This window comes from Oncorhynchus masou, chromosome 30 (assembly GCF_036934945.1).
Source record: "Oncorhynchus masou masou isolate Uvic2021 chromosome 30, UVic_Omas_1.1, whole genome shotgun sequence".
Classification (NCBI taxonomy): Eukaryota; Metazoa; Chordata; class Actinopteri; order Salmoniformes; family Salmonidae; genus Oncorhynchus; species Oncorhynchus masou.
The window spans coordinates 2,539,728-2,602,170 of NC_088241.1; the positions used below are offsets into that span (position 1 = coordinate 2,539,728).

A 62,443-nucleotide genomic window follows, 5' to 3' on the forward strand; every position below is an offset into this window, starting at 1 on the left:
ACCCAAAATCCAATGACATTGTGGTGCAGGCATCATTGTGGGCCTATTTTTCTCATGGTCGCTGCGCTCAGACCGAGCGAGCTACGGTCAAGAGGGGCACCTCGTTGGACTCGGCACGGCCTTGGGATTATGTTTATGCCATTGCCTGCTCTCTGTGTCTTTAAACACCACGCTTTGTCACTCCATCCTTGCTGTGTGTGTGTGTGAGAGCTTTTCTTTGACATCTGTTGGGAAAAATGACTGATTTACAGTTCATGGGGATTGTCTAATCACACATATGAAGTTTTGGACAGATCTGATTTTTTAACCCTTCCAAACAGCACCTGAGTCACCAATTATGGCACTTCCGGTTGGCACAGGAAGCTATAAATACACACATGTCTTGACTGACATAGAAACCTAGGGAATCCTGAGTTTTAAGTCTTTAAGTTGAGAATTGACTGATCTACACAGGGTTGAATAATGCAGAGGCCTCGGCACCTTTCGAGGTGATGTACATCCAAATACCTTTTGGGTCAATCTAACCACTTCCGGTTGCTCCAGGAAGCTTAGAATCGACACAGGTAGACCTCATAGTGGTCTGATGGAATGTCATAGAAGACAGGTTCATACAGCATTCATAACCCATATAGACTCCAGGTTGTATTTAGGGGAGCAGGCAATGTATTCCTATGGGGAGAGAAGTCAATGCACACTGTTTTTTTGTAAACACCTTCTTTTAACTGTGAAAGGTTAATGCCACACAGTCAAGGTTAGGCTTGCACAGATCGGGAGGACCTTAGGAACAGTCCTGTGTTTGAATTGTCCTTCTAAACCTAACGGTTCCGCCGCTGTCACCCAAAATCCAATGACATTGTGGTGCAGGCATCATTGTGGGCCTATTTTTCTCATGGTCGCTGCGCTCAGACCGAGCGAGCTACGGTCAAGAGGGGCACCTCGTTGGACTCGGCACGGCCTTGGGATTATGTTTATGCCATTGCCTGCTCTCTGTGTCTTTAAACACCACGCTTTGTCACTCCATCCTTGCTGTGTGTGTGTGTGAGAGCTTTTCTTTGACATCTGTTGGGAAAAATGACTGATTTACAGTTCATGGGGATTGTCTAATCACACATATGAAGTTTTGGACAGATCTGATTTTTTAACCCTTCCAAACAGCACCTGAGTCACCAATTATGGCACTTCCGGTTGGCACAGGAAGCTATAAATACACACATGTCTTGACTGACATAGAAACCTAGGGAATCCTGAGTTTTAAGTCTTTAAGTTGAGAATTGACTGATCTACACAGGGTTGAATAATGCAGAGGCCTCGGCACCTTTCGAGGTGATGTACATCCAAATACCTTTTGGGTCAATCTAACCACTTCCGGTTGCTCCAGGAAGCTTAGAATCGACACAGGTAGACCTCATAGTGGTCTGATGGAATGTCATAGAAGACAGGTTCATACAGCATTCATAACCCATATAGACTCCAGGTTGTATTTAGGGGAGCAGGCAATGTATTCCTATGGGGAGAGAAGTCAATGCACACTGTTTTTTGAAAAAACCTTCTTTTAACTGTGAAAGGTTAATGCCACACAGTCAAGGTTAGGCTTGCACAGATCGGGAGGACCTTAGGAACAGTCCTGTGTTTGAATTGTCCTTCTAAACCTAACGGTTCCGCCGCTGTCACCCAAAATCCAATGACATTGTGGTGCAGGCATCATTGTGGGCCTATTTTTCTCATGGTCGCTGCGCTCAGACCGAGCGAGCTACGGTCAAGAGGGGCACCTCGTTGGACTCGGCACGGCCTTGGGATTATGTTTATGCCATTGCCTGCTCTCTGTGTCTTTAAACACCACGCTTTGTCACTCCATCCTTGCTGTGTGTGTGTGTGAGAGCTTTTCTTTGACATCTGTTGGGAAAAATGACTGATTTACAGTTCATGGGGATTGTCTAATCACACATATGAAGTTTTGGACAGATCTGATTTTTTTAACCCTTCCAAACAGCACCTGAGTCACCAATTATGGCACTTCCGGTTGGCACAGGAAGCTATAAATACACACATGTCTTGACTGACATAGAAACCTAGGGAATCCTGAGTTTTAAGTCTTTAAGTTGAGAATTGACTGATCTACACAGGGTTGAATAATGCAGAGGCCTCGGCACCTTTCGAGGTGATGTACATCCAAATACCTTTTGGGTCAATCTAACCACTTCCGGTTGCTCCAGGAAGCTTAGAATCGACACAGGTAGACCTCATAGTGGTCTGATGGAATGTCATAGAAGACAGGTTCATACAGCATTCATAACCCATATAGACTCCAGGTTGTATTTAGGGGAGCAGGCAATGTATTCCTATGGGGAGAGAAGTCAATGCACACTGTTTTTGTAAACACCTTCTTTTAACTGTGAAAGGTTAATGCCACACAGTCAAGGTTAGGCTTGCACAGATCGGGAGGACCTTAGGAACAGTCCTGTGTTTGAATTGTCCTTCTAAACCTAACGGTTCCGCCGCTGTCACCCAAAATCCAATGACATTGTGGTGCAGGCATCATTGTGGGCCTATTTTTCTCATGGTCGCTGCGCTCAGACCGAGCGAGCTACGGTCAAGAGGGGCACCTCGTTGGACTCGGCACGGCCTTGGGATTATGTTTATGCCATTGCCTGCTCTCTGTGTCTTTAAACACCACGCTTTGTCACTCCATCCTTGCTGTGTGTGTGTGTGAGAGCTTTTCTTTGACATCTGTTGGGAAAAATGACTGATTTACAGTTCATGGGGATTGTCTAATCACACATATGAAGTTTTGGACAGATCTGATTTTTTTAACCCTTCCAAACAGCACCTGAGTCACCAATTATGGCACTTCCGGTTGGCACAGGAAGCTATAAATACACACATGTCTTGACTGACATAGAAACCTAGGGAATCCTGAGTTTTAAGTCTTTAAGTTGAGAATTGACTGATCTACACAGGGTTGAATAATGCAGAGGCCTCGGCACCTTTCGAGGTGATGTACATCCAAATACCTTTTGGGTCAATCTAACCACTTCCGGTTGCTCCAGGAAGCTTAGAATCGACACAGGTAGACCTCATAGTGGTCTGATGGAATGTCATAGAAGACAGGTTCATACAGCATTCATAACCCATATAGACTCCAGGTTGTATTTAGGGGAGCAGGCAATGTATTCCTATGGGGAGAGAAGTCAATGCACACTGTTTTTTTGTAAACACCTTCTTTTAACTGTGAAAGGTTAATGCCACACAGTCAAGGTTAGGCTTGCACAGATCGGGAGGACCTTAGGAACAGTCCTGTGTTTGAATTGTCCTTCTAAACCTAACGGTTCCGCCGCTGTCACCCAAAATCCAATGACATTGTGGTGCAGGCATCATTGTGGGCCTATTTTTCTCATGGTCGCTGCGCTCAGACCGAGCGAGCTACGGTCAAGAGGGGCACCTCGTTGGACTCGGCACGGCCTTGGGATTATGTTTATGCCATTGCCTGCTCTCTGTGTCTTTAAACACCACGCTTTGTCACTCCATCCTTGCTGTGTGTGTGTGAGAGAGCTTTTCTTTGACATCTGTTGGGAAAAATGACTGATTTACAGTTCATGGGGATTGTCTAATCACACATATGAAGTTTTGGACAGATCTGATTTTTTTAACCCTTCCAAACAGCACCTGAGTCACCAATTATGGCACTTCCGGTTGGCACAGGAAGCTATAAATACACACATGTCTTGACTGACATAGAAACCTAGGGAATCCTGAGTTTTAAGTCTTTAAGTTGAGAATTGACTGATCTACACAGGGTTGAATAATGCAGAGGCCTCGGCACCTTTCGAGGTGATGTACATCCAAATACCTTTTGGGTCAATCTAACCACTTCCGGTTGCTCCAGGAAGCTTAGAATCGACACAGGTAGACCTCATAGTGGTCTGATGGAATGTCATAGAAGACAGGTTCATACAGCATTCATAACCCATATAGACTCCAGGTTGTATTTAGGGGAGCAGGCAATGTATTCCTATGGGGAGAGAAGTCAATGCACACTGTTTTTTTGTAAACACCTTCTTTTAACTGTGAAAGGTTAATGCCACACAGTCAAGGTTAGGCTTGCACAGATCGGGAGGACCTTAGGAACAGTCCTGTGTTTGAATTGTCCTTCTAAACCTAACGGTTCCGCCGCTGTCACCCAAAATCCAATGACATTGTGGTGCAGGCATCATTGTGGGCCTATTTTTCTCATGGTCGCTGCGCTCAGACCGAGCGAGCTACGGTCAAGCGGGGCACCTCGTTGGACTCGGCACGGCCTTGGGATTATGTTTATGCCATTGCCTGCTCTCTGTGTCTTTAAACACCACGCTTTGTCACTCCATCCTTGCTGTGTGTGTGTGTGAGAGCTTTTCTTTGACATCTGTTGGGAAAAATGACTGATTTACAGTTCATGGGGGTTGTCTAATCACACATATGAAGTTTTGGACAGATCTGATATTTTTAACCCCTCCAAACAGCCCATGAGACACCAATTATGGCACTTCCGGTTGGCACAGGAAGCTGTAACTCAACATACATCCTCATTGGGCTATTCCATTAGAGAATCCTGAGTTTTAAGTCTTTACCATGAAAACTGACTGATTTACACAGGGTTCAATGCACTATGTCCATCAAATTGCAGGCAGTGTATGGGTATACACTTTTAGGGCGATTTGAACCACTTCCGGTTGGTCCAGGAAGCTTAGAATCGACACAGGTAGACCTTATAGTGGTCTGATGGACTGGTACCAAAGACAGGTTCATACAACATTCATAACCCATATAGACTCCAGGTTGTATTTAGTGGAGCAGCCAATATATTCCTATGGGGAGAGAAGTCAATGAACACTGTTTTTATGTAAACACCTTCTTTTGACTGTGAAGGGTTAATGTCACACGGTCAAGGATAGGCTTGGACAGATCAGGAGGACCTTAGGAACAGTCCTGTGGTTGAATTGTCTTTCTAAACCTAACGGTTCCGCCTCTGTCACCCAAAATCAAATGACGTACTGGTGAAGGCTTCATATTGGGCCTATTTTTCTCATGGTCGCCGCGCTCAGACCGAGCGAGCTACGGTCAAGCGGGGCGCCTCGTTGGACTCAGCACAGTCTGGACACTATGGTCATGCCATTGTTTGTGTTGATTTCAGAATGTCCATTTGGTCATGTTTTCTCACTTTTGCAAAGTCACTGTGCATTTGCCATATGGTTAACTGGGCAGTCACCATCACCAATTTGTCATGCCATAAAAATCATGCAGGAATGCCAAATTGACTGGCCCGATGACATAGGGATGTCTGGGCAGTGATACTGGTACCTCTCCATGGCTCGTTTGGGTTGATTTCAGAATGTCGCTTTTGGTGATGGTACCTCACTGTTAAAACATATTGCAAATGTTCCTTACTTTTTCAAAGTCACTGAAAATTTTTGCAGGAATGCCAAATTGACTGGCCCGATGACCTCGGGATGGCTGGGCAGTGATACTGGTACCTCTCCATGGCTCGTTTGGGTTGATTTCAGAATGTCGCTTTTGGTGATGGTACCTCACTGTTAAAACATATTGCAAATGTTCCTTACTTTTGCAAAGTCACTGAAAATTTGTGCAGGAATGCCAAATTGACTGGCCCGATGACCTCGGGATGGCTGGGCAGTGATACTGGTACCTCTCCATGGCTCGTTTGGGTTGATTTCAGAATGTCGCTTTTGGTGATGGTACCTCACTGTTAAAACATATTGCAAATGTTCCTTACTTTTGCAAAGTCACTGAAAATTTGTGCAGGAATGCCAAATTGACTGGCCCGATGAACTCGGGATGGCTTGGCAGTGATTCTGGTACCTCTCCATCACTCGTTAGGGTTGATTTCAGAATGTCCATTTGGTGATTTTTCTCACTTTTGCAAAGTCACTGTGCATTTGCCATATGGTTAACTGGGCAGTCACCATTACCAATTTGTCATGCCATAAAAATCATGCAGGAATGCCAAATTGACTGGCCCGATGACATAGGGATGTCTGGGCAGTGATACTGGTACCTCTCCATCGCTCGTTTGGGTTGATTTCAGAATGTCGCTTTTGGTGATGGTACCTCACCACTTAAACATATTGCTAATGGACAAGAGTCACCTGCAAGTCACCGTCCATCAGTCAATTTGATATCATTCTGACACCAAACTGATACAAACTGACACCAAACCCACTTTTCCCAACTCATTTAGGAGCCAAGTATAACATACTTCAGAGCTGGCCCAAAATTCACAAGGCCTTCGGTACAAAACATTAAAAAACCATAAAACACACAGTTACTTTCTAGCTGCGGGGCCAGTTCGGACATTATGTGTAGTCCTATGTGAGGCGACCCCGAATCCCGAGTTTCGGCCCGATAGGTCATTTGGTGTCCGAGTAAAAGCCTAATTGGTGCTGAAAATCCACTTTTTCCATGCCTTGCTACGGGGTCCTTGAATGAGCTATCGGACCGAGATGTTGGGTTCTGTCTCTATGGGCCGAGACGGTCACAATGCACCTAGTCTTGTGTCTCTGGGACATTTCTAAATGTCGCCATTTTCGTAATGGACAAAATGAATTGAAGTCATTGCAAATGTTCGACGCTGTTTCTCGGTCCGAGAACATTCTAGAGCGCCGTAACTCACCACGCACTATCTACCTGAGGTCTAGAACAGGATTCTAAAGTTTCGGAACTCTAGGTCTGACGGTTCTTTTTAGCTCGAACAAAGCTAACTATTGGAGGCACTGTCAGTCTCTACACACCCCAATACGTCCCTCCATCCAAGTTGTGTATCTGTGTGATTTATTTTTCCTTTGAATTTTTATGGGAAAAATGACTGATTTACAGTTCATGGGGGTTGTCTAATCACACATATGAAGTTTTGGACAGATCTGATTTTTTTAACCCTTCCAAACAGCCCCTGAGTCACCAATTATGGCACTTCCGGTTGGCACAGGAAGCTATAAATACACACATGTCTTGACTGACATAGAAACCTAGGGAATCCTGAGTTTTAAGTCTTTAAGTTGAGAATTGACTGATCTACACAGGGTTGAATAATGCAGAGGCCTCGGCACCTTTCGAGGTGATGTACATCCAAATACCTTTTGGGTCAATCTAACCACTTCCGGTTGCTCCAGGAAGCTTAGAATCGACACAGGTAGACCTCATAGTGGTCTGATGGAATGTCATAGAAGACAGGTTCATACAGCATTCATAACCCATATAGACTCCAGGTTGTATTTAGGGGAGCAGGCAATGTATTCCTATGGGGAGAGAAGTCAATGCACACTGTTTTTTTGTAAACACCTTCTTTTAACTGTGAAAGGTTAATGCCACACAGTCAAGGTTAGGCTTGCACAGATCGGGAGGACCTTAGGAACAGTCCTGTGTTTGAATTGTCCTTCTAAACCTAACGGTTCCACCGCTGTCACCCAAAATCCAATGACATTGTGGTGCAGGCATCATTGTGGGCCTATTTTTCTCATGGTCGCTGCGCTCAGACCGAGTGAGCTACGGTCAGCGGGGCACCTCGTTGGACTCGGCCCTGCCTTGGGATTATGTTTATGCCATTGCCTGCTCTCTGTGTCTTTAAACACCACGCTTTGTCACTCCATCCTTGCTGTGTGTGTGTGTGAGAGCTTTTCTTTGACATCTGTTGGGAAAAATGACTGATTTACAGTTCATGGGGGTTGTCTAATCACACATATGAAGTTTTGGACAGATCTGATTTTTTTAACCCTTCCAAACAGCCCCTGAGTCACCAATTATGGCACTTCCGGTTGGCACAGGATGCTATAAATACACACATGTCTTGACTGACATAGAAACCTAGGGAATCCTGAGTTTTAAGTCTTTAAGTTGAGAATTGACTGATCTACACAGGGTTGAATAATGCAGAGGCCTCGGCACCTTTCGAGGTGATGTACATCCAAATACCTTTTGGGTCAATTTAACCACTTCCGGTTGCTCCAGGAAGCTTAGAATCGACACAGGTAGACCTCATAGTGGTCTGATGGAATGTCATAGAAGACAGGTTCATACAGCATTCATAACCCATAAAGACCCCAGGTTGTATTTAGGGGAGCAGGCAATGTATTCCTATGGGGAGAGAAGTCAATGCACACTGTTTTTTTGTAAACACCTTCTTTTAACTGTGAAAGGTTAATGCCACACAGTCAAGGTTAGGCTTGCACAGATCGGGAGGACCTTAGGAACAGTCCTGTGTTTGAATTGTCCTTCTAAACCTAACGGTTCCGCCGCTGTCACCCAAAATCAAATGACATTGTGGTGCAGGCTTCATTGTGGGCCTATTTTTCTCATGGTCGCTGCGCTCAGACCGAGTGAGCTACGGTCAAGCGGGGCACCTCGTTGGACTCGGCCCTGCCTTGGGATTATGTTTATGCCATTGCCTGCTCTCTGTGTCTTTAAACACCACGCTTTGTCACTCCATCCTTGCTGTGTGTGTGTGTGTGAGAGCTTTTCTTTGACATCTGTTGGGAAAAATGACTGATTTACAGTTCATGGGGGTTGTCTAATCACACATATGAAGTTTTGGACAGATCTGATTTTTTTAACCCTTCCAAACAGCCCCTGAGACACCAATTATGGCACTTCCGGTTGGCACAGGAAGCTATAAATAAACTCATATCCTCATTGGGGTATGCCTTTACAGAATCCTGAGTTTTAAGTCTTTACGTTAAGAACTGAGTTATTTACGGAGGGTTTAGTGAGTGTGTGTTATTTCAGAAAATCATAGAAAATCACAGAAATGTCGCAGAGCTCCGCAGCACATTTTAAAAATACTCGTATGAACACCCTGCAACTGGATCTGTAACCGTTGAAAAAAAAAACACCTATATCTGAACATCACGATCTGGTCAACGTACGATTTCTCGTAAATGACGATAGATAAATGGCCGATTTTTTTTTTATTGACACCGGAGGCTCCTTGACTTTGACGTGAAGTGAAAAAATCTTTTCTCTATTTTCATTTTGGACCTTTAATCCCAGAAATATGGCCATAACTCAAAACCGTTGAGGCCTAGACGCCATCTTGTTCGGGGCCATCTTCCCATAATGCCAAACCTACGCTCACCAAGTTTCGGCTTCGAAATATTTTCGGTTTCCGAGATATGGCACGTCGTGATTCGTGATGTTTTGTCCAATAGCAATATGATTGCTTATGCCCTCTTGTGGGATATTTCGGCATTGCGCAAAAATGGGCTAAAATTTGTTTATTTTATTAAACGAAAACCGAATGTCCGACAAAGTTCATTTGATGACTTCCCGGTAGGTCTGGCCCTACCGCTCGGCCCGACGCCGTCCCCGAATTTCTAAAATGTTTTCGGACGTCTAGTAAGGGACCGTACAGTTCCAATAGGGACTTTCTCACTAACTATACGGTGATTGTCGAAATGTTCCCTTAAGGTATGCTAATGCAGAACGCCACAGGATGTTTTTGTGCTGGTCAAGGGCAGTCAAGTCTGGGGTGAACCAAGGGCTATATCTGTTCTAAGTTCTACATTTCTTTGAATGGGACATGCCTATTTAAGGTGGTGAGGAAAGCACTTTTAATGAGCAACCAGGCATCCTCTACTGACGGAATGAGGTCAATATCCTTCCAGGATACCCGGGCCAGGTCGATTTGAAAGGCCTGCTCGCTGAAGTATTTGATTTAGCATTTGACAGTGATGAGGTGTGGTCGCTTGACCGTGGACCCATTACTGACGCAGGCAACCAGGATCCCTGTGATCCTGGTTGAAGACAGCAGAGTTGTATTTAGAGGGCAAGTTGGTCAGGATGATATCTAAGATTTAGGGTTTAGGGTTGTACCTGGTAGGTTCCTTGATAATTTGTGTGTGATTGAGGGCATCTAGCTGAGATTGTAGGACAGCCGGTGTGTCAAGCATATCCCAGTTTAGGTCACCTAACATTATGAACCATGAAGATAGATGGGGGGCAATCAATACACATATGGTGTCCAGGGCCAGCTGGGGGCTGAGGGGGGTCTATAACAAGCGGCAACGGTGAGAGACATGTTTCTGGAAAGGTTGGTCTGGTGTAAAGGTTTGCGGTAGGAATCCAGAGATGTGGTAGAGACAAAGCAGTTTGATATGCTCTGGGTTGATATCGCGCTGTGCAGACTGGCAGGTATTGACCGAGCTGAGGCTGGCTGGTGTCAGTGTTAACGGTGATGACCACTAGCAGTGACTAACTGACTACTAGCTAGTAGCTAGCTAGCTTCTGATGGGGGTTCCAGTTCTAAAGTATAAAAATAGCAGATCCATACCACATTGAGTGAGGCGGGTTGCAGGAGAGTAAATGCAGTCCGTAGATGGAAAGTGAGATTAAAATATAAATAAAATATATCCGAAAATAACAGAGGAAAATGATATTTACACGGGATAGGACAAGATAAAACACACGTCCGACTGCGACGCCATCTTGGAACGAAGGATTCCAAAGGGTTCCAAAGGGTTCCAAAGGGTTCACATACTTTTTCTTGCCACTGTATGTTTCTCCCCCAACACCAACTTTCCATCAATATGTATAGCAGACCCCCATGCCAAATTGAGTCAGAGGCTATTTTTAATTAGAAGACTTTGCCTTTGTTTTGGTGTATTTGTTTGTCAATTAGGGTGTACAGGGTGAACACGTGGTCTGTCGTATGGTAATATTTCTCTCTCTCTCTCTCTCTCTCTGTCTCTCTCTCCCTCTCTCACTCTATCTCTCTCTCTCTCTCTCTCTCCATCTCTCTCTCTCTCTCTCTCTCTGCAGGTAATTAAAAGAACAGGATCTCCATATCTCTCCTTTGTTCCCCACCCTTCTTTTACACTCCCTTTTAAAATCCCTCTGTTTCCTCTCAGGGTTATCTCCTGTTACACACATTTCTTATCTTGCCAACTCAATTGCTCCTTGATCAAATCAAACATGACAGTGTTGACAACTTATTCTCCTTTGCATTAACATAATAGAGGCTATAATCCAAAATCCAAACAACCTCTGACACAATCATACAAAACAAATAAATAATTGCTCTATCAGTTTGGTGAGGTATGAGGTCCTGTAGTTTAGCTCTAAGGCCTGCAGGCAGCACTAGGAAAAGGTTAGATTAGCTCGGGTTACATAGCTCCTACAGCGGCTTGCTAGTTTTGCATGGCACTACAGAGGTCCCTCCCTAACAGCCCAACAGACTATCCTCGGCTCACACATATCTGACAAGGAACACAGGACAATGCTGTCAAGACAGGGCAGAGACTGTATCTCCACAAACAACAGGGAGACTTGATGGTCAGGGAGTCAGGGCAGCCTATTTGAACGTGAACTACTCAGCAATTGAATCATAGTGAAAGTAACACACTGCTATAGACACACACACACGCACACACACACACACACACACACACACACACACACACACACACACACACACACACACACACACACACACACACACACACACACACACACACACACACACACACACATGCACATGCACACAGACCATGAGATTCAGGGTGTGTGAGTCAGTGACTGTATAGGAACATAGTCTTAATAGTGTGACAACTGCAGTGATTATAATGTTTATTGTGGTAAAGTGACATTTCCGTAGACCTAGCACTGAAGGATTGTCCAACCTGGTATAACAGTAACCTGTAGGGTATATATCTTTGACTGACCTGTAGGGCTACCTTGCTGACTGACCTGTAGGGCTACCTTGTTGACTGACTTGTAGGGCTACCTTTTTGACTGACTTGTAGGGCTACCATGCTGACTGACCTGTAGGGCTACCTTGTTGACTGACCTGTAGGGCTACCTTGTTGGCTGACCTGTAATGCTACCTTGTTGACTGACTTGTAGGGCTACCTTGTTGACTGACTTGTAGGGCTACCTTGCTGACTGACCTGTAAGGCTACCTTGCTGACTGACCTGTAAGGCTACCTTGCTGACTGACCTGTAGGGCTACCTTGCTGACTGACCTGTAGGGCTACCTTGTTGACTGACCTGTAGGGGGCTACCTTGTTGACTGACCTGTAGGGCTACCTTGTAAACTGACCTGTAGGGCTACCTTGTAAACTGACCTGTAGGGCTACCTTGCTGACTGAGTTGTAGGGGGCTACCTTGTTGACTGACCTGTAGGGGGCTACCTTGCTGACTGACTTGTAGGGCTACCTTGCTGACTGACCTGTAGGGGGCTACCTTGCTGACTGACTTGTAGGGCTACCTTGTTGACTGACCTGTAGGGGGCTACCTTGCTGACTGACTTGTAGGGCTACCTTGTTGACTGACCTGTAGGGATACCTTGTTGACTGACTTGTAGGGCTACCTTGCTGACTGACCTGTAGGGATACCTTGTTGACTGACTTGTAGGGCTACCTTGCTGACTGACCTGTAGGGATACCTTGTTGACTGACTTGTAGGGATACCTTGCAGGAGGATACAGACAGCTCAAAGGTATGTAAAGAACCACCAGTCAGGAGAATACAGACAGCTCAAGAGGTATGTAAAGAACCACCAATCAGGAGGATACAGACAGCTCAAGAGGTATGTAAAGAACCACCAGTCAGGAGGATACAGACAGCTCAAGAGGTATGTAAAGAACCACCAGTCAGGGGGATACAGACAGCTCAAGAGGTATGTAAAGAACCACCAGTCAGGAGGATACAGACAGCTCAAGAGGTATGTAAAGAACCACCAGTCAGGGGGATACAGACAGCTCAAGAGGTATGTAAAGAACCACCAGTCAGGACGATACAGACAGCTCAAGAGGTATGTAAAGAACCACCAGTCAGGAGGATACAGACAGCTCAAGAGGTATGTAAAGAACCACCAGTCAGGGGGATACAGACAGCTCAAGAGGTATGTAAAGAACCACCAGTCAGGAGGATACAGACAGCTCAAGAGGTATGTAAAGAACCACCAGTCAGGACGATACAGACAGCTCAAGAGGTATGTAAAGAACCACCAGTCAGGAGGATACAGACAGCTCAAGAGGTATGTAAAGAACCACCAGTCAGGAGGATACAGACAGCTCAAGAGGTATGTAAAGAACCACCAGTCAGGAGGATACAGACAGCTCAAGAGGTATGTAAAGAACCACCAGTCAGGAGGATACAGACAGCTCAAGAGGTATGCTTAGATACGCATAAACATAGACTTTTTTTTTTTTTTTTTACATAATCATTATGCTTAATCCTATGCCTCTAGATTGTAGGAAAAGGCTGTTTAAAGTGTTTGATAAATGATTAATTCTCCAACTGTGCTCATTAGATAATGGCTAAGGGTTGTATAGACGGTGCCTTCAGAAAGTACTCATGCACCTTGACCTCTTCCACGTTTTTTGTGTTACAGCTTGAATTCAAAATGGATTATGTCAATATGTTCTTTCACCCATCTAGACACAATACCCCATAATGGCAAAGTCAAAACATGTTTTTTTAACGTTTTTGCAAATTTATTGAAAATTAATGACTTAAATATCCCATTTACTAAAGCATTGACACCCATAAGTCAATACATGTTAGAATCACGTTTGTCAGCGATTACAGCTGTGAGTCTTTCTGGGTAAGTCTAAGAGCTTTGCACACCTGGATTGTACAAGATTTGCCCATTATTCTTTTCAAAATTCTTCAAGCTCTGTCAAATTGGTTGTTGTTCATTGCTAGACACCCATATTCAAGTCTTGCCATAGATTTTCAATCAGATTTAAGTCAAAACTGTAACTCGTCCACTCAGGTTGTTACAGTTTTGACTTAAATCGTTCCCTGTCTTCTTGGTAAGTAACTCCAGTGTAGATTTGGCCTTGTGTTTTAGGTTATTTTCTTGCTGAAGGTGAATTCATCTCCCAGTGTCTGGTGGAAAGCAGACTGAACCAGTTTTTCCTCTAGGATTTTGCATTTGTTTTGCTCCATTCTGTTTAGCATACCCACAATATGATGCAGTCACCAATATGCTTGAAAATATGGAGAGTGGTACTAAATAATGTGTTTTATTGGATTTGCCCCAAACGTAACACTTTGTATTCAGAACAAAAAGTTAATTGCTTTATATATGCAGTATTTTTTAGTGCCTTGTTGCAAACAGGATGCAAATTTTGGAATATTTTTTATCCTGTACATTCTTTCTTCTTTTCACTCTGTCAATTAGGGTAGTATTGTTGACTAACTACAATGTTGTTGATCCATCCTCAGTTTTCTTCTATCACAGCCATTAAACTCTGCAACTGTTTTAAAGTCACCATTGGCCTCATGGTGAAATCCCTGAGAGGTTTCCTTCCTCTCCAGCAACTGAGTTAGGAAGGACACTTGTATCTTTGTAGTGACTGGTTGTATTGATATACCATCCAAAGTGAAATTAATAACTTCACCATACTTAAACGGATATTCAACTCTCAAACGGATATTTAATTCATTTGTAAACATTTCAAACATAATTCCACTTTGACATTATGGGGTATTGTGTGTAGGCCAGTGACAAAACAATCTCTATTTAATCCATTTTGAATTCAGGTTGTAACGCAACAAGATGTGAAAAAAGTCAAGGGGTGTGAATACTTTCTGAAGGCCCTGTATCCATTTGGAATAACCCTTACTGGCTTGGTTAACCAGTCTTAACTTCACATTTTATGGTTTAGACAATGAAAGCTGTTTGTTTCATGTAGACCTAGTAGCTGTAAAGGTCTGTCTCTGTTCTGTTGCTCTGACACCCTGACATGAAGACAGACTGGTGTGTCTAACAAAGACACTGATCACAGGGTTTGTATCACTTTCACACTGTGGCTTGGAGCTGGGCTTGGGTCGCTTTCACACTGTGGCTTGGAGCTGGGCTTGGGTCGCTTGAATTTCACACACCCTGCAAACAAGAACCACACCTAGTGATTCAAACCTAACAGACTTAATTGGCCTAGTCATGTTGACAGTGAGGTCAAAGCAATTAGCAATGAATAGATAGTTGTGCAAATATATAGTGCGTTAATGACGGTCATTAACGTGTGAGTGATGATCCAAACGGTGAAGTACAAGTCGTGGTTACTGTTCTTCAACTCATAACTACACATTGATTTATATTACTATATGAAACAAACCATGGTTCTCGCCTTAGAGATACATTCCATTCCCATTTAGATGCAGGTGTTTATCACACTGTCATACACACACTCACATACGAGTGTGCACAGGCATACACACAGGCACACACACAGGCACACACACATACACAAGCATGCACAGGCACACACACAGGCACACACACATACACAAGCATGCACAGGCACACACACAGGCACACACACATACACAAGCATGCACACACACAGGCACACACACAGGCACACACACAGGCACACACACAGGCACACACACACACACAGGCACACACACAGGCACACACACACAGGCACACACATACACACACACAGGCACACACACAGGCACACACACAGGCACACACACAGGCACACACACAGGCACACACACAGGCACACACACAGGCACACACACATACACAAGCATGCACAGGCACACACACACAGGCACACACACATACACACACACATACACACACAGCCACACACACAGGCACACACAGGCACACACACAGGCACACACACAGGCACACACACATACACAAGCATGCACAGGCACACACACAGGCACACACACATACACAAGCATGCAAGTACAGACTCACACAGGCACACACACACACAAGCATGCAAGTACAGACTCACACAGGCACACACACATACAAGCATGCATGTACAGACTCACACAGGCACACACACATACACAAGCATGCAAGTACAGACCTACACAGGCACACATACATACAAGCGTGCATGTACAGACTCACACAGGCACACACACATACACAAGCATGCAAGTACAGACTCACACAGGCACACACACATACAAGCATGCAAGTACAGACTCACACAGGCACACACACATACAAGCATGCAAGTACAGACTCACACAGGCACACACACAAGCATGCAAGTACAGACTCACACAGGCACACACACAAACACAAGCATGCATGTACAGACTCACACAGGCACACACACATACAAGCGTGCATGTACAGACTCACACAGGCACACACACATACACAAGCATGCAAGTACAGACTCACACAGGCACACACACATACAAGCATGCAAGTACAGACTCACACAGGCACACACACAAGCATTCAAGTACAGACTCACACAGGCACACACACAAGCATGCAAGTACAGACTCACACAGGCACACACAAACACAAGCATGCAAGTACAGACTCACACAGGCACACACACACATATACAAGCATGCAAGTACAGACTCACACAGGCACACACACATATACAAGCATGCAAGTACAGAATCACACAGGCACACACACACATATACAAGCATGCAAGTACAGACTCATACAGGCACACACACATATACAAGCATGCAAGTACAGACTCACACAGGCACACACACAAACACAAGCATTCAAGTACAGACTCACACAGGCACACACGCATATACAAGCATGCAAGTACAGACTCACACAGGCACACACACACACATATACAAGCATGCAAGTACAGACTCACACAGGCACACACACACACATATACAAGCATGCAAGTACAGACTCACACAGGCACACACACACATATACAAGCATGCAAGTACAGACTCACACAGGCACACACACAAACACAAGCATGCAAGTACAGACTCACACAGGAGACACACACAGATGAAGAGATATTCACATGCAAAGTGTTTGGCCATTTGGACCCCTTTCATTTGTGCCAATTACAGGTCCACAAGAGCTGATCACTGATGGGACCTCCCCTTTAACCTAGGAAGTCTCTGAGATACAGGTCATTCTACTGCTCCTGTCCACTGGTATTGACCTGCAGCAGTGTTCTTACATCCTGGTCCTGGAGAGCTAAAGGTGTCAGGTTTTCTACCATTCTAACACTGGTTCAATGAATTTACCAATGACCAATGATTAGTAGAATCAGGAGTGTTGGTGCTTGGCAGGAAATAAATCTGACACTCCCTGTAGCTGCCAAGGACCAACGGTGAAGAACGCTGGTCTATAAGCAGCATTACAGTTGGGAGTTGAGAGACACTTGCTTTAGCACTTGGGCGCTACACACTCCTGATACAATACCACCATCTGTCTATGAGTAGATCTATTACAATGCAGGATTTTACAGAATTAAGCGGGAGAATTAAAAGAAAGTAGGACTTGACATAACTACTAAGATAAGATAACACCGATAATTCACGAGGGAGGTGTTCTTCCATTTGATCCTAGAGGCTGAGGGAGGTGTTCTCCTATTTGATCCTAGAGGCTGAGGGAGGTGTTCTCCTATTTGATCCTAGAGGCTGAGGGAGGTGTTCTCCTATTTGATCCTAGAGGCTGAGGGAGGTGTTCTCCTATTTGATCCTAGAGGCTGAGGGAGGTGTTCTCCTATTTGATCCTAGAGGCTGAGGGAGGTGTTCTCCTATTTGATCCTAGAGGCTGAGGGAGGTGTTCTCCTATTTGATCCTAGAGGCTGAGGGAGGTGTTCTCCTATTTGATCCTAGAGGCTGAGGGAAGTGTTCTCCTATTTGATCCTAGAGGCTGAGGGAGGTGTTCTTCTATTTGATCCTAGAGGCTGAGGGAGGTGTTCTCCTATTTGATCTTAGAGGCTGAGGGAGGTGTTCTCCTATTTGATCCTAGAGGCTGAGGGAGGTGTTCTCCTATTTGATCCTAGAGGCTGAGGGAGGTGTTCTCCTATTTGATCCTAGAGGCTGAGGGAGGTGTTCTCCTATTTGATCCTAGAGGCTGAGGGAGGTGTTCTTCCATTTGATCCTAGAGGCTGAGGGAGGTGTTCTCCTATTTGATCCTAGAGGCTGAGGGAGGTGTTCTCCTATTTGATCCTAGAGGCTGAGGGAGGTGTTCTCCTATTTGATCCTAGAGGCTGAGGGAGGTGTTCTCCTATTTGATCCTAGAGGCTGAGGGAGGTGTTCTCCTATTTGATCCTAGAGGCTGAAGGAGGTGTTCTCCTATTTGATCCTAGAGGCTGAGGGAGGTGTTCTCCTATTTGATCCTAGAGGCTGAGGGAGGTGTTCTCCTATTTGATCCTAGAGGCTGAGGGAGGTGTTCTCCTATTTGATCCTAGAGGCTGAGGGAGGTGTTCTCCTATTTGATCCTAGAGGCTGAGGGAGGTGTTCTCCTATTTGATCCTAGAGGCTGAGGGAGTTGTTCTTCCATTTGATCCTAGAGGCTGAGGGAGGTGTTCTCCTATTTGATCCTAGAGGCTGAGGGAGGTGTTCTCCTATTTGATCCTAGAGGCTGAGGGAGTTGTTCTCCTATTTGATCCTAGAGGCTGAGGGAGGTGTTCTCCTATTTGATCCTAGAGGCTGAGGGAGTTGTTCTCCTATTTGATCCTAGAGGCTGAGGGAGTTGTTCTCCCATTTGATCCTAGAGGCTGAGGGAGTTGTTCTCCTATTTGATCCTAGAGGCTGAGGGAGGTGTTCTCCCATTTGATCCTAGAGGCTGAGGGAGTTGTTCTTCCATTTGATCCTAGAGGCTGAGGGAGTTGTTCTCCTATTTGATCCTAGAGGCTGAGGGAGTTGTTCTCCCATTTGATCCTAGAGGCTGAGGGAGTTGTTCTCCTATTTGATCCTAGAGGCTGAGGGAGTTGTTCTCCTATTTGATCCTAGAGGCTGAGGGAGTTGTTCTCCTATTTGATCCTAGAGTCTGAGGGAGTTGTTCTCCTATTTGATCCTAGAGGCTGAGGGAGGTGTTCTCCTATTTGATCCTAGAGTCTGAGGGAGGTGTTCTCCTATTTGATCCTAGAGGCTGAGGGAGGTGTTCTCCTATTTGATCCTAGAGGCTGAGGGAGGTGTTCTCCTATTTGATCCTAGAGGCTGAGGGAGTTGTTCTCCCATTTGATCCTAGAGGCTGAGGGAGGTGTTCTCCCATTTGATCCTAGATGCTAAGGGAGGTATTCTCCCATTTGATCCTAGAGGCTGAGGGAGGTATTCTCCTATTTGATCCTAGATGCTAAGGGAGGTATTCTCCCATTTGATCCTAGAGGCTGAGGGAGGTGTTCTCCTATTTGATCCTAAAGGCTGAGGGATGTATTTTGGGTCAAATAATTTAATCTAGATAGAGAGCCAGAAGACAGCAGTAATAGGGTTCATAGAATCACCCTATCCTGATCAGAATATTCTGTTCCGGAGTTGAGTTAAATGAGCTGTATATGAGCTATGGTGCTTACCCAGAAAATGCATTGTAGACTGTAGACCAAGTAGTAGAACAAGGGTGCACACTTCTAAAAAAGCATTGAAGTTATTCAATTCAATAAATAAATAAAAATATAAAAAACATTTCAAAAACATTTGTTTACCTTTTACCCATATTCTACTATTCATACTACCTGATCAGAACATTGAAAGAGCTCCATTTTGTCCAATATGTACAGATCTAGGATCAGTTTACCTTCCCCTAATTCTAACCTTAAGAGGAAACAACACACTGATCAGTATCCAGGGGCTTCATGGGAGGGTGAAACCAGTCTATATTTGTTGTACCAGCTGTGGGCTCTAGTCTATTGTGAGAAGCATGGTATGAGCATAAGGTGAATGGATTCACCCGACTATAAAGCATTAGGTCATAATCAGGCTTCTACCTTTAATCTCAACATTATACCTGTCCTCTTATCTAATACTGTGACACTAACACAGGGAGACACATGGAGTCCTCAGGACATGGGCTGGATGGGAGGATGAGAGGGGGAGTAACGAGGGGAAGAAAATATGTAAACCAAGCCTACACCTGAAGCGGGTTCTCACCAAAGAATGAGTAGAAAACGGTAACAGACATTCTCACTGAAAACGTGATGGGTGGATGGATGGATACTGCGAGATTCTGGCAAATAAGATATTGGATGTTTTTCTACTTACCCAGAGTCTGATGAACTTGTGCATACCATTTGTACGTCTCTGTGTGCAGTATGAATGACGTTAAAGGTGATTTCGTGTGCCAAGTCTAACTAGTGCAGAGACTGCACGTAGAAACACATCTGACTCTGGGTAAGTAGAAAAACAAAATAATTGCCAGAGCTCTGCAGTATCTCTTTAACTTCTTGACGCTACCCATCCCTTAAGCGGGATAATTGTCATCAGCAACTGCTGAATAGCATAGCGCCACAGTCAAATAATATGACTAAAAATATTCATATTCATGAAATCACAAGTGCAGTATTGCAAAACACAGTTTAGCCTTTTTTGTTAATCCACCTGTCTTTGATGATCTTCGGATGTTTTCACTCACAAGACTCCCAGTTACACAACAAATGTTCCTTTTGTTCCATAAAGATTATTTTTATATCCAAAATACCTCTGTTTGTTTGTCACGTTATGTTCAGAAATCCACATTAAAGAGCGGTCACGACAACGCAGACGAAAATTCCAAATAATATCCATAATGTCCACAGAAACATGTCAAACGTTTTTTTATAATCAATCCTCAGGTTGTTTTTAAAATATATATTCGATAATATATCAACCGGGAGTGTAGGTTTTTCAATAGGACAGGGAGAAACAATGGCCGCAAAACTCACTCTGAGATCCCCCTCCTATCCACTTACGCAATGTGATCTTTCTCGCTAATTTTTCAAAACAAAGCCTGAAACTATGTCTAAAGACTGTTAACACCTTAGGGAAGCCATAGAAAAAGGAATCTGGTTGATATCCCTTTAAATGGAGGATAGGCATGCATAGGAACAGAGAGGTTTCAAAATAAGAGGCACTTCCTGATTGGATTTTCCTCAGGTTTTCGCTGGCAATATCAGTTCTGTTATACTCACAGAGAATATTTTAACAGTTTTGGAAACTTTAGAGTGTTTTGTATCCTAATCTGACAATTATATACATATTATAGTTTCTGTGGCTGAGAAATAGGCAGTTTCAAATGAGTACGTTTTTTAGCCAAAAACGAAAATACTGCCCCCTACACGCAAAAGGTTAATGGGTGTACCAGTTGTAATGTCTGAGAATTGGTGCTCATCACATCACCCCAAGGAATTCTCCATCACAAAAATGAAACACACAACACCAACTAGTAAGCAAGTCAAATTTCATTTTAAAAAAACAGGGGAAATGTTGAGAAGATATCTTAAAAGCACCATACAAGTTACAGTAAATGTATCATTTTCTCTCTTTTATCATAGAAAAACAGTGTGTGTCTGTGTCTCGATACTGGCCACACCTGTCAACAGGTAATTTTTCGCCCCTCATTCAGGCTTGCCCTTGTTGCCCTTGCCCTTGTTTCTGGCTCTGTAGTAGCCCCTGGCCAGAGTAGCCAAGAACATGGAGAACTCTCTGAAGTTGATCTCCCCATCATGATTCTTATCCAGGTTGGTCACCGCCTCCTGGAGCACTGCTGGTTCCACCTTTCCCTGACACACACACACACACACACACACACACACACACACACACACACACACACACACACACACACACACACACACACACACACACACACACACACACACACACGAAGGTATGTAGGCTTTCTAGGTATCTTGTCGACATCATTATGCAGTGGTATATGTTAGTAAAACATTACTACTATGTTGTGGTATGGATATGTAAAACATGTGGATAGGCTGTGTTTGTGTGATAATAGAATAATATACTATTTAGCAGACACTTTAAACCAAAGTGAAATACAGTTATGCGTGCATCGATTTCTCGTATGGGTGGGGCCCAGGAATCAAACCCACTATCCTGGTGTTACTAGCACCATGCTCTACCAACTGAGCCATACAGAACAACACTGTGTGTGTGTGTGAATGTGTGTGTGTGTGTGTGTGTGTGTGTGTGTGTGTGTGTGTGTGTGTGTGTGTGTGTGTGTGTGTGTGTGTGTGTGTGTGTGTGTGTGTGTGTGTGTGTGTGTGTGTGTCTGTGTCTGTGTGTGTCTTACGTGGAACTCTGGGCTGGCCAGCTCTTTCTTCATCAGCTCTGCGAGCTCTGTACCGCTAAGCTGGCGATTCTTATCATCCTTTGTAGCATAGTCCTCAAACACCTCCACCATGGATACAATGGCCTTCTCCAGACGAGACATACTGTACCTGGGGGAGAGAGGAGGAGGCAGGTGGACGGTGAGAGAGTTGGGAAGAGGGGATGAGAGAGAGAGGGAGGCAGGGGTGTGGGGTAGGAGGAGAAAAAAAGAGAAAAGGGGGGAAGAGAGGAAGAGAGGGGGGAGGAAAGCAGGTAGAGGGGAAGTTATGAGTGAGGAAATCACAGGGAGGAAGAGTATTGGATTAGAGAGAGTAAAGCAAGGGAAGGAGAAGAGAGAAGAGTGACATGAGTATTCATCCTGTCTATGGCTGGTTATTACAATGGAACATATGATTCACAACAAGAGAGATGAAGAGGAGAAGGCTCAGCTACACTAAAGATGAAAACATGTTTAAAGTTATAAGACCCAGGGAATGGAATGTGTTCAGGTCAAGACCGTGTTGTTCTACTGTGTGTTTACAGCAGGTGTTTCCAGAGTAAATTAATGCAACGTATAAAAGGATCACATTGAAACATTGATTTGGCAAACAGTTGCAAACGTATAGTTATTGGCACTTTATAATGGCACTTTATAACCCATCACACACACACACACACACACACACACACACACACACACACACACACACACACACACACACACACACACACACACACACACACACACACACACACACACACACACAAACAAATACACACATCGCTATGCTCCATATTCAGTCCATTCATTCAACATGTCCCGCCCATCTATCCAATTCTCATCGCTCTCATTCCCTGCTTCCAACTTCTCTACCTTTGTCATTCCCTCATTCCTAACCGTATATAATAGAACAGTTCTATCTTTATGTTCCTAACTCTCTCCTTCCTTCCTGCTCCTTCCCTCCTCTGTGTTCCTCTATATGTGAGTTGCAGCAGCCCCCTCCCCCCTCCTCCCTCCCTCTCAACTCACCTCAGAGCAGAAGATAAGATCTATGATATGTGTGGCTAACAGGCTGGGTCCTGATGTGAGACTGATGTGAGCCAGAGAGAAGAAAAGCTTCCTCTTAAAGTGAAAAACACCCCCTCAAGCAGAGCAGACACATGATCAGCCCACAAGCAGCCATTGATGCCCTGAAAATGAGGTCAGCTCCACCCAAACCTGCTCCATCAGACTTGATCTCAAATGGTCATGTGCCAATGCTATCATTTGCATTAATTCATGTTTTAAAGGTCAAGATTATGTTCAATCTTGTTTTGAGGGTGTGAAGAGAGAAGCTTATTCCTTAATTGTATTTGGCATGTATTTCCTTGTGTAATAGGCCAGGCCCCAGCTGTGGTAACCCTCTATGTTATAACACTCCAACATGTTGTCGCCCTCCATGTTGCCATCCACAAACCTGGGGCTGGTTTGTTCTCAACAAACTGTGTGGAAAGTGGAGCTGTGGAGATTCCAGACTGCTCAAAAAATGAGTAATATGAGTCACAGCTCTGAGGCATGCCCTTATTTGTGTGTGTGTTTGTTAGAGCATGCCCCTGTTTCTATCACCACAGAGAGCACGCCTCTTATTTATCCAGCCCAACTGTTGCATAACCTAACCACTATTTTCCATCGCTCTGCTACAAAACCCTGGGCTGCATTTTCATTCCAAAAGTTGTCCCCTCCTCTCTGTCCTGTTTCACTCCCTTTTGCAGGTCTGAGAAGGCAGGCTAGGTGTAAGCAGTGGCCCCACCGAGTGTCTGCCATGTTGCTTTCATTCACAGCATACCTATCAGATCTTTGAAGTGGAGTGAGATAGGCCAGAAGGGAAGAAACATATTTTTGGTATGAAATGCAGCCCTGCCTCTTGTCAGCACAATACAATCTGAGACATGTGTGTTACAATAGTGCTATTAGAGAACTGAAGATGGCCTGTTTGGCACTAGCAGTACGACTATTGCTACACCTGCTCTAGTAGTACTACTATTAGTATGCCTGCTCTAGTAGTACTACTATTAGTATGCCTGCTCTTGTAGTACTACTATTAGTATGCCTGCTCCAGTGGTAATACTATTAGTATATATGCTCTAGTAGTACTACTATTAGTATGCCTGATCGAGTAGTACTACTATTAGTATGCCTGCTCTAGTAGCACTACTATTAGTATGCCTGCTCTAGTGGTACTACTATTAGTATGCCTGCTCTAGTAGTACTACTATTAGTATGCCTGCTCTAGTAGTACTACTATTAGTATGCCTGCTCTAGTGGTACCTTTATTAGTGTGCATGCTCCTGTACTACTATTAGTATGCCTGCTCTAGTGGTACCTTTATTAGTGTGCATGCTCCTGTACTACTATTAGTATGCCTGCTCGAGTGGTACTACTATTAGTATGCCTGCTCTAGTGGTACTACTATTAGAATGCCTGCTCTAGTGGTACCTTTATTAGTGTGCATGCTCCTGTACTACTATTAGTATGCCTGCTCTAGTGGTACTACTATTAGTATGCCTGCTCTAGTAGTACTACTATTAGAATGCCTGCTCTAGTAGTACTACTATTAGTATATCTGCTCTAGTGGTACTACTATTAGAATGCCTGCTCTAGTGGTACTACTATTAGTATGCCTGCTCAAGTAGTACTACTATTACTATGCCTGCTCTAATAGTACTGCTAATACTATGCCTGCTCTAGTAGTACTACTATTACTATGCCTGCTCTTGTAGTACTACTATTACTATGCCTGCTCTAGTAGTACTACTATTAGTATGCCTGCTCTAGTGGTACTACTATTAGTATGCCTGCTCTAGTAGTACTACTATTAGTATGCCTGCTCCAGTACTACTATTAGTATGCCTGCTCTAGTGGTACTACTATTAGTATGCCTGCTCTAGTAGTACTACTATTAGAATGCCTGCTCTAGTAGTACTACTATTAGAATGCCTGCTCTAGTAGTACTACTATTAATATATCTGCTCTAGTGGTACTACTATTAGAATGCCTGCTCTAGTGGTACTACTATTAGAATGCCTGCTCTAGTGGTACTACTATTAGAATGCCTGATCTAGTGGTACGACTGTTAGTATGCCTGCTCGAGTAGTACTACTATTAGTATGCCTGCACTAGTAGTACTACTATTAGTATGCCTGCTCTAGTAGTACTACTATTAGTATGCCTGCTCTAGTGGTACCACTATTAGTATGCCTGCAACAGTACCACTATTAGTATGCCTGCTCTAGTGGAACCACTATTAGTATGCCTGCTCTAGTAGTACCACTATTAGTATGCCTGCTCTAGTAGTACAACTATTAGTATGTCTGCTCCAGTACCACTATTAGTATGCCTGCTCTAGTGGTACTACTATTAGTATATCTGCTCTAGTGGTACCACTATTAGTATGCCTGCTCTAGTAGTACCACTATTAGTATGCCTGCTCCAGTACCACTATTAGTATGCCTGCTCTAGTGGTACCACTATTAGTATGCCTGCTCTAGTAGTACCACTATTAGTATGCCTGCTCCAGTACCACTATTAGTATGCCTGCTCTAGTAGTACCACTATTAGTATGCCTGATCCAGTACCACTATTAGTATGCCTGCTCTAGTGGTACCACTATTAGTATGCCTGCTCTTGTAGTACCACTATTAGTATGCCTGCTCTAGTAGTACCACTATTAGTATGCCTGCTCCAGTACCACTATTAGTATGCCTGCTCTAGTGGTACCACTATTAGTATGCCTGCTCTAGTAGTACCACTATTAGTATGCCTGCTCCAGTACCACTATTAGTATGCCTGCTCTAGTGGTACTACTATTAGTATATCTGCTCTAGTGGTACCTTTATTAGTATGCCTGCTCTAGTAGTACTACTATTAGTATGCCTGCTTTAGTAGTACTGCTATAAGTATGCCTGCTCTACTAGTACTACTATTAGTATGCCTGCTCTAGTAGTACTACTATTAGTATGCCTGCTCTAGTAGTACCACTATTAGTATGCCTGCTCCAGTACCACTATTAGTATGCCTGCTCTAGTAGTACCACTATTAGTATGCCTGCTCCAGTACCACTATTAGTATGTCTGCTCTAGTAGTACCACTATTAGTATGCCTGCTCTAGTGGTACTACTATTAGTATGCCTGCTCCAGTACTACTATTAGTATGCCTGCTCTAGTGGTACCACTATTAGTATGCCTGCTCTAGTAGTACTACTATTAGTATGCCTGCTCTAGTGGTACCACTATTAGTATGCCTGCTCTAGTAGTACTACTATTAGTATGCCTGCTCTAGTAGTACTACTATTAGTATATCTTCTCTAGTGGTACCTTTATTAGTATGCCTGCTCTAGTAGTACTACTATTAGTATGCCTGCTCTAGTGGTACCACTATTAGTATGCCTGCTCCAGTACTACTATTAGTATGCCTGCTCTAGTGGTACCACTATTAGTATGCCTGCTCTAGTAGTACTACTATTAGTATGCCTGCTCCAGTACTACTATTAGTATGCCTGCTCTAGTGGTACCACTATTAGTATGCCTGCTCCAGTACTACTATTAGTTTGCCTGCTCTAGTGGTACGACTATTAGTATGCCTGCTCTAGTAGTACTACTATTAGTATATCTTCTCTAGTGGTACCTATATTAGTATGCCTGCTCTAGTAGTACTACTATTCGTATGCCTGCACTAGTAGTACTACTATTAGTATGCCTGCTCTAGTAGTACTACTATTAGTATGCCTGCTCTAGTGGTACCACTATTAGTATGCCTGCAACAGTACCACTATTAGTATGCCTGCTCTAGTGGAACCACTATTAGTATGCCTGCTCTAGTAGTACCACTATTAGTATGCCTGCTCTAGTAGTACAACTATTAGTATGCCTGCTCCAGTACCACTATTAGTATGCCTGCTCTAGTGGTACTACTATTAGTATGCCTGCTCTAGTAGTACTACTATTAGTATATCTTCTCTAGTGGTACGACTGTTAGTATGCCTGCTCGAGTAGTACTACTATTAGTATGCCTGCACTAGTAGTACTACTATTAGTATGCCTGCTCTAGTAGTACTACTATTAGTATGCCTGCTCTAGTGGTACCACTATTAGTATGCCTGCAACAGTACCACTATTAGTATGCCTGCTCTAGTGGAACCACTATTAGTATGCCTGCTCTAGTAGTACCACTATTAGTATGCCTGCTCTAGTAGTACAACTATTAGTATGCCTGCTCCAGTACCACTATTAGTATGCCTGCTCTAGTGGTACTACTATTAGTATATCTGCTCTAGTGGTACCACTATTAGTATGCCTGCTCTAGTAGTACCACTATTAGTATGCCTGCTCCAGTACCACTATTAGTATGCCTGCTCTAGTGGTACCACTATTAGTATGCCTGCTCTAGTAGTACCACTATTAGTATGCCTGCTCCAGTACCACTATTAGTATGCCTGCTCTAGTAGTACCACTATTAGTATGCCTGCTCCAGTACCACTATTAGTATGCCTGCTCTAGTGGTACCACTATTAGTATGCCTGCTCTTGTAGTACCACTATTAGTATGCATGCTCTAGTAGTACCACTATTAGTATGCCTGCTCCAGTACCACTATTAGTATGCCTGCTCTAGTGGTACCACTATTAGTATGCCTGCTCTAGTAGTACCACTATTAGTATGCCTGCTCCAGTACCACTATTAGTATGCCTGCTCTAGTGGTACTACTATTAGTATATCTGCTCTAGTGGTACCTTTATTAGTATGCCTGCTCTAGTAGTACTACTATTAGTATGCCTGCTTTAGTAGTACTGCTATAAGTATGCCTGCTCTACTAGTACTACTATTAGTATGCCTGCTCTAGTAGTACTACTATTAGTATGCCTGCTCTAGTAGTACCACTATTAGTATGCCTGCTCCAGTACCACTATTAGTATGCCTGCTCTAGTAGTACCACTATTAGTATGCCTGCTCCAGTACCACTATTAGTATGTCTGCTCTAGTAGTACCACTATTAGTATGCCTGCTCTAGTGGTACTACTATTAGTATGCCTGCTCCAGTACTACTATTAGTATGCCTGCTCTAGTGGTACCACTATTAGTATGCCTGCTCCAGTACTACTATTAGTATGCCTGCTCTAGTGGTACCACTATTAGTATGCCTGCTCTAGTAGTACTACTATTAGTATGCCTGCTCCAGTACTACTATTAGTATGCCTGCTCTAGTGGTACCACTATTAGTATGCCTGCTCCAGTACTACTATTAGTATGCCTAATCTAGTGGTACCACTATTAGTATGCCTGCTCTAGTAGTACTACTATTAGTATATCTTCTCTAGTGGTACCTTTATTAGTATGCCTGCTCTAGTAGTACTACTATTCGTATGCCTGCTCTAGTGGTACTACTATTAGTATATCTGCTCTAATGGTACCTTTATTAGTATGCCTGCTCTGGTAGTACTACTATTAGTATGCCTGCTTTAGTAGTACTGCTATAAGTATGCCTGCTCGAGTGGTACTACTATTAGTATGCCTGCTCGAGTGGTACTACAATTGGTATGCCTGCTCGGTAGTACTACTATTAGTATGCCTGCTCTCGTGGTACTACTATTAGTCTGCCTGTTCTAGTAGTACTACTATTAGTTTGCCTGCTCTCGTGGTACTACTATTAGTATGCCTGCTCTAGTGGTACTACTATTAGTATGCCTGCTGTAGTGGTACTACAATTAGTATGCCTGCTCTAGTAGTACTACTATTAGTATGCCTGCTCTAGTAGTACTACTATTAGTATGCCTGCTCTCGTAGTAGTACTATTAGTATCCCTGCTCTAGTGGTACTACTATTAGTATGCCTGTTCTAGTAGTAGTACAATTAGTATGCCTGCTCGAGTAGCACTACTATTGGTATGCCTGCTCCAGTGGTACTACTATTAGTATGCCTGCTCTAGTAGTACTACTATTAGTATGCCTGCTCTAGTAGTACTACTATTGGTATGCCTGCTCCAGTGGTACTACTATTAGTATGCCTGCTCTAGTAGTACTACTATTAGTATGCCTGCTCTAGTGGTACTACTATTAGTATGCATGCTCCAGTACTACTATTAGTATGCCTGCTTGAGTAGCACTACCATTACTATGCCTGTTCTAGTAGTACTACTATTAGTATGCCTGCTCTAGTAGTACTACTATAAGTATGCCTGTTCTAGTAGTACTACTATTAGTATGCCTGCTCTAGTAGTACTACTATTAGTATGCCTGCTCTATTGGTACTACAATTAGTATGCCTGCTCTAGTGGTACTACTATTAGTATGCCTGCTCTAGTGGTACTACAATTAGTATGCCTGCTCTAGTAGTACTACTATTAGTATGCCTGCTGTAGAAGTACTACTATTAGTATGCCTGCTCTCGTAGTAGTACTATTAGTATCCCTGCTCTAGTGGTACTACTATTAGTATGCCTGTTCTAGTAGTATTACAATTAGTATGCCTGCTCGAGTAGCACTACTATTGGTATGCCTGCTCCAGTGGTACTACTATTAGTATGCCTGCTCTAGTAGTACTACTATTAGTATGCCTGCTCTAGTAGTACTACTATTAGTATGCCTGATCTAGTGGTACTACTATTAGTATGCATGCTAGGGTACTACTATTAGTATGCCTGCTCGAGTAGCACTACTACTACTATGCCTGTTCTAGTAGTTCTACTATTAGTATACCTGCTCTAGTAGTACTACTATAAGTATGCCTGTTCTAGTAGTACTACTATTAGTATACCTGCTCTAGTAGTACTACTATAAGTATGCCTGTTCTAGTAGTACTACTATTAGTATGCCTGCTCCAGTACTACTATTAGTATGCCTGCTCTAGTAGTATTACTAATAGAAAGCCTGCTACAGTAGTACTACTATTAGTATACCTGCTCTAGTAGTACTACTATAAGTATGCCTGTTCTAGTAGTACTACTATTAGTATACCTGCTCTAGTAGTACTACTATAAGTATGCCTGTTCTAGTAGTACCACTATTAGTATGCATGCTCCAGTACTACTATTAGTATGTCTGCTCTAGTAGTACCACTATTAGTATGCCTGCTCCAGTACTACTATTAGTATGCCTGCTCTAGTAGTACCAATATTAGTATGCCTGCTCCAGTACCACTATTAGTATGCCTGCTCTAGTGGTACTACTATTAGTATGCATGCTCCAGTACTACTATTAGTATGCCTGCTCTAGTAGTATTACTAATAGAAAGCCTGCTACAGTAGTACTACTTTTAGTTTTCCTGCTCTAGTGGTTCTACTATCAGTATGTCTGCTCTAGTGGTACTACTATTAGTATGCCTGCTCTCGTGGTACTACTATTAGTATGCCTGCTCGAGTGGTATTACAATTGGTATGCCTGCTCGGTAGTACTACTATTAGTATGCCTGCTCTCGTGGTACTACTATTAGTCTGCCTGTTCTAGTAGTACTACAATTAGTATACCTGCTCTAGTAGTACTACTATTAGTATGCCTGCTCTAGTAGTACTACTATTAGTATGCCTGCTCTAGTAGTACTACTATTAGTATGCCTGCTCTAGTGGTACTACTCTTCGTATGCATGCAACAATAATACTATTAGTATGCCTGCTCTAGTAGTACTACTATTAGTATTCCTGCTATAGTGGTACTACTATTAGTATGCCTGCTCCAGTACTACTATTAGTATGCCTGCTCGAGTAGAACAACTATTAGTATGCCTACTCTAGTAGTACTACTATTAGTATGCCTGCTCTAGTAGAACTACTATTAGTATGTCTGCTCTAGTAGTACTACTATTAGTATGCCTGCTCTAGCGGTACTACTATTAGTATGCCAGCTCTAGTAGTACTACTATTAGTATGCCTGCTCCAGTACTACTATTAGTATGCCTGCTCTAGTAGCACTACTAATTTTATGCCTGCTCTTGTAGTACAACTATTGGAATGCCTGCTCTAGTAGTACTACTATTAGTATGCCTGCTCTAGTAGAACTACTATTAGTATGCCTACTCTAGTAGTACTACTATTAGTATGCCTGCTCTAGTAGAACAACTATTAGTATGCCTACTCTAGTAGTACTACTATTAGTATGCCTGCTCTGGTAGTACTACTACTAGTATGTCTGCTCTAGTAGTACTACTATTAGTATGCATGTAACAGTACCACTATTAGTATGCCTGCTCTAGCGGTACTACTATTAGTATGCCAGCTCTAGTAGTACTACTATTAGTATGCCTGCTCCAGTACTACTATTAGTATGCCTACTCTAGTAGTACTACTATTGGTATGCCTGCTCTAGTGGTACTACTCTTCGTATGCATGCAACAATAATACTATTAGTATGCCTGCTCTAGTAGTACTACTATTAGTATTCCTGCTATAGTGGTACTACTATTAGTATGCCTGCTCCAGTACTACTATTAGTATGCCTGCTCGAGTAGAAAAACTATTAGTATGCCTACTCTAGTAGTACTACTATTAGTATGCCTGCTCTAGTAGAACTACTATTAGTATGTCTGCTCTAGTAGTACTACTATTAGTATGCCTGCTCTAGCGGTACTACTATTAGTATGCCAGCTCTAGTAGTACTACTATTAGTATGCCTGCTCCAGTACTACTATTAGTATGCCTGCTCTAGTAGCACTACTAATTTTATGCCTGCTCTTGTAGTACAACTATTGGAATGCCTGCTCTAGTAGTACTACTATTAGTATGCCTGCTCTAGTAGAACTACTATTAGTATGCCTACTCTAGTAGTACTACTATTAGTATGCCTGCTCTAGTAGAACAACTATTAGTATGCCTACTCTAGTAGTACTACTATTAGTATGCCTGCTCTGGTAGTACTACTACTAGTATGTCTGCTCTAGTAGTACTACTATTAGTATGCATGTAACAGTACCACTATTAGTATGCCTGCTCTAGCGGTACTACTATTAGTATGCCAGCTCTAGTAGTACTACTATTAGTATGCCTGCTCCAGTACTACTATTAGTATGCCTGCTCTAGTAGCACTACTATTTTTATGCCTGCTCTTGTAGTACAACTATTGGAATGCCTGCTCTAGTGGTAGATTTATTAGTATGCCTGCTCCAGTACTACTATTAGTATGCCTGCTCTAGTAGTACTACTATTGGTATGCCTGCTCTAGTGGTACCTTTATTAGTATGCCTGCTCTAGTGGTACGACTGTTAGTATGCCTGCTCTAGTAGTACTACTTTTAGTATGCCTGCTCTAGTAGTACTACTATTACTATGCCTACTCTAGTGGTACTACTATTCGTATGCCTACTCTAGTGGTACTACTATTAGTTTGCTTGCTATAGTGGTACTACTATTCGTATGCCTACTCTAGTGGTACTACTATTAGTATGCCTGCTCTAGTAGTACTACTATTAGTATGCCTGCTCTAGTAGTACTACTATAAGTATGCCTGATCTAGTAGTACTACTATTAGTATGCCTGCTCTAGTAGTACTACTATTAGTATGCCTGCTCTAGTAGTACTACTATAAGTATGCCTGATCTAGTAGTACTACTATTAGTATGCATGCTGTAGTAGTACTACTATTAGAATGCCTGCTCTGGTAGTGCAACTATTAGTATGCCTGCTCTCGTGGTACTACTCTTTGTATTCCTGCTATAGTGGTACTACTATTAGTATGCCTGCTCTAGTTGTACTACTATTAGTATTCCTGCTATAGTGGTACTACTATTAGTATGCCTGCTCCAGTACTACTATGAGTATGCCTGCTCTAGTAGTACTACTATTAGTATGCCTGCTCCAGTACTACTATGAGTATGCCTGCTCTAGTAGTACTACTATTAGTATGCCTGCTCTAGTAGTACTACTATTAGTATGCATGCTCCAGTACTACTATGAGTATGCCTGCTCTAGTAGTACTACTATTAGTATGTTTGCTCTAGTGGTACTACTATTAGTATGCCTGCTCTAGTAGTACTACTATTAGTATGCATGCTCCTGTACTACTATTAGTATGTCTGCTCTAGTAGTACTACTATTAGTATATCTGCTCTATTAGTACTACTATTAGTATGCATGCTCCAGTACTACTATGATTATGCATGCTCTAGTAGTACTACTATTAGTATGCCTGCTCTAGTGGTACTACTATTAGTATACCTGCTCTAGTAGTACTACTGTTAGTATGCCTGCTCTAGTAGTACTACTATTAGTATGCATGCTCCAGTACTACTATTAGTATGCCTGCTCTAGTTGTACTACTATTATTATATCTGCTCTAGTAGTACTACTATTAGTATGCATGCTCCAGTACTACTATTAGTATGCCTGCTCTAGTAGTACTACTATTAGTATGCTTGCTCTTTTATTACTACTATTAGTATGCCTGTTCTAGTAGTACTACTATTACTATGCCTGCTCTAGTAGTACTACTATTAGTATGCCTGCTCCAGTGGTACTACTATTAGTATGCCTGCTCTAGTGGTACTACTATTAGTATGCATGCTGTAGTAGTACTTCTATTAGTATGCCTGCTCCAGTACTACTATTAGTATGCCTGCTCTAGTAGCACTACTATTTTTATGCCTGCTCTAGTAGTACTACTATTGGAATGCCTGCTCTAGTGGTACATTTATTAGTATGCCTGCTCAAGTGGTACTACTATTGGTATGCCTGCTCTAGTGGTACCTTTATTAGTATGCCTGCTCAAGTGGTACTACTATTGGTATGCCTGCTCTAGTGGTACGACTGTTAGTATGCCTGCTCTAGTGGTACTACTATTAGTATGCCTGCTCTAGTAGTACTACTATTAGTATGCCTGCTCTTTTAGTACTACTATTAGTATGCCTGCTCTAGTAGTACTACTATTAGTATGCCTGCTCTAGTAGTACTACTATTAGTATGCCTGCTCTAGTAGTACTACTATTAGTATGCCTGCTCTAGTAGTACTACTATTAGTATGCCTGCTCTAGTAGTACTACTATTAGTATGCCTGCTCTAGTAGTACTACTATTAGTATGCCTGCTCTAGTAGTACTACTATTAGTATGCCTGCTCTAGTAGTACTACAATTAGTATGCCTGCTCTAGTAGTACTACTATTAGTATGCCTGCTCTAGTAGTAGAAAACCCTTTGAGTTCTATTAGATAGATCAGAATCCACATTATAGGTTGAAAAGACACAGCATTTACGTTTTTTCAACAACAGGTTACGGTCAATAATATCAAAGGCTGCACTGAAGTCTAACAATACAGCGACCCAGAATCTTCTAATTATCGATTTATTTCAACCAATCATCAGTCATTTGTGTCAGTGCAGTACATGTTGAGTCCCCTTCTCTATAAGCATGCTGAAATTCTTTTTGTTTCCAGAGAAATAGCATTGTATCGGTCAAACACTATTTTTCCAACAGTTTGCTAAGAGCTGGCAGCAAGTTTATAGGTCTGCTGTTAGAACCAGTAAAGGCAGCTTTACCACTCTTGGGTAGAGGAATTACTTTGGCTTCCCTCCGGGCCTGAGGACAAATACTTTCCTCTAGGCTTAGATTAAAAATATGACAGATAGGAGTGGCTATAGAGTCAGACACCATCCTCAGTAGCTTTCCATCTAAGTTGTCAATGCCAGGAGGTTTGTCATTAATGATCGATAACAATATTTTTCCCACCTCTCCCACACTAACTTTACAAAATTCAAACTGGCAATGCTTTTCTTTCATTATTAGCTTTTTTATGCATGAATACAATTGCTCACTGTTCGTAGCTGGCATTTCCTGCCTAAGTTTGCCCACTTTTCCAATGAAATAATCATTAAAATAATTGGCAACATCAAATGGTTTTGTAATGAATAAGCCATCTGATTGGAAGAAAGATCGAGTTGAATTTGTTCTTCTGTCCATTTTTTACTCCATTTTTTTTACCATCATTCTTTTTATCATTGATCTTGGCTTCATGAAAACCCTAAAATACACAGAAATATTTTAATACCAAAAACCCAAATACACATGTATTTGGACCCAGGTCTCCTCTCTACAAACTGTGGTCTGCAAGTTTTTACTTCAATTTAGAAATGATGTTGTTTAATTTAATCACATTGCTGGCTGCACAATTGACCCTTGAGGGATGAATAAAGTACAGTACTTAATGTACAGTTACAAAAGAAGAATATGTTTGCGTGTAACGACGCAGAGGGCTCTACCGTCACGACTTCCTCTGAAGTTGGTGCCTCTCCTTGTTCGGGCGGCGTTCGGCGGTTGACGTCACCGGCTTTCTAGCCTCCACCGATCGACATTTCTTTTTCCATTAGTTTTGTCTGTATTGTACACACCTGGCTCCCATTACATTTGAATTATTTCCCTATTTAACCCTCTGGAGCCATCATGGTTTTGCACGCGTTTATTGTTGTCAGTTGTCTCGTTTATGTAATTCTGGATTTTCGTTCTTCATGTTGTGTTGGAAGTTTATTTTTGAGTACAGTTACTATTGTGTCCTGCGCCTGACTCCGCCTTACCCACATCACCTAGACTCTGACAACAAGAAGGAACGACACAATCTATTTTGTCAAGGGCCTTTTCTCAATTGGTTTTCCTAATTCCTCCGTCCTCTCCTCGGATCCTTTTGAAAAAGGTCAAAGGTAAATCGAGGAGAGGGGGCGAGGCGAAGGAATGTGGATGGACAGTCGATTCAAAGAGGGTGTGGCAGATATCAAAACTATTCTGCGGTAGGATCCTCTTGCGTTTCCTCGCAAAAGGAGGCTATCGAGGAGGGAAGAACCATCTTCTGCTTGCTTACTAATTAATTGACATACTCCTCGACTACTTATCGGTTTCCGGGACACAGAGGAAAGGACAGAGGAGAGAGGACAGCTCAAATAAGAATGGAAGGGAAGCAGTGTTTTCTGAAGCTTTCTCACTCTCTAGTGGACAATATACAGTACTGAAAGCCCTCACATCCACAAAAGAGGATGGGAATTTTTCCAACTACTCGTCATTGTCCTTAATATAGGCCTTTTTGGAAGATGGTTTATCAGAACAGGTCTGCTGTGATTACAATCCTGCAGGATGAATGAATAATGATAACACGGCCAAATACAGTTGTTTTAGCCAGAGGGCTCTGGGGTTGTATATATAAAGCACCTCAGATTAATAGTGCTGATCTAGGATCAGGTCCCACTGTCCATGTAATTCATTTATTGTGATCTAAAAAGGCAAAACTGATCCTTAAATCACCACTCCTAACCTAAGACACTTGAAACACGGGGCCCACTATGTGTGACTTTGAGCCAGTGATAATAACACTCCTATACCTAAGAAACAGACAAGGCTTTTTGAATAGTTTAGATTTACAGCTGAACCGAGACATGAGAGACAATGCTAATAATATGATTTTTAAATTTTTAAAATTTTACATTTTTTGAAATGTAAAACAGTTTATTTCTGAAGACACTCAGTGCTGCATGCCAAATACAGTGTGTGTAAGCTACTGTGTAGTTATTCACAGAATACAAATACATTTGTAGAAAACAGACAAACGTCTGAATTGGATTCAAGTTTCAGGTCATAGACTGATCCATAATTACACAATATTTTACAAAAACAGTCATATAAATATACACACACACTTACTTATTCACCCAGATTTTGTGTAAATTCACACACTCATCAACTACGTGGAGCATGCAGACAAACCTTAGAATATATTTCCATCCAAACATCCAAATTTCACAAAGTTTCCTTTTCAAATCGTCATCAAAAGGGGTTCTGGTCATTCTTATTTTCAGCCACCAGGGAGAGTATGACCCCGGGATGAAAATACTGGTTTATTTACAGGCACACTGTCTGGGCCGTGTCCCCTTTGCTTGAACATGTGTAGAACAGAAACTCAAATTTATAGAAATATTCCATTGCTTTGTATAGAATATTTGCCATTGAGTAATGCAAGCATATAGCAAGCACCTGGGTGGCACAGCGGTCTAAAAGGCACTGTATCTCAGTGCAAGAGGTGTCACTACATACACCTTGGTTCGAATCAAGGCTGTATCACAACCGGCCGTGATTGGAAGTCCCATAGGGCGGCGCACCATTGGCCTAATGTTGTCCGGGTAGGCCGTCATTGTAAATAAGAAAATGTCCTTAAGCTGACTTGCCTAGTTAAATACATTTTTTATTTTAAAGCAAGGAATGTGACTCTCGGATGTAACTGAAGAAAAACAAATACAAAAATAGAATGAGTGGAAAGGACATTCACATTCAAGTCAATGGTTGATGGGTGGCATTCTATTCTATAGATCTATATGACTAGACTACTACCTCACAATCCAGCTGTAGGAACTGTACTGCACGTCAAAATATTGCTGTCAAGCTAAATAATAAATACCCTAAAGTTTGTTTGAAGCGGACAAGGCTAATTCACATTGATGCTCCAGGCCAGTGCGTTTGTGAAGTCCCAAGGTGCTCACCTGTGGCAGTGTTGGAGCAAACTTCTGCAGGTGTAAACAACAACATATCTAGACGCTAGAGCAGTGATGGCTGCAGCGCAGACAGAGGGACAGAGGGAGAGGGACAGAGGAAAGGGAGGGAGGCTGGCTGGCCCTGAGTACCAGTCTGTTTGTGCAACTCTTTGTCACTCATTGTCATGACAAACATGTTTGGCTTGACAATGACATCACTGGAGTTGTCAAGAGCACAAAATGATCTGGGACCAGGCTTGTTTGTCCTGTACTCCACTGATGGATAGGCTGTGTTCATATAGGGCAGAATGCCCATCCTGTGTCTGTGACCTTCCTCCTCCTCCCGGAGAAGGTAAAACACCATGGCCTTCAGGTAATGTCCACAGGCACAGGCAGCAGACATCAACCAATGGGAGTGGAAGCTGGGGTCTGTGTTCACCACGCACTTTGTGATATCAGCCCATCCTCCTCTCCTCTTCAACCAGGAGACCAAGCTCTTGCAGACAAACTTCCCCATGCAGTCTACGATGGTGTGAACCATTGCTGGGTGACCATGCCTCACGCAGTCCACCGCCAGGACACCGGATACCGCATACAGGGATACCACCTTCCCCCACGTTATACCAGTGGAGAAGATCTCTGCAGCCACAGCCAGGAAGGCATCAGAAAGCAGCAGACTCAACGGTGATGTTCAGTTGACAAGCTACGTTAGGGTAGATGTTGTCCGCAGGTACTCCAACTCATCAACTAACCACATGAGGACAGAGGACATCTGTCCAAGCATCCCACCAGATGCTGACAGCTGATGCTCAGGTTTGGACCACCCTATCCTGGTTCGGTTCAGCCTGGAATGGATGTAGTCCCTGTGTAGAGCCTTCGCCTGTGACACCAGCTCCTTGTCTGTGGGGGAGAGGTCAAATACTTCCATCACTTCAGCCGCCAATACTGAGGAGCGACGCAACATCTCCACACCCCAGTCCTCAGCAGCAGTTAATCACAAACAACCCGCCTGGCGCTGGCCCTGATCCACCTCAATCTTCAACCTCGGTCATCGTGTATGGTCCTCTTTGTCAGCAGAATGCTACTTCTCTACTGCCCTCCCTCGGAATGAGGGCTTTAGAAGAGACTTTCGATTCCAGTCCTGTAGTCTAAAGGCACAAGGTCTGCGCCGTCGGGATTATAAACTACAGGATATCCACATCTACCACTTGGTCATTACGCATATATTAAAACAGTTCATTCTCTGTTAAAAAAACAAACTGTTGTGAAGTCTTCATGGCGTCAGTTCCTTACCTATAATAATATGATTTAATAGTTTCAATCTGAACCTAGCCACCTGGACAAGCAAACAACATTTAAGTAGAGAAGGAAGTGCACCCCAAACCCAATGGGGCCAGTCCTAAATGAACCAATGTACCTTACTGACATACATGGGGATGGTCCATATTACAGAGAAATATTGTAGGAATATTTAACTATTGTCCAATCATTTGAAAAGGCTGTGTGATGACCTGTAATAACATACATCTTGGAAACTTCATGTTGGTTTTTTCTTGCTGGTAAACGAATCACATAGCAGTTGCAGCACAGTACAATAGAGAAAAGGTCTACTACATGACTGTCAGTGACAAGAACAAAAATAAGTTGAATCAGATACGCACACTCAGAAATGAGACTATCGTATGCGATAACCGGGGAACACCTTTTCAAACTTTCTCTTCTTGATTAGTAATTAAGTTATAGCGTTATTCGTTAATCACCGATATGCCCGCCTTGGCTGGAGGAGGAGGTCACACCATCAACCTACAACACAACCATCCATTGATTACCATCCGGAACAAACACAAACACATTAGAATTCTACTTATGACAGGGTTGTTTGTATTCATTAGGGTACACTGAAGCAAAATGCTTTGCAACAGAAAATGAAAATGAGCGTTTCTTATTGGACAATTTCAGATAATCCCTCCCTATTTCAGTCATTTTTTTCTGTTTGTTACCTAATGAACATGAAAATAAAGCCGCACACTCTTGGAGCTCAGATGCAAAAATGTAATACCAACGTTTCGACTTTGCGACTTATTGTGACTTTGCCATTGTAATTGTGTGTAAACTTGTATAGTCAAATTAATCTATGATTGTATGCTATCCATTTGTTTGTATGCTGTTCTTTGTATGACATTTTAATATTTGATTATTAACCAATGATATTAGGCCACTCCTGGCCATGATTACAGACACCTGTGTCTTTTGACACTATATAAACGAGTCATCCCGCAGTGTTTGTGATTATACCCTGATGAAGACAGCTTGGCTGTCGAAACGTTGGTAATAAATTTTTGCATCTGAGCTCCAAGAGTGCGCGGCTCTCTTTTATTTTCAAGTTTCTACTCCGCTAGCCAGCACCTCGTCTTAATAGGTGTGCGTTTCTTTTTCTTCTAGACCTAATCAACATGACCCAGGACTAGGAGATAGATAAACGTCGTACTTTACGATTGGTCCAGTGAAGATGGGTTGGAGCTCAGCCATATCATCGTCTCCGTCATAATGAAAGAACGTGATGGTCTGCTGCCGTGTGGCCATGCGCCTCTCCACCATTGGAGACGATGGGTTGTTAGTTTTAGTGTAGTTGTTGTTGTACCTACTTGAAAGGGATGCAACCAAAAGTTCTTGGTGAAGGGATTGTTTCAAATAAATTGTTCATTGAAAATCTGATTTCGAAGAAAGGCGCAACAAATTTTGTTAGCTAGTCTCAAAAGGCTCTAAGATGCTAATCTTCCATGGAGAGAGGACTCACCCTTTCTTTTGTTGCTTTGTTATATTTGACCAATCTCCTGGCAGCTTCATCAAATGACAGTTTGGTGAGGAACTTGTTAACATTTTGTTGAACGTGAGGTAACAGACTTGGTTTATTTAGCAAAAATATATGACAGAAAGGACTCTCCAAACAGAGAGTCAATGTTGATAAGTTTTGTAAACAACAAACATTCATCCATCTATGTACAGACTACTGATGTTACTGGCATAGGTTGTTCACAGTTTGACTGACACCTGTATGTAGAGCGTCTGCAGGCCTCGTACCTCCCTCGTGGTGGGTCATTTTGAACTAGGTGGGGATCCACAGACATTCCTCTGGGCTGGTCTGGAAGAAGAGAACGGGCAGCTTCCTCAAGCTGCACAACTCACAGCTAATCAGCTCCGCAGCCTCACCTTCTCCAGAGTGTCCCCCTCAGGACTTGGGTAATAAAGCACTAGAACGTCACATACTGTTAGGTTGGCTAAATTCCAGTAACCTTTGTAAAATTCCAAGGTTCTCCTGAAAACACAGTTGAAAGATGCCAGAAAACGGAGGGAATAAGCAGGAGTACTTACAATGACCAGCTGGGTCAGCTTGGCATCCTGCGAAGAGTACTTACAATGACCAGCTGGGTCAGCTTGGCATCCTGCGAAGAGTACTTACAATGACCAGCTGGGTCAGCTTGGCATCCTGCGAAGAGTACTTACAATGACCAGCTGGGTCAGCTTGGCATCCTGCGAAGAGTACTTACAATGACCAGCTGGGTCAGCTTGGCATCCTGCGAAGAGTACTTACAATGACCAGCTGGGTCAGCTTGGCATCCTGCGAAGAGTACTTACAATGACCAGCTGGGTCAGCTTGGCATCCTGCGAAGAGTACTTACAATGACCAGCTGGGTCAGCTTGGCATCCTGCGAAGAGTCCCTATTCTCACACTACTACAGTCCAGGATGATGCGGTCTAACTTGTAGCGAAAGATCCTGTGTTTTTTCCTGAGTGTTGAGTCATCAGGTATTTGGTCTCCAAACTGTACTTGACTTGCCAACACCACCTGATTCCTCCTCAACTGGTCATTTAGTGTCACGCCTTGGTCTTAGTATTTTGTGTTTTCGTTAATTAGTTGGTCAGGCCAGGGTGTGACATGGGTTTATGTTGTTGTAATTTCGTAGTGGGGTTTTTTAGTTATTGGGATTGCGGCTGAGTAGGGGTGTTGCATAGGTTTGGCTGCCTGAGGCGGTTCTCAATCAGAGTCAGGTGATTCTCGTTGTCTCTGATTGGGAACCGTATTTAGGTAGCCTGGGTTTCACTTTGTATTTCGTGGGTGATTGTTCCTGTCTCTGTGTAGTTTTACCAGATAGGCTGTAATCAGGTTTCACGTTCCGTTTTGTTGTTATTTATTTATTTATATCAGTTATTTCATGTACCGCGATTCATTTGTTTCATTAAAAAAACATGAGTAACCAACACGCTGCATTTCGGTCCGACTCTCATTCAACAAACGAAGAACGCCGTTACATTTACATTCAGCTGCCTAATTCCTTTTCCAGCTAGATGTCAGGAACAGTATGTTTCTCAAAGGTAAACTTTATGATCCTGAACACACAAAAAGTAAGAGGGGACTTGGTCACAACGGCCGGCAAAAACAACTTAAGAACCCTTTCTTGGTGAATACTAAACCACCCAGTAATGTAATTTTCTGCCTAGCAAAACAACCCACAAGGTTAACTTGAGTTCTCAAAGACATTGTGACAGACTCAATAAAGCCAGAGTCCATGTTCTTTATAAGTCACTATCCTAAGGTGGTGTGTATCACAGCTCAGGATAAGACCCAGATGCAGACCGTTCTAAATAACTTGTTTATTTACAAAACAGGGTGCAGGCAAACGACAGGTCCAGGGCAGGCAGAGGTCAGTAATCCAGAGCAGAGTCCGAGAGGAACAGAACGGCAGACAGGCTCAGGGTTAGGGTCAGGGTCAGGGCAGGCAGAGGTCAGTAATCCAGAGCAGAGTCCGAGAGAAACAGAACGGCAGACAGGCTCAGGGTCAGGGCAGGCAGAGGTCAGTAATCCAGAGCAGAGTCCGAGAGGAACAGAACGGCAGACAGGCTCAGGGTCAGGGTCAGGGTCAGGGAAGGCAGAGGTCAGTAATCCAGAGCAGAGTCCGAGAGGAACAGAACGGCAGACAGGCTCAGGCTCAGGGTCAGGGTCAGGGTCAGGGAAGGCAGAGGTCAGTAATCCAGAGCAGAGTCCGAGAGGTACAGAACGGCAGACAGGCTCAGGGTCAGGGTCAGGCTCAGGGTCAGGGTCAGGGCAGGCAGAGGTCAGTAATCCAGAGCAGAGTCCGAGAGGAACAGAACGGCAGACAGGCTCAGGCTCAGGGTCAGGGTCAGGGTCAGGGGAGGCAGAGGTCAGTAATCCAGAGCAGAGTCCGAGAGGTACAGAACGGCAGACAGGCTCAGGGTCAGGGTCAGGCTCAGGGTCAGGGTCAGGGCAGGCAGAGGTCAGTAATCCAGAGCAGAGTCCGAGAGGAACAGAACGGCAGACAGGCTCAGGCTCAGGGTCAGGGTCAGGGTCAGGGTAGGCAGAGGTCAGTAATCCAGAGCAGTTAGGGTCAGGGCAGGCAAAGGTCAGTAATCCAGAGCAGAGTCAGAGAGGTACAGAACGACAGACAGGCTCAGGGTCAGGGCCAGGGTCAGGGCAGGCAGAGGTCAGTAATCCAGAGCAGAGTCCGAGAGGTACAGAACGGCAGACAGGCTCAGAATGTTCAAAACTGGGAAAACTGCAAAACAGGGACTAGAGCGAAAACAGGAGTACAGGAAAACCGCTGTTAGGCTTGCCTAGATAAGATGAACTGTCAACAGACAAACAGAAAACACAGGCATAAATGCACTGGGGTTAACGGGGAAGATGGGCGACACCTGGAGGGGGGTGGAGACGATCACAAAGACAGGTGAAACAGATCAGGGTGTGACAGTGGGCTTTTCCTTAAAATTGTATTTTCTAAGGCAAATCTAGCGGGCATCCTTTGTGGGTGTCTTTTAGGACCCTGTTTTAGTTGCTTTGCCAACTTTCAGTGTCTTTCAGTACCCGTTTGAAACCCATTCTCTTTTGGTGTGGGTGTTTAAGTGCCTCCTTTCCGAATGTTGTGTTACAGCGTTAAAATTGATTAAATTTAGATGTTGTGTCACTGGCCTACACACAATACTCCATAATGATAAAGTGGAATGACTTTTTATCGAAATGTTGACAAATTAATTAAAAATTAAAAGCTGAAATGTCTTGAGTCAGTAAGTATTTAACTCCTTTGTTAAGGCAAGCCTAAATAAGTTCAGGAGTAAAAATGTGCTTAACAAATCAAAATAACTTGCATGGAATCTGTGTGCAATAGTGTTTAACATGATTTTTGAATGACTTCCTCATCTCTGTACCCCACACATACAATGACCTGTAAGGATGGGGGAATAATGGGACATTGTGTGATTGTCATATTTTGCTGATGATTGTTAAATTGTAAAAAAAATGCCAATAATTGCATTTAAAAATATATATATACAATTATCTATAAGTTCCCTCAGTCGAGCGATGAATTTCAAACACACATTCAACTACAACGAGGTTTTCTAATGCCTTGCAAAGAATGTCACCGAGTGGTAGATGGGTAGAAATAAAAGAGCAGACATTGAATAGCCCTGTGAGAAAGAAGTTATTAATTACACTTTGAATGGTGTATTAATACACCCAGCCACTACAAAGATACAGGTGTCCTTCCTAACTCAGTTGCAGGAGAGGAAGGAAACTGCTCAGGGATTTCACCATGAGGCCAATGGTGACTTTAAAACAGTTACAGAGTTTAATGGCTGTGATAGGAGATAACTGAGGATGGATGGATGGATCGATGGATGGATCGTGACTGTATATTCTGTCTTACACATACAGGACAAATTACAGGCCAAATACAACAGATGTGACAAACAGAGCTACAGTTTGGGAAAGCCAGTGTTTATTCACAACAGTAAGACATTTATAAAATGACACATATAGAAACATCCATTTCTGCTTCTCTTTCTCCTTGTCCTGTCCTCCTTCACTTCTTGGCAGCAACCTTCTGGGTGTGGAGCTGGTAGATCTGTTCACAGGCGATGGAGAGGCCCACAACCAGAGAGACAAACTCCTCAAAGTTTACCTTCCCATCACCATTCTGGTCCAGATCCTTCATGATCCTGTCTATGGCAGCTGGGTCCTTCTGGGACTGAGAGGGAAGGAGAGATGGAGGAGATGAAGTGAGTGAGTGAGTGAGTGAGTGAGTGAGTGAGTGAGTGAGTGAGTGAGTGAGTGAGTGAGTGAGTGAGTGAGAGTGCGAGAGTGCGAGAGTGAGTGAGTGAGTGAGTGAGTGAGTGAGTGAGTGAGTGAGAGTGCGAGTGCGAGTGCGTGAGTGCGTGAGTGCGTGAGTGAGTGAGTGAGTGAGTGAGTGAGAGTGCGAGAGTGCGAGAGTGCGAGAGTGCGAGTGCGAGTGAGTGAGTGGTGGTGGTGGTGGTGAGTGAGTGAGAGTGCGAGTGCGAGTGCGAGTGAGTGAGTGGTGGTGGTGGTGAGTGAGTGGTGAGAGTGCGAGTGCGAGTGAGTGAGTGGTGGTGGTGGTGGTGGTGGTGGTGAGTGAGTGAGTGAGTGAGTGGTGAGTGGTGAGTGCGAGAGTGCGTGAGTGAGTGGTGGTGGTGAGTGAGTGAGTGAGTGCGAGTGCGAGTGAGTGAGTGAGTGGTGGTGAGTGGTGGTGGTGAGTGAGTGAGTGAGAGTGCGAGTGCGAGTGCGAGTGGTGAGTGAGTGGTGGTGGTGGTGAGTGAGTGAGAGTGCGAGTGCGAGTGCGAGTGAGTGAGTGAGTGAGTGGTGGTGAGTGGTGGTGAGTGAGTGAGTGAGTGTGAGTGCGAGAGTGCGAGTGAGTGAGTGGTGGTGAGTGAGTGAGTGAGTGAGTGAGTGAGTGAGTGAGTGGTGAGTGAGTGAGAGTGCGAGTGAGTGAGTGGTGGTGGTGGTGGTGAGTGAGTGAGTGAGTGAGAGAGTGCGTGGTGAGTGAGTGGTGAGTGAGTGAGTGAGTGAGTGAGAGTGCGAGTGCGAGTGAGTGAGTGAGTGGTGGTGAGTGAGTGAGTGAGTGAGTGAGTGCGTGGTGAGTGAGTGAGTGAGTGAGTGAGTGAGTGAGTGAGTGAGTGAGTGCGTGGTGGTGGTGAGTGAGTGAGTGAGTGAGTGAGTGCGTGAGTGAGTGAGTGAGTGAGTGAGTGAGTGAGTGAGTGCGTGAGTGAGTGAGTGAGTGAGTGAGTGAGAGTGCGAGAGGCGTCACTACAGACACCCTGGTTTTATTCCAGGTTGTAGGGCGGCGCACAATTGGCCCAGCGTCGTCCAGGTTTGGCCGGTGTAGGCTATCATTGCAAATAAGAATTTGTTCTTACTAACTTGCCTAGTTAAATAAAGGTTAAAAAAATAAAAATACAAATAAAAAGAGATGGAAGGAGGGAAGAGGAGGGTAGATTAATGTTGGGTGCTTTTTATTCTAATATAGTGACAGAGAAAAATCTGAAAGAAAGTGAAAGGAGGACTAGAAATACAGGGAAAGTATAGAGGGGCATTGAGATAAAAACAGAAAGAGAGAGAGAGAGAGAGAGAGAGAGAGAGAGAGAGAGAGAGAGAGAGAGAGAGAGAGAGAGAGAGAGAGAGGGATATCAGTGTTACCTTCAGGAAGCTGGCCAGTTCTGTCTGCATCAGCTCTTTCAGCTCCTTCTTGCTCAGTGTGTTGCAGTCACCGTCCTTGTCGGCATAGCGATGGAACACCGTGATCAGGGACTCCATGGAACGCTCCAACTCAGATGGCATGGCTGCAGAGAGAAGGATACACTGAGGAGGGGAGAGAGGAAGGGGAGATGGTAGGGGAGAGAGGGAGGGGGAGATGGGAGGGGAGATGGGAGGGGAGAGAGGGAGGGGGAGATGAGAGGGGAGATAGGGAGGAGGGAGATGGGAGGGGAGAGAGGGAGGGGGAGATGAGAGGGGAGATGAGAGGGGAGATGGGAGGGGAGGGGAGATGGAGGGAGGGGGAGATGGGAGGGGAGGGGAGATGGAGGGAGGGGGAGATGGGAGGGGAGATGGAGGGAGGTGTAAATTGAAGTAGCAGATACATACTCAGTACAGTGAGTGTCTTGATGTCACTAATATGTTGACTAATGGTGAACTGTCCCTTTGCAGAAAACAAATGAACAATGCACATTTAGGGAGGATGGGAGTTGGCTTTCTTTGTCTCTGTAAGCAGTCTTTGGCTGGTGTTACTTCCTGGCATTTAAACTGTGATCTTCCACTCCTTTACACATTCCTTCTACCTCAGACCCCTCCTCTTTCTTTTGGTGCCTCCCACATTCTTTGTTAACATTCAACATCCAGCTAGGTCTAATAGAGTTCTAAAACAAAAACATTGCTTCAATGTTCAAAGGTTTTCTTATAAATAGACTACATTATGTCTTAATCATTAAATAGTATGTCCCGTCATCCTGCATAACACACCATAGAAGAACATATTTTTGAATCAAAGCAAGCGAAGACTAATGAACATTATAGCCTACAAGTTTGCCGGAGGAGACAGATCAGTAGCTAGTCTCACTTGGAAACAGTTGTTACAGTTGTGTGAGACCTGTTTATTACACTAGATAACCTCCTCTGTTAAACCAAAGACACCAATAGTAATAGTAGAATAGGTGAAGAACGGTTACTTACCAAACAGAGGAGAGATGCTAACAGAACAGGGTGGGGAAGTAGCGTACTGCTGAATATATACCAATGCTGCTGAATCTACTGCGCACGAACTGTGGGAAAGATTGTTCAGGAATGTATAAAGAACAGGCAACGCCCTTGTGATTATGAGTGTGTGTGTAGCCTATGAGGGAGGGAGGGAGGGAGGGAGGGAGGGAGGGAGGGAGGGAGGGAGGGAAGGAGGGAGGGGGGAGGGAGGGAGGGAGGGAGGGAGGGAGGGAGGGAGGGAGGGAGGGAGGGAGGGAGGGAGGGAGGGAGGGAGGGAGGGAGGGAGGGAGGGGGAGGGAGGGAGGGAGGGAGGGAGGGAGGGAGGGAGGGAGGGAGGGAGGGAGTTCGAGTTTAGACTTGATGTCTTTCAGTCCTCATCCTTGAATTTAACATGATAACATAGACATGGATCACCTAGAATGTTTTCATATCGCATTAACACACGGATCTCATTCACACAAATCTATACCAATGATGCTGAACAGCTGATGTTCTGTTGCTCCCCGTCATTTAGTAGGCCGTCATGGTAAATAAGAATTTGTTCTTAACTGACTTGCCTAGTTAAATAAAGGTTCAATAAAAAAGTATATATAACATAACAGCCAGTCACTGATAGTCATGAGACTCTCCTTCTTCTGGGTCTTGTGTTACATACAGTAGTTTAAGTAGCCTTTCCTGCAGTCAAATGAACAAAAGCGCCCTCTAGTGGTCTCATTGGTGGAATGTTATTAATCATTTTCATAATTTCATAATTGATCAGAAATAAATACAAATTAAAACACAGAAAGTCTGGTGTTTCAATGTCAAACGGTGTTGTTATATTTCAGTCTTCTATGATGTATAAAAAGTGTAATATAGGGATGCAAACTATATTATACAAACTATATTTCTGACACAAACCTATAACCATGTGTGTTAGGTGTATACTTTTGTTTCAAAGTAGATTTGTTTAAGACTACCAAGAAACCGTCTTGACCCTCATGTATCCCAGTGCTGTAATGGGCTGCCCCTTACCTCTTTCTATATCCAGATATTATTGACCTCTTCTATCTCTCTTTCATTCTGCAAAATACACATTAACTAGCCGACTATATGTGACTGTATTACAACACTCAAGTGTTAAAGAACAAGAAACATATGTATGTTAATTCTTACTAAACTATCAGTAAACTCATTAGTAAAGGTATCAAGCATGACAAATGGCATATCAACTTCAAAGTCATTTCAGTGCCTGGGGACATCCTGTGGATTGTGTAAGAGCGTTCATCCCTGCTCCTCTTGGAGTATGTGGAGGTCTGAGGTTCCTCCCCACCCTCCCTGCTTCTCTTACTGGACTGGGACAGCTGGGAGGGGAGGTCCTGACAGATCTCTCTGGATCTCTCCATGTGTCTGTGGCAGGAGGGGTGGGTCTGCTGGTTCTCTCTGGATCTCTCCATGTGTCTGTGGTAGGAGGGGAGGTCCTGACAGATCTCTCTGGATCTCTCCATGTGTCTGTGGTAGGAGGGGAGGTCCTGACAGATCTCTCTGGATCTCTCCATGTGTCTGTGGTAGGAGGGGAGGTCCTGACAGATCTCTCTGGATCTCACCATGTGTCTGTGGTAGGAGGGGTGGGTCTGCTGGTTCTCTCTGGATCTCTCCATGTGTCTGTGGTAGGAGGGTGGGTCTGCTGGTTCTCTCTGGATCTCTCCATGTGTCTGTGGTTGGAGGGGTGGGTCTGCTGGTTCTCTCTGGATCTCTCCATGTGTCTGTGGTAGGAGGGTGGGTCTGCTGGTTCTCTCTGGATCTCTCCATGTGTCTGTGGTAGGAGGGTGGGTCTGCTGGTTCTCTCTGGATCTCTCCATGTGTCTGTGGTAGGAGGGTGGGTCTGCTGGTTCTCTCTGGATCTCTCCATGTGTCTGTGGTAGGAGGGGTGGGTCTGCTGGTTCTCTCTGGATCTCTCCATGTGTCTGTGGTTGGAGGGGTGGGTCTGCTGGTTCTCTCTGGATCTCTCCATGTGTCTGTGGTAGGAGGGTGGGTCTGCTGGTTCTCTCTGGATCTCTCCATGTGTCTGTGGTAGGAGGGGTGGGTCTGCTGGTTCTCTCTGGATCTCTCCATGTGTCTGTGGTAGGAGGGGAGGTCCTGATAGATCTCTCTGGATCTCTCCATGTGTCTGTGGTAGGAGGGTGGGTCTGCTGGTTCTCTCTGTATCTCTCCATGTGTCTGTGGTAGGAGGGGTGGGTCTGCTGGTTCTCTCTGGATCTCTCCATGTGTCTGTGGTAGGAGGGTGGGTCTGCTGGTTCTCTCTGGATCTCTCCATGTGTCTGTGGCAGGAGGGGTGGGTCTGCTGGTTCCCTCTGGATCTCTCCATGTGTCTGTGGTAGGAGGGTGGGTCTGCTGGTTCCCTCTGGATCTCTCCATGTGCCTGTGGTAGGAGGGGTGGGTCTGCTGGTTCCCTCTGGATCTCTCCATGTGTCTGTGGTAGGAGGGTGGGTCTGCTGGTTCCCTCTGGATCTCTCCATGTGTCTGTGGCAGGAGGGGTGGGTCTGCTGGTTCTCTCTGGATCTCTCCATGTGTCTGTGGCAGGAGGGTGGGTCTGCTGGTTCCCTCTGGATCTCTCCATGTGCCTGTGGTAGGAGCGGGCCGTTCCCAAGTTAATTTACTGCATTTCTATACAGTTAGAAAACTTTCAAATGCTATTTGGAGAACAGCAAAAACAAGCAAAATGACCCCAGCCATTATCACCTTGGTTGCTGTAGGTTCATTCAGCTCAGTCGATCTACAAACACATAGTCTATTAGCTATACAATTCATTTAGTCAGAGTCAGCAGTAGCCTATAGGTCTATACTACCCTGTCATTTTTGTCATATAAAAAATATTTCTTGCTAATGTCTCCAGTCATATAAAGTGTAGTAGAATTGCATGAAATGTTTTTATAAACACAAAAAGAAAGAAACGTACCTGACATAGCCTATAGCTTAGGCCTCCTCTACGCCAATACAGGGGCAGCCATGCAGTGAACACTGCAGTCTTTTAACGCAAACAGTGATTGAGTTATATTATCAGCCTAAATGATCTAATCTACTCATCACATTAGGAATAGTTGGCTTACTAGGATATTTTACATAAGTCTGCAAATGTGATGACAGACAGATGCATGGAATTCTTTATTATTAAGGTGCATTTTATGGTGAACATTAGATTCCCGAAACTCACACGCTGCCTATAAGAGAGGGGAGAAGGACAGAGAGAGAGACCTGATTTAACTCAAACGAGTGGGTGTCCAACTGCAAACCTCCATAACTGAATAGATAGGAGCATATCATGAGCGCACCGCTTACATAACAGCGCTGAGAGCTCTCCATACAGAATGGGGACCATATACACTGCTCAAAAATATAAAGGGAACACTTAAACAACACAATGTAACTCCAAGTCAATCACACTTCTGTGAAATCAAACTGTCCACTTAGGAAGCAACACTGATTGACAATACATTTCACATGCTGTTGTGCAAATGGAATAGACAACAGGTGGAAATTATAGGCAATTAGCAAGACACCCCCAATAAAGGAGTGGTTCTGCAGGTGGTGACCACAGACCACTTCTCAGTTCCTATGCTTCCTGGCTGGTTTTGGTCACTTTTGAATGCTGGCGGTGCTTTCACTCGAGTGGTAGCATGAGACGGAGTCTACAACCCACACAAGTGGCTCAGGTGGTGCAGCTCATCTAGGATGGTACATCAACGCGAGCTGTGGCAAGAAGGTTTGCTGTGTCTGTCAGCGTAGTGTCCAGAGCATGGAGGCGCTACCAGGAGACAGGCCAGTACATCAGGAGACGTGGAGGAGGCCGTAGGAGGGCAACAACCCAGCAACAGGACCGCTACCTCCGCCTTTGTGCAAGGAGGAGCAGGAGGAGCACTGCCAGAGCCCTGCAAAATGACCTCCAGCAGGCCACAAATGTGCATGTGTCTGCTCAAACGGTCAGAAACAGACTCCATGAGGGTGGTATGAGGGCGCGACGTCCACAGGTGGGGGTTGTGCTTACAGCCCAACACCGTGCAGGACGTTTAGCATTTGCCAGAGAACACCGAGATTGGCAAATTCACCACTGGCGCCCTGTGCTCTTCACAGATGAAAGCAGTTTCACACTGAGCACATGTGACACAGTCTGGAGACGCCGTGGAGAATGTTCTGCTGCCTGCAACATCCTCCAACATGACCGGTTTGGCGGTGGGTCAGTCATGGTGTGGTGTGGCATTTCTTTGAGGGGCCGCACAGCCCTCCATGTGCTCGCCAGAGGTAGCCTGACTGCCATTAGGTACCGAGATGAGATCCTCAGACCCCTTGTGAGACCATATGCTGGTGCAGTTGGCCCTGGGTTCCTCCTAATGCAAGACAATTATAGACCTCATGTGGCAGGAGTGTGTCAGCAGTTCCTGCAAGAGGAAGGCATTGATGCTATGGACTGGCCCACAAGGTTCCCCAGACCTGAATCCAATTGAGCACATCTGTGACATCATGTTTCGCTCCATCCACCAACGCCACGTTGCACCACAGACTGTCCAGGAGTTGGCGGATGCTTTAGTCCAGGTCTGGGAGGAGATCCCTCAGGAGACCATCCGCCACCTCATCAGGAGCATGCCCAGGCGTTATAGGGAGGTCATACAGGCACGTGGAGGCCACACACACTACTGAGCCTCATTTTGACTTGTTTTAAGGACATTACATCAAAGTTGGACCTCTATGGGTTGATAAATTTGATTTCCATCTATCATTTTTGTGTGATTTTGTTGTCAGCACATTCAACTATGAAAAGAAAAAAGTATTTAATAAGAATATTTCATTCATTCAGATCTAGGATGTGTTATTTTAGTGTGACCTTTATTTTTTTGAGCAGTGTATAAACATCCCATGTTTTTTCTCTCTCCTACCCCAATCCCTTGGTCATTTATATCAATAATGCAATGGCAAAACATTTTTTTTTTTAAATGTACAACCCAAATTCTTCCTATTTTCCTATTTCACAACCAGGAGTTTTATGCACATCCAAAATGACAACATATGCTGCCTAAAATTACGTAGAATACATAGATAAAATAATGTAGAATACATAGATAAAATAACGTATGATACATAGATAAATTAATGTACAAAACATAGATAAAATAATGTAGAATACATAGATAAAATAATGTAGAATACATATATAAATTATGTACAATACAGAGATAAAATAATGTAGAATACATAGATAAATAGGGATGTCCACACATTGTTTTTCTGCTCCCAAACTTGATATTTTAATAAAGCTTTGGTGATTAAGGTTTATTTCAAAGAGGTCTCTATCCAAGCCCTTTGTCGATAGTCTTGACTACTTGGGGAATGCATTGGGCAGGACAAAAAAGGGCTTCATTGAGACTAATCTTGTTTTTTCAACCAAATGAAACTTAATGGCAAAAAAACAAGTGTTATTTTTTTTCTAAATACGAGGTTCACGGGCACGAAAAACACATCTCTCTTGTTTGAATGCGCATATTGGCACTGCGCGTCACAGCTGGATAGGCTGCGCTTCCGCTGTCAAAATCCATACCATAACCAACCATGTTAGTACCGCAAAGTGTTTAAGGACACACATCAGATATTGCCATCCCTCCCACCTCAGCGCAAGCGAGATCATATGAGACAGGTCAATTACCAATCCAAGCGTTAGAAAATAGAAGAGTGCTTGCTTTAACAAGTCGAAATGGCCAAGCATGTGTTTGACACCTCCACTGACTGAAAGTCAGCCCAAAATAGAGCCCATAGTGCAGTGCTTCCCAAACTAGGGGTCACGACCCCATGTGGGGTCACCTGATTTGAAAATGGGGAGAAAATATGCGCTTGGTTCATAGAACCGAGGTTACATCTTCCTTCAAGTGTGGCTCTACCTTTTGAATGGTTTATGCCACAAAGTATTGTGACGCCATCACTGAATATAAGACTCAGGAACACGTTGGCAGGGTTGGGGAATAACAGATTACATCTGTTACATGTAAGGGATTACAAGAAAGTCTACTGTAATCCGTTACATATAAGGGATTACAAGAAAGTCTACTGTAATCTGTTACATGTAAGGGATTACAAGAAAGTCTACTGTAATCTGTTACATGTAAGGGATTACAAGAAAGTCTACTGTAATCTGTTACATGTAAGGGATTACAAGAAAGTCTACTGTAATCTGTTATGTTACCAGCTAAAATATTGTCATCAGATTAGACACTTTTGAAAAACTAGATGATTACTTCGAGGATTACTTTTAAATTCAGAAAGTATGTTCGCGATTCAAATCAGCATTGACAAAAGACGCAAGTTTAAGTTTGTTCCACCTGAGCGAGTCTGACCACAAGTCAGTGATCACTATGTTGACACACCGGGAAAGAGCAGGAATGGGCTTTTGTAGGGTCCAGTCCAAGCTACTATCGGCATCCAAAGATTATCCAACTTGAATAAACGCTTGGAGGTAAGGACGACTGCCGCAAAGTAGTTTACCACGATACGAATATCACTTATTATTGATATCTACATAGCGCATTGATGTGAATCACACTGCTGCTCTCTCATTTAGCTATTTGTGCCTTACGGATTGTGGTTGTTGTGGATGGCTGTTCACAAATCTATATGTGTATTTGAACCCAATAATGGTTGAATTCAAGAAGTTTAAACTGCCTGTGAATCATTCATATTGAAACCAGTGGACAGCCAATGAAATTGCGCTCTTGCAACAGCTGCATAACGCAGCTCATAAAAAACTAATCCATAGGCCTAGTGGATACATGCTCAACCTTGCAGACGTTTGATAGACTTAAAGGGACAATCTATAGTTGCTATATAAATCATATATACAGTACCAGTCAAACGTTTGGACACACCTACTCATTCAAGTGTTTTTATTTATTTTTACTGTTTACTGTTGAATAATAGTAACTATGAAATAACACTTAAGGAATCACGTAGTAACCAAAAATGTGTTAAACAAATCCAAATATATTTTAGATTTTAGATCCTTCAAAGTAGCCACCCCTTTGCCTTGATGACATATTTGCACACACTTGGCAAAGCATGCCATTCCATGAGTGCAGCATTTATTTTTCAACTAGAATCAATTAGCCCAATCAGTCCTCCTTGACAACAAAATCATAAACAACAGAGTAGGGCTGGCTAATAAGTCCTTAGTTTTGGGGTCATGCTCAGGTAAAACAATTGGCTAATCTATACTTCAATATTTCCAGGTCCAACCCATAAGTAAAATGTAAAATACATATTTGGCCAGCTATGTAAACTTTAACATTTATTTATCATGCATTAGATGTTGTTCAATTGGTAACATACGTTTGTCTCCTTCTAATGCCTGTTAAGGGGAAAGTAATCTAAAAGTAATGGAATTTAATCAGATTACGTTACTGAATTTGGGTAATCCAAAAGTTACCGATTACAGTTTTGGACAGGTAACTTGTAACTGTAACAGATTACATTTAGAAAGTAACCTACCCAACCCTGCATGTAGTTACGTACTATTTCTCTTTACTATGTCCACAAGACGTTAGCACCAAGTTGGCAAGATGGGGCAATAAATCAGATCGAGGTGAAAAGATAATCAATCATGTTCCTTTCTACACAGAAAATAATACAACATGATTGGCTAATGATCTTTGGATCTTCCCAATACCTTTCTGATGCATTTCAGTCACTTCCAACCATTCTGTCTTCAGATTTAATTACTGTCAAAAATACTGTCAGACTGATTCGCAGTAGACTGTCATAGCCCAAAATAACAAACAAACAGAAACTGTGGCATAGCGATATCATCATTGTGAGAGGAAGGAAAGAGAGGGAGGAGAGATGGAGGACAAGCAGTACTTTAAGAGTTCTCATGACATCTAGTGGTGAGTTTTGGATTATTTTTATCTCCACAATCAACACATTGAACATTGATGATATCATCATAAACCACAGAGCTGCAGCCAGACAGTCAGACCTGCAGACAGATAGACAGCCAGCCAGACAGCCAGACGGTCAGACCTGCAGACAGATAGACAGCCAGCCAGACAGCCAGACAGTCAGACCTGCAGACAGCCAGCCACCCAGACAGCCAGACCTGTAGACAGATAGACAGCCAGCCAGACAGCCAGAGAGTCAGACCTGCAGACAGATAGACAGCCAGCCAGACAGCCAGACAGTCAGACCTACAGACAGATAGACAGCCAGCCAGACAGCCAGACAGTCAGACCTGCAGACAGATAGACAGCCAGCCAGACAGCCAGACAGTCAGACCTGCAGACAGACAGCCAGCCAGACAGACAGCCAGCCAGACAGCCAGACAGACAGACAGACAGACAGACAGACAGACAGACAGACAGACAGACAGACAGACAGACAGACAGAAAGTATAAATTAAATACTATAATAAAGTATAAAATTAAATGATTTTAAGTAAAGTTTTGTAAAGGTTTGTGTATCATGAGTTAATATTACAGGGAACAAAGGGATATGTGTAATCTTGGTTAACCCAGGTAATTGTTCACCCAGGTAATTGTTCAGCTGCTCGCTTACTAGAACGAGGAGGAGAACCGGAACGAGGACCTCCAACCTCTCTTTTTGCAAGTTACAGGCAGAATATCCCCTCCCCTTCGAAATTCAAAAGATGCTGACACCTGTGAAATCGTGATTTGTCCAAATAACCAGTGAGGAAAAAACCCAAAGCAGAACTACTGCTGCTCGTTATCCTACACTTCCTGTTCAGCCTCATACAGATTCTACGGTACCAGTTATGTTTACATGGATCTGTCCATGAGAGATTAGACTATGTGTGACATTCAATATGTCATGTTAAGTATTCCCTGATGAGTTTGTTTATGTTTGTGTTTACCACCACATCATTTCAACATGGAGAACTGGGTAATATGTGGTGTATATGTTGATCAATAAGAATACAACCTATTTTCACCCACTAAAAAAGACAGCCAAAATCAAATGTTATTGGTCACATACTCATATTTAGCAGGTGTTGTTGAGGGTGTAGAGAAATGATTGTGTTCCTACCTACCTCCAACAGTGCAGTAGTATCTATAATTCACAACAGTACACACAAATCTCAAATTAAAAGAATGGAATTATAAATATTACGTTGAGCAATGTTGGAGTGGCATTGACTAGAATACAGTATATACATATGAAATGAGTAAAGCAGTATGTAAACATTATTAAAGTGAACAGTGTTCCATTATTAACGTGACCAGTGATTCCACAACTATGTACATAGGGCAGCAGCCTTTGAGATGCAGGTGTGAGTAACCGGGTGGTAGCTAGCTAGTGACAGTGACTAAGTTCAAGGCAGGGTACTGGGTGGAGGCCGGCTAGTGATGGCTATTTAACAGTCTGATTGCCTTGAGATAGAAGCTGTCTTTCAGTTTCTCTGTTCCGGCTTTGATGCACCTGTACTCACCTTTCCTTCTGGATGATAGCGAGGTGAACAGGCAGTGGCTCGGGTGGTTGATGTTCTTGATGATCTTTTTGGCCTTCTTGTGACATCGGGTGCTGTAGGTGTACTGGAGGGCAGGTAGTTTGCACCCTCTGGAGAGCCCTGCGGTTGCCGGCGGTGCCGTTGCCGTACCAGGCTGTGATACAGCCCGACAGGATGCTCTCAATGGTGCATCTGTAAAACTTGTGAGGGTCTTAGGGACCAAGCCATATTTCCTCAGCCTCGTGAGGTTGAAGAGACACTGTTGCGCCTTCTTCACCACACTGTCTGTGTGGGTGGACCATTTCAGATTGTCAGGGATGTGTATTTGTTATATAAATATTCATACACATGGCTCATATATTATACAGCACTAAGCTGATCTGCCTGACTCAAGTCATTTCTTGTACCCCTGCTGAAACTGTCCCCCAGGACACATACCCAGCAATAAACTGCCCCCTCAGCTCTGTTGTCTCAGCTCTATTGTTTCAGGACCCCTCTGATCTCCGGTCTCACTGTCCCCCAGGACACATACCCAGCAATAAACTACCCCCCTCAGCTCTCTGTGTTTCAAGACCCCTCTGATCTCCGCTCTCACTGTCCCCCAGGACACATACCCAGCAATAAACTACCCCCCTCAGCTCTCTGTGTTTCAAGACCCCTCTGATCTCCGCTCTCACTGTCCCCCAGGACACATACCCAGCAATAAACTACCCCCCTCAGCTTTCTGTGTTTCAAGACCCCTCTGATCTCCGCTCTCACTGTCCCCCAGGACACATACCCAGCAATAAACTACCCCCCTCAGCTATGTTATTTCACGACCCCATTTGCTCCCTTATCTCACGACTCCGGGACACACACAGACATTCCATCACACGAACACACACACCTGGCCATAATGGGACACACAAACATCTTCTTGCATAAACACACACACACACACTCCACTCCCCTTTCTACTGGGCAGGAGCCAGGATGGGACGACTTCACGGGGCACCAATAAGGCTCCTGCACAGGCTCGGTCAGGACCCGCCTCCAACCTTCACCAACCAGTCAGAAGACAGGACTACAAGAATCAACCTACGTCATTCTATGTACAAAATCTGTTGCACGCTCTGTTTAGAGATCCTTGTCAGCTGCCTCCTTCTGAGCCATATGACTAGGTCCGTGCACGCTTAATTAGAGGACAAGATATCTTTTACATAATAAACTGACTTTTTGCTATACTTGATTCCACTCTGTCCAGCGTCTTGATTTGGTCTCTCTCTCCGGTAGCTAATCATCAACAAAACTTGGTAGCAGAGGATGGTTTAAACATCTAAATTCGATCTATGACAAGTTGATGTGAGGGGAGACAAGTCATTGGGTGCAAACCAGACAGAAGAGTGACCTGTCGCCAGGAGACATCGGCCATTCAACTTGCCTCAGGAAACTGATCACAGAGCTCGACATAAAAGGTAAGCAGAGCCTGTTAAATCAAAAATCTGCATATTGTATTTTAGTTAATTGCCAAATTTTAATCAGTAGTACTGGGCATGAGTATGGATTGCTGTTAAATTACTTTTAAAAATTAAGGCATGGTTAAAAGATATCTTGCATTAATAGATGAACCGAATCTGCATATAAAATGTCCTATTGATACGTTGTGTACTATCGAATACGTCTTGTAGAGGTGCGGTTAGATTGATTGAATCTGCATGTAAAATGTCCTATTGATACGTTGTGTACTATCGAATAGGTCTTGTAGAGGAGTGGTTAGATTGCTGCATGTAAAATGTCCTATTGATACGTTGTGTACTATCGAATAGGTCTTGTAGAGGAGTGGTTAGATTACTGCATGCAAAATGTCCTATTGATACGTTGTGTACTATCGAATAGGTCTTGTAGAGGACTTAAATTGTGTGAGGTCAAGTAGATGTAGTAAATGTAAGTTTGGCGTTCCACGAGACAGTGATCAGGGAGGATGTGACCATTGGACATTAAAATATAACATTAGGTTCAGTGGCATATCGTGGTTATTTGGCTTAAGTCAGAGAGAACGTTTGTTGGGGAATAACACTGAATACATAAACGGTGTAATCAGATCTGACAGTAACAAACACCTGAGACAGGAAGAAGAAAGATTTGGCATAACCCACAGATTTGGATCTGTGTACAGGCCCCAGTCTCAATGTCTGGTAGAACGCCAAACCAAACGCTGAAAGCTAAGATAGCTAAAGCATGTGCAGGTTCGAAGTTGACATGGGTTGAAGCCCTGCCTCTGGCGTTCATGGCCATGAGAGCCTCACCAGGAGCAGGCACCCATCTCTCTCCTCATGAGATAATGACTGGAAGAGTCATGCCTGGTCCACCAAGGGAGGGAAGTCATATGCCCGCTCTTGATGTACAACAAATTGTAATGTCTGATTATGTGAAAAAACTGACGGTTCTCTCTGCAGCACTCTCTACCCAGGTTCACAAGGTCCAGGAGGGGGAGCTGCCAGGGGACACGCCACCACTGAAGGTAAAAGTTGGTGACTGGTTGAGGGTTAAAGTCCACAAGAGAAAGTGGCTGGAACCCAGGTGGACTGGACCGTACGAAGTGAAGGAGGTTACTTCACACTCAGTCCAGGTCAAAAGTAAATCAGGCGCACCTTGGCACCACCTTACACATTGCACCCAGCCCCAACTCCTTCCAGAACACTGACTGAAGTCAGAGCTGATTTGAACAGCCTAAACTTGGTACCAAATGGAGACACTCCTGACTCAGGTGATGGAGCATCAAACTCCACCTCCCCTGAAAAAGGAACCTCACCCAGTTAAAGGAACATCTCTCTCTCCTTGGGCGAGGCTAGGACTATCTGGGCCCTTGTTTGTGATCCTGCAAATTGCTTACAGTGGGACGCAGTCTACCCAGTAGTCTCCGCCATAGCGGAAAAACCTAAATCATAGCTAAAAAAACCTAAATGTGGTCGATGAAAGAAGGGAGTGGTGTTCTAACCAAGTGCTGAGAAAAAAGGTAGATTTATTTTGTTCTTTTAATTAATATACACAAGTACTTCCCGGTTATTGATTTTGGTTTGATTGTTCAGATAACACCATTGAAATTAAACAGGAGGTTAAGGTATACTAACATTAGAATCTGTTTTCATTATGGGGAACAATGAAAGGCCCGCAGAATGGACTGCAGGCTGAGTTTTTATGTTAAAGGGACAGTATACATTTATCACAGGTGTGTGTGTGTCTAATGGCTGGGTATTTAAGGAGTATTTTGGGGAGAAAATTTGGAGAAACACGAATAAAAACATGAAACATCAAGAGATTTAAAACAAACGATGTGAAGGGATTATCAGAATTATTGGGTGTCGTTGTAGTAGTACAAGTTTGTGTTTACATTTACATTTAAGTCATTTAGCAGACACTCTTATCCAGAGCGACTTACAAATTGGTGAATTCACCTTCTGACATCCAGTGGAACAGCCACTTTACAATAGTGCATCTAAATCATTTAAGGGGGGGGGTGAGAAGGATTACTTTATCCTATCCTAGGTATTCCTTGAAGAGGTGGGGTTTCAGGTGTCTCCGGAAGGTGGTGATTGACTCCGCTGTCCTGGCGTCGTGAGGGAGTTTGTTCCACCATTGGGGGGCCAGAGCAGCGAACAGTTTTGACTGGGCTGAGCGGGAACTGTACTTCCTCAGTGGTAGGGAGGCGAGCAGGCCAGAGGTGGATGAACGCAGTGCCCTTGTTTGGGTGTAGGGCCTGATCAGAGCCTGGAGGTACTGCGGTGCCGTTCCCCTCACAGCTCTGTAGGCAAGCACCATGGTCTTGTAGCGGATGCGAGCTTCAACTGGAAGCCAGTGGAGAGAGCGGAGGAGCGGGGTGACGTGAGAGAACTTGGGAAGGTTGAACACCAGACGGGCTGCGGCGTTCTGGATGAGTTGTAGGGGTTTAATGGCACAGGCAGGGAGCCCAGCCAACAGCGAGTTGCAGTAATCCAGACGGGAGATGACAAGTGCCTGGATTAGGACCTGCGCCGCTTCCTGTGTGAGGCAGGGTCGTACTCTGCGGATGTTGTAGAGCATGAACCTACAGGAACGGGCCACCGCCTTGATGTTAGTTGAGAACGACAGGGTGTTGTCCAGGATCACGCCAAGGTTCTTAGCGCTCTGGGAGGAGGACACAATGGAGTTGTCAACCGTGATGGCGAGATCATGGAACGGGCAGTCCTTCCCCGGGAGGAAGAGCAGCTCCGTCTTGCCGAGGTTCAGCTTGAGGTGGTGATCCGTCATCCACACTGATATGTCTGCCAGACATGCAGAGATGCGATTCGCCACCTGGTCATCAGAAGGGGGAAAGGAGAAGATTAATTGTGTGTCGTCTGCATAGCAATGATAGGAGAGACCATGTGAGGTTATGACAGAGCCAAGTGACTTGGTGTATAGCGAGAATAGGAGAGGGCCTAGAACAGAGCCCTGGGGGACACCAGTGGTGAGAGCGCGTGGCGAGGAGACAGATTCTCGCCACGCCACCTGGTAGGAGCGACCTGTCAGGTAGGACGCAATCCAAGCGTGGGCCGCGCCGGAGATGCCCAACTCGGAGAGGGTGGAGAGGAGGATCTGATGGTTCACAGTATCGAAGGCAGCCGATAGGTCTAGAAGGATGAGAGCAGAGGAGAGAGAGTTAGCTTTAGCAGTGCGGAGCGCCTCCGTGATACAGAGAAGAGCAATCTCAGTTGAATGACTAGTCTTGAAACCTGACTGATTTGGATCAAGAAGGTCATTCTGAGAGAGATAGCGGGAGAGCTGGCCAAGGACGGCACGTTCAAGAGTTTTGGAGAGAAAAGAAAGAAGGGATACTGGTCGGTAGTTGTTGACATCGGAGGGATCGAGTGTAGGTTTTTTCAGAAGGGGTGCAACTCTCGCTCTCTTGAAGACGGAAGGGACGTAGCCAGCGGTCAGGGATGAGTTGATGAGCGAGGTGAGGTAAGGGAGAAGGTCTCCGGAAATGGTCTGGAGAAGAGAGGAGGGGATAGGGTCAAGCGGGATAGGGTCATGTTGGGCGGCCGGCCGTCACGCGAGATTTCATCTGGAGAGAGGGGAGAAAGAGGTCAGAGCACAGGGTAGGGCAGTGTGAGCAGAACCAGCGGTGTCGTTTGACTTAGCAAACGAGGATCGGATGTCGTCGACCTTCTTTTCAAAATGGTTGACGAAGTCATCTGCAGAGAGGGAGGAGGGGGGGGGGGAGGAGGATTCAGGAGGGAGGAGAAGGTGGCAAAGAGCTTCCTAGGGTTAGAGGCAGATGCTTGGAATTTAGAGTGGTAGAAAGTGGCTTTAGCAGCAGAGACAGATGAGGAAAATGTAGAGAGGAGGGAGTGAAAGGATGCCAGGTCCGCAGGGAGGCAAGTTTTCCTTCATTTCCGCTCGGCTGCCCGGAGCACTGTTCTGTGAGCTCGCAATGAGTCGTCGAGCCACGGAGCGGGAGGGGAGGACCGAGCCGGCCTGGAGGATAGGGGACATAGAGAGTCAAAGGATGCAGAAAGGGAAGAGAGGAGGGTTGAGGAGGCAGAATCAGGAGATCGGTTGGAGAAGGTATGAGCAGAGGGAAGAGATGATAGGATGGAAGAGGAGAGAGTAGCGGGGGAGAGAGAGCGAAGGTTGGGACGGCGCGATACCATCCGAGTAGGGGCAGTGTGGGAAGTGTTGGATGAGAGCGAGAGGGAAAAGGATACAAGGTAGTGGTCGGAGACTTGGAGGGGAGTTGCAATGAGGTTAGTGGAAGAACAGCATCTAGTAAAGATGAGGTCGAGCGTATTTCCTGCCTTGTGAGTAGGGGGGGAAGGTGAGAGGGTGAGGTCAAAAGAGGAGAGGAGTGGAAAGAAGGAGGCAGAGAGGAATGAGTCAAAGGTAGACGTGGGGAGGTTAAAGTCGCCCAGGACTGTGAGAGGTGAGCCGTGTGTTAAGAG

The 62,443-nt window shown here is 44.1% G+C and overlaps 2 protein-coding genes and 1 pseudogene across 2 annotated transcripts; all 3 read right to left on the reverse strand.

Annotated features, from left to right (window-relative positions):
• Positions 1-21,130: 21,130 nt before the first annotated feature.
• LOC135523041 (protein S100-A5-like) lies at positions 21,131-23,119 on the reverse strand. The gene is made up of 3 exons (XM_064949766.1): positions 23,041-23,119; positions 21,994-22,141; positions 21,131-21,463 (listed from the first exon to the last, which is right to left on the reverse strand). Exons 2-3 carry the CDS (start codon positions 22,132-22,134, stop codon positions 21,299-21,301), a joined length of 306 nt encoding a protein of 101 aa, XP_064805838.1. The 5' UTR covers positions 22,135-22,141; positions 23,041-23,119; the 3' UTR covers positions 21,131-21,298.
• Positions 23,120-37,531: 14,412 nt separating this feature from the next.
• LOC135522996 (bcl-2-related ovarian killer protein homolog A-like) lies at positions 37,532-38,431 on the reverse strand (annotated as a pseudogene).
• A 5,808-nt stretch (positions 38,432-44,239) lies between these two features.
• On the reverse strand, positions 44,240-47,129 carry LOC135521791 (protein S100-A1-like). Its single transcript, XM_064947520.1, has 3 exons — positions 47,003-47,129; positions 45,974-46,135; positions 44,240-44,510 (listed from the first exon to the last, which is right to left on the reverse strand). Exons 2-3 carry the CDS (start codon positions 46,112-46,114, stop codon positions 44,346-44,348), a joined length of 306 nt encoding a protein of 101 aa, XP_064803592.1. The 5' UTR covers positions 46,115-46,135; positions 47,003-47,129; the 3' UTR covers positions 44,240-44,345.
• Between the last annotated feature and the right edge of the window lie 15,314 nt (positions 47,130-62,443).

Coding starts and splice junctions, on each gene's coding strand:
- LOC135523041 (XM_064949766.1), bottom strand. CDS start 22,134: ATGTCTCGTCTGGAGAAGGCCATTGTATCCATGGTGGAGGTGTTTGAG. Junction 21,464..21,993: donor TGGCCAGCCCAGAGTTCCAC/GTAAGACACACA, acceptor TGTGTGTGTCAG/GGAAAGGTGGAACCAGCAGT.
- LOC135521791 (XM_064947520.1), bottom strand. CDS start 46,114: ATGCCATCTGAGTTGGAGCGTTCCATGGAGTCCCTGATCACGGTGTTC. Junction 44,511..45,973: donor AACTGGCCAGCTTCCTGAAG/GTAACACTGATA, acceptor CTTCCCTCTCAG/TCCCAGAAGGACCCAGCTGC.